Source organism: Polypterus senegalus, chromosome 10 (assembly GCF_016835505.1).
Source record: "Polypterus senegalus isolate Bchr_013 chromosome 10, ASM1683550v1, whole genome shotgun sequence".
Lineage (NCBI taxonomy): Eukaryota > Metazoa > Chordata > Cladistia > Polypteriformes > Polypteridae > Polypterus > Polypterus senegalus.
The window spans coordinates 73,061,501-73,133,589 of NC_053163.1; the positions used below are offsets into that span (position 1 = coordinate 73,061,501).

General features: G+C 36.6%; 1 protein-coding gene across 1 annotated transcript; it reads left to right on the forward strand.

The window, feature by feature from the left end:
* Positions 1-14,822: 14,822 nt before the first annotated feature.
* Positions 14,823-42,603, forward strand: chmp1b (chromatin modifying protein 1B). The gene is made up of 8 exons (XM_039765964.1): positions 14,823-14,965; positions 20,161-20,258; positions 21,108-21,254; positions 26,676-26,744; positions 27,281-27,388; positions 31,783-31,826; positions 32,079-32,151; positions 41,791-42,603. The coding sequence occupies exons 1-8, from the start codon at positions 14,950-14,952 to the stop codon at positions 41,833-41,835; spliced, it is 600 nt and encodes a 199-aa protein (XP_039621898.1). The 5' UTR covers positions 14,823-14,949; the 3' UTR covers positions 41,836-42,603.
* The last annotated feature ends 29,486 nt before the right edge of the window (positions 42,604-72,089 follow it).

Sequence of the window (72,089 nt, forward strand, 5' to 3'; positions counted from 1 at the left end):
CAGTGCTATTCCATCATATGTCTTAACCACAATTATGAATATTGGTGTTTTAGAACCCTATACGTTTGGTTATTCAGATTTTTTTACAGAAAAAGTTAAGAGTACCCAAATTTTACTAGGCACTTCAGGAGCTAGCAGTAGACTGTAGAATGAAACGTAAAATTGCTCTACAAAGGAGAATACTGAAAAAATGTTTCTTAACAGATACATTTCTTATCTACCTTAGTCTGTTATTCATTACCCTCACATAGGATAAACCTCAGAAACAGTTTTATATATATATATATATATATATATATATATATATATATATATATATATATATACATATATATATATACATATATACTGTATATATATATGTATTTATATATATATGTATAGTGATATTGTGACAGTTTAGGGGCTCTCTCGACCCCTTGAACCCTCAGGCAGCACGTTAGATGCCAGGTAAAAGTCCAAAGATGAATATTTATTATAATAATAAAGTGCACAAAGCACCCTCCACTCCCAAAAACACAATAAACAATACAATACAATAATCCAATCCTCCATTCTTCCAGACGCTTAGCCACCCTGCCTCCCAACTCAGCTCATCCGTCTGGGATCTCCCACAGTCCTTTATAGTCCTCGACCTGGAAGTACTTCTGAGCCCTCAGTCCATGTGATTATCCAGCACTTCCAGGTCAGGTAAAACTTCTCTTTTTTCTTCAGATCGGGCTGTACGAAAAATATAAATCCCTGGGCCTCCCTGCAGCGACTCCTGGCAGCCCCCATGTTATCCAGAAGGGCTGTGTATTATGACTCCACTGTCCATAACTCCCTGCTGTCATTCGGGGCACCTCTTTGCTGCAAGGAGGGCTCCATCTGGCGGCCTGGGGGTATTGGCCGGGATAAATGGCCGGCCATATCTCTCAATAGATATAGGTGGGTGTGTGGGGGTAATGAGGTGGGGTTAGGAGGGTGTTGGTCGTAAAGTTTTATTTATTATGAGGATGTTATTCTTCTTAAGTTTGCATATGCTGGGTTCATGTCAAAATGTCTGCTAATGGCATTTTAATTTGACAGCCAAAATTCAGCAGTTTATAGCATTCCAAGCAGTTCTTGCCCAGTGGTATACATAGGACAAACGTCAAAAAGAATCGCAAAATGTATACAGGAGCAGCAAAATGCCGTCAGAAGTAAGGACTCACGATCACTGATTTATACACACACACAAATTCAACCAGACATACATTTAATTGGGACAATGTACAAGTAAGATTTAAGGCCAGTACTAAAAGTGCCAGAGAGCTGGCTAAATCTTGGCTATCAGACGAAAATGCCATTAACAGAAATTTGGACATGAACCCAGCATATGCAAACTTAAGAAGAACAACATCCTCATAATAAATAAAACTTTACGACCAACACCCTCCTAATCCCACCTCATTACCCCCCCACACACAGTCATACACACACCTAACACCCCCACTCCACCTTATTTTGCTATATATTGCCTTTGATATATATATATATTGTGGAGAGCAGCCCGGACACAGACAGGCAGACACCAATGGTTTACAACCACACACACGTTTATTATACATTTCCCCAACTATTTACAAAATTGCACAACCCAGTGCCCCTGCACCAATCACCCTCAGTCCAGGCCTCTTCCAATTATGCCTCTCTCTCTCTGACTGCCTCCACTCCTGTCCTCCGAGCTCTGTTCTCTTCCACCCGACTCCAGCTGATGAATAGAGGGAAGTGGCCCCTTTTATGTCAACCTGGACATGCTCCAAGTGCCTCCAGATAAGCTTCCTGTGGCACCTCCTGGTGTGGTGGAAGTGCCGCACGAGCACCAGGAAGCACTCCGGGTGTCCCTGGTAATTCTTCCGCCAGCACCTCTGGATGTGGCGGAATTGCTGACGTCCAGGGCTCTTCAGGCTTCTGGGTGCCCCCGGTGGTGACCACGGGCCCCGACAGGGTTGAGCTTCCATGCTCTGTTCCTCTGTTCATGTGGTCCCCATACCAACCAGGCCAGCTGCCCTCTCGTGGTTCAGAGGAGGCGTAGTCCCTCTCCCGGTACTTCCAGGCATCCCGGCTGGGTACCGCCCCCAGCTGCTCACCACTATATATATATATATATATATATATATATCTTTATATACAATACGCTACCGTGGCTGTCTATTTGTCTTTCCAGGATTTTACATCACCTGTAGCTTGCAAACCGTTTGAACTATTGACCTGAAATTTAGTACACATATACTATGTGACATCTACTAACCACTTTTGAGGTGAAGATTGACCTCCAAGGACATTCCTCTTTTTATTTTCATTTTATTTTACTGTAGAATCCACTCTTGGCAGCAGCCAGCAGGGTGGCCATGCGGCGCCATTCTCATCCCTACCACCTTCACCGTCACTTCATATCTTAAATCATTTTTGAGGCAGATTGAAGACTTAAGTGCTAGCTTAAGTGAAAAATGAAAGAAAACGTACTAAGTAATTGCAACACAAACACTAACTTAATCAGTTTTAATGCGAAAAGATGCTGACAAAAGAAGAGAAGAAACAGGCCGTTAGGGTGGAGAAAAAAAGAGCTGCTCAGGAAGCAGCATGCGCATCAACCTTTGAGCAAACGAATGCTAAACGTACAGAGAAAGAGGACGAAAACTATGAATGCTCAAGTCAAGTGTATTCACTGCATGTTATCGTGCAGTGCACCGTTACTGGTATATATATATATATGTATATATGTTCTGTAAAATATGTAGTAAGGCAGAATAATAGGGGTAACCAGCTGGTTGAATTCAGCCATAAGTTGCTTACCTCCATTTGACATGGTCATTGCTTTTTCTTACTTTTAAACAAACAGGAAAATTAGCCAAATTCATGTAGAATTTTACATCAATTAATACATTAATGGACACTTTTTTAAATACAGCAGTAATGCATACACTGTATATGCATGTATATGTTTCATGGGTGTTGTATTATTATTTTTCAATTTTATATCTTGAAATACAGGGTCCATTATGAACAAAATAGGACTGAGTTGGATCCTGCCTTGTATTCAGTGTTGCCACAACAGGCTCTGCCCCATGACCCTGTACTGGAATAGGTAGAATCAGTAAATGACTGAACCAATGAAACTATGAGCCCAACAGTTGACAAATACAGTAATCCCTCGCTATATCGCGCTTTGACTTTCGCGGCTTCACTCTATCGCGGATTTTAAATGTAAGCATATCTAAATATATATCACGGATTTTTCGCTGGTTCGCAGATTTCTGTGGACAATGGGTCTTTTAATTTATGGTACATGCTTCCTCAGTTTGTTTGCCCAGTTGATTTCATACAAGGGACGCTATTGGCGGATGGCTTAGAAGCTACCCAATCAGAGCATGTATTACATATTAACTAAAACTCCTCAATGATATAAGATATGCTTCCCGCGCGGTGCTTGATTGTTTGCTTCTCTCTATCTCTCTCACTCTCTCTGCCTGACGGAGGGGGTGTGAGCAAAGGGGCTGTTTGCACAGAGGCTGTTTGCCTAGAAGATACGGATGCTCCTCTACAAAATGCCGCTTTATCGCGGTGCTTCTGCATACTTAAAAGCACTTATTGATTTTTTGATTGTTTGCTTTTCTTATCTCGCTCTCTCTCTCTCTGACAGCTCCTGACGGCGCTTCTTTGAAGAGAAGATATGTTTGAATTCTTTTAATTGTGAGAAAGATCTGCCATCTCAGTCTTGTCATGGAGCACAGTTTAAACTTTTGACTAAAGAGTGTTATTTCATGTCTAGAGGGCTCTAATAATGTTAACAGTGTGGGAGAGTTTATAAGGGCTTAAAATACAGTGGTGTGAAAAACTATTTGCCCTCTTCCTGATTTCTTATTCTTTTGCATGTTTGTCACACAAAATGTTTCTGATCATCAAACACATTTAACCATTAGTCAAATATAACACAAGTAAACACAAAATGCAGTTTTTAACTGATGGTTTTTATTATTTAGGGAGAAAAAAAAATCCAAACCTACATGGCCCTGTGTGAAAAAGTAATTGCCCCCTGAACCTAATAACTGGTTGGGCCACCCTTAGCAGCAATAACTGCAATCAAGCGTTTGTTATAACTTGCAATGAGTCTTTTACAGCGCTCTGGATAATTTCTGGCCCACTCGTCTTTGCAGAATTGTTGTAATTCAGCTTTATTTGAGGGTTTTCTAGCATGAACCGCCTTTTTAAGGTCATGCCATAGCATCTCAATTGGATTCAGGTCAGGACTTTGACTAGGCCACTTCAAAGTCTTCATTTTAATTTTCTTCAGCCATTCAGAGGTGGATTTGCTGGTGTGTTTTGGGTCATTGTCCTGTTGCAGCACCCAAGATCGCTTCAGCTTGAGTTGACGAACAGATGGCCGGACATTCTCCTTCAGGATTTTTTGCTAGACAGTAGAATTCATGGTTCCATCTATCACAGCAAGCCTTCCAGGTCCTGAAACAGCAAAACAACCCCAGACCATCACACTACCACCACCATATTTTACTGTTGGTATGATGTTCTTTTTCTGAAAGGCTGTGTTCCTTTTACGCCAGATGTAACGGGACATTTGCCTTCCAAAAAGTTCAACTTTTGTCTCATCAGTCCACAAGGTATTTTCCCAAAAGTCTTGGCAATCATTGAGATGTTTCTTAGCAAAATTGAGACGAGCCCTAATGTTCTTTTTGCTTAACAGTGGTTTACGCCTTGGAAATCTGCCATGCAGGCCGTTTTTGCCCAGTCTCTTTCTTATGGTGGAGTCGTGAACACTGACCTTAATTGAGGCAAGTGAGGCCTGCAGTTCTTTAGACGTTGTCCTGGGGTCTTTTGTGACCTCTCAGATGAGTCGTCTCTGCGCTCTTGGGGTAATTTTGGTCGGCCGGCCACTCCTGGGAAGGTTCACCACTGTTCCATGTTTTTCCCATTTGTGATAATGGCTCTCACTGTGGTTCGCTGGAGTCCCAAAGCTTTAGAAATGGCTTTATAACTTTTACCAGACTGATAGATCTCAATTACTTCTGTTCTCATTTGTTCCTGAATTTCTTTGGATCTTGGCATGATGTCTAGCTTTTGAGGTGCTTTTGGTCGACTTCTCTGTGTCAGGCAGCTCCTATTGAAGTGATTTCTTGATTGAAACAGGTGTGGCAGTAATCAGGCCTGGGGGTCGCTACGGAAATTGAACTCAGGTGTGATACACCACAGTTAGGTTATTTTTGAACAAGGGGGCAATTACTTTTTCACACAGGGCCATGTAGGTTTGGATTTTTTTTCTCCCTAAATAATAAAAACCATCATTTAAAAACTGCATTTTGTGTTTACTTGTGTTATATTTGACTAGTGGTTAAATGTGTTTGATGATCAGAAACATTTTGTGTGACAAACATGCAAAAGAATTAGAAATCAGGAAGGGGGCAAATAGTTTTTCACACCACTGTATATAAAAATAACCATACAAACATATGGTTTCTACTTCGCGGATTTTCACCTATCGCGTTGGTGGTCTGGAACGCAACCCCCGCGATCGAAGAGGGATTACTGTACATACAAAATGTAAAATGTACATTCCCTTATACAAAGATTACATCAATATATGTATGTGGTCAATAACACATTTTTATGTACATATCTTATTTTTTGAGATTAAGTTTTTAGGATGAATAAAGTTTGAACATCTCTTGCGCCTTACATGTTAAAAAGAACCAATAAAATTGAGCAATTCAGTTGTACTGGTTAACATCCACCATCAGAACAATATTAAATTTGTCCTATTTCTTTTAACTCAATAGATATCAGTAGTGGTGAGGCACTCCTGAGATTAAGAAGGACCCACATTAAACCTTGGCTTGTACCTTTTCTATTCAGGTCAATTTTACCATAACAGTCAAGTTAACCTGATTATTTTTGGATGAGGAAGAAACTAGTGTATTTAGCAAATACAGCTAATCCTAGTGAGAACAAAACATCTCCAAAGTGACAATGACAAAGTCAACAACTGAAACATGGTTCCTGAATCTGTGAGCCAGAAGGAATCAGCAATGTCAACTTTATTACTCTGAAATTTAAAAAAAATAATGAAATGGAAGAGTTCTGAGAAAGTTTTTGTATATTGATATTGTATTTTTAGTTATTATTGACCACCTACAAGGAACTACTAAGTTCAGTTACTCATATCAAGTCATTCTGCATCAGTGTTACTTTCTGCCTTATGTTTCCCACAACCAATTCTGTAAAAACTTTAGGAACAATATGTCAGATTCAGAAACTGATGCCAAATAGTGTATGATATGAGCCCCTTGACAGATTCCCATTCTCTGCACGATTATAAACAAAACTCACAACACTTTCTATAAGTAGTTTTAAAATATGGCAGTGTTGGATTAGAGTATAATAAAAACTCTTCAGATGCACTCTTGGACACTTAGGGACTTATTTTGTAACTTAACATAAAATCATATGTGAGTCAGTTAGTCATTGTCCAACCCACTGTATCCTAACACAGGAGTCTGCTGGGGCCAATCCCAGCCAACACAAGGCAGGAAAAAACCACGGGCAGGGTGTCAGCCCACCGCAGGGCACACACACACACACACACCGGGGACAATTTAGGATCACTAATGCACCTAACCTGCATGTCTTTGGACTGCAGGAGGAAACCCATGCAGTCATGGGGAGAACATGCAAACTCCACACAGAGAGGACCCGGGAAGCGAACCAAGGCGCCACCGTGCCACCCTAAAATCATATGTTTGTGAATGAAAACATAAAACTGCTTTTAGTGTGTTTGTGAAAGTTTCTAAGACTAGACTCTTTATGTTATGATGAAATGCCTTGTAACTACTGAATCACTGCTATGATAGCATAACAGCTACTAACAGAAAATGATACACAGGAGACCATTTAATGTTTATTGCAGCAGTCCTTCAAGCTTATGGATCAGTTGCTTTTTTGCTATACACTCCCATGACAGGAATGAGCTGCATGCAGTATAAAGTCATATTTTAATGCACCAGCAGTTGGTTTTGCCGATTTGGTGGCCCCGTCAATATTCATTCAGTTCACTATCCCAGGACTGTGTGTATCACCAGGCTTATGTTCTTTAGTTTTCTGCTGTACCACCTTCCATCTAAAGCTTTAAAAGCAAACTCTTAAACTGGTACCATGAAGTACATCATGTTTCCTGGTATGCTTTTGTAATATTTTTCTTGTCTTGCAATAGCACTGCAATCCTCCAAATTAGAACCACTGCCTCTTTATATTTCTAACACCCTTTCACTGTTTGACCTCTACTGATTTTTATGTAACTAGTCAAAATCTCACTTACTGTAAACTGAACCTTTTAAGGATTATATTTCATTTTACCGCACCAATACAATAAATTATCTTGTTAAATACAGTAGCTCGGTAAATTTTTTGCATAGTTTCTAGACTGAATAGTGCAGTTTGTTGTTCATCTAAGAGCAATGTAATATGTAAATAGTGACTGAAATAGTCTGTTGTAAGTGAAAGTTTGATGTACAGTAATACGGAATTAGTTGAGTTACTGCTTTGTGTCTCTTTCTACTGTTTCATATATAACACAGAGTATAATAATCATCATTATCAAACCTGTTCTGCCTTTAGTCAACTTCAAGTCATACATTTTCTTGAGATTTCTCTGTCCATGAGCTCTGTTGTTTTCTGAAAGAGGAAGGTTTAATAAGTTCATCTACAACCCTACTTAGCCCAATATAGAGTTACAAAGAGTCAGAAAGGGGCCAGGATGTAAACCACATGGGCAGGACACCAATTTTGTTTCCAGTGCATGTTCAATAAGTCTTAAATCTAAAATAAGTGTATACTACACTAACCCAAAGAGATTAAATGCTAGAATACTCTTCTCAAGACTGCTGGGAACACAGCAACTTGAAACAATTGAAAAGGCATCCTAGAAATAAAATGAATTAACATTACAAGCAAAAATTTGTAGTTGTTTCCCACATGGTCCTGCTTTTGTGAGAGTTGATGTGTGCATGATTGGGCTCTGTAATTGATCGATGCACAGTCCAGAGTTAACTCTTGCCTTACAGCTGAAGTGGCTATGGAAAATGAATAAATGAATATCAATACACTCATTTCAATATATAATATGAATTAAGTAGCTTAATACATGATATCTAATACAGTTATCTTTTCTAAACATAAACAACACAGGAAGTAAACTCTCCAGTGCAGTGAAAATCTGTTTCACTAAACTTATTTAAACCTATTTTTTAATTGTTAAATGGAAATAATAAAGTAAAGGAGCTCATAAAGTAAACTATACAAAAAGTAAGCACAATTTGTCTTTAATCCTGAGTGTAAAAAATGAATGGATGAAACAATATTAGAAGGCTGCATGTCAGTGCATTAGTTAGCATTGCTGATTTGCAGCTTTAAATTCCTAGTCTAAATGCTGGCCTGAGCAATGCTGTAGCAGAGTTTGAACATTCTGTGTTCCCATTGGATTATTTGTGAGCATTCTTGTTTTTTTTCTCATGCATAAAGATATGCATATTAGGTTAATTGCTAATTCTAAATTTCTTCCATATTAATGAATGTGCATGTGTGCATGTTTGTCCTTGTGACTGACTTGCCTCCCAGCTATGGTTGGTACCCGCATTGGTCTCAAAAACTGGGCATTAGTTTCCTGCCAATGCTGAAATAGAAAAGACTGGAAAAAAGATGAATGGGTGTTAACCGCTCCACTCAGGTAAGAGCAAAAATAGGTGGGACTAGAAAATGAATGCATGGATATGTTTAGATTTTTTTTTTTATTGTGACCCTAAAAACAATGACTAAAAAAAAGAAAATTATATCAAATGAACAAAGTGGGGTTGGCACGGTGGCACAGTGGGTAGCGCTGCTGCTGCCTCACAGTTAGGAGAACCAGGTTCGCTTCCCGGGTCCTCCCACAGTCCAAAGACATGCAGGTTAGGTGCATTGGCGATTCTAAATTGTGCTTGGTGTGTGTGTGTGTGTGTGTGTGCGTGCCCTGCGGTGGGCTGGCGTCCTGCCCAGGGTTTGTTTCCTGCCTTGCGCCCTGTGTTGGCTGGGATTGGCTCCAGCAGACCCCCATGACCCTGTGGTTAGGATATAGCGGGTTGGATAATGGATGGATGGATGAACAAAGTGAGAATTAACTGAATTAAGTTTTCATTTCATAAGTTACAGGAAAAATATTAACTAGTTCTACATACTCTATTTCTTAGCCTTTAAAAAATTAGCAGTTAAAGGTAACTGCAACTTAACTCACTATCCCAATAAAGGAAATGGAAATTCACATTCTTAGGAAAATACCTCATTGTAAACAGATAATAAAATAAACAAAACATTTCGATAGTAAACATAGGTCATGGAAAGGGTTCATTTTATTTCTAAACATTCATTTAATATATTTACCAGTATATGGACAAACACAATGTTCAGCAGTATATTTTATTTAGCACTGCTGATTAAAAATAACAAGGGGTTCATTTATTAGATAACTAAAAAAAAAAAAAAAAATTAATTAACTGAGGCCTCAGGCAGTCAAACAACGTCACAAAAACCACTGTTTTATCGGTCTCTAAAGCCCTTATACCACTTGGAGCACAATACCAAGTTTCAGGTTACTAACAATTTAACTATGTTCTTGGGCTGCCACCAGGTGGTTTTATTTAGTTACTACAAAGCCATTATACAAGAATGTTGAACAGTGAACAATGCAAATGGTGCAACCAGGTAACTGTTGAAATTGTGAATATTTGTTTGAATTTAAAATAACAATGATGCAACTTTTGCTTAAATAAAAAATCAATGCTTCATTTCTTTGCCACCTAAAACTAAATAAGAAGAACAAATGAAGTTGGCTAGATTGACAGTCTTATTAAGCACATAAAATGGCTTATTATGGTAACAACATGCATTTTGCTTTAACACTTACTTACAGTACATACAGTTGTCTACATCATTTATTGTACATGATCCTGTTTCATTGCATCATTTGTTTTGTATTTAGGGATATCCAGTGTCTATGAAATGTTGCAATTTTATTTCACATAGATATGGGAAGAACTAGTAATTTATATGAAAACTAAGAAAATAAACAGTGTGGAAGGCAGAATTTTTGTATTTTATATTTGTTAGTGCTGATAAAGGATAAAAATAAATCTAAAATGCTGATATACAACAAAAAAAAAAGAAAAAAGAAGAAAAGGTTGAGAAAAACTGGTCAAACTCATATATAGTTTCTTTCAACTGGTTTTATTCTGACTAATAACAAATAAGTGCTTTAGGATAACATTACAATAGACATGGGCATAATGTACATTCTCACTGGTCTTCTTTATACTCTTTCCACTGTATAATACAATAATACATTTTAAAGAAGCAGAATGATGGAGCTATAGTTTGCACTGTGGCTCAATGGTTCCTATGTCCTTGATAGCCTATACTGGTTGCCAGTCCACCACAAACATACCTACATACAAGAATGTCCACACTCCTGCACAACTTGCTAGTTTAGAGCTGTCAATTAACCTTACACATAATTGCTTAGGATGGGGGAGAAAAACTGGGAAATTCAGAGAAAAACCTATTCAGACACAAGGATTAATGGATAGATTCACACAGAGAGCGACTAGGCTATGATTAACACCCAGAACTCTGAAGGTATGAAACAGCAAGTCCAAAACTAGAAATCAAACACACAGTTAGACAGCAGCTTTCAAGTGGATAGTACTTGTGCCAAGGTGAAATTCACTATGTTCCACAAAGAGGTTAAAGTTTGGATATGTATAAATGTTTCAGCACCTGTACAATAATAGTAACCAATTTTCAGGAGTATCTGATGGAACTAAGCTAGACTCGTTGCAAATCCTTCAGTGCAGTTCCTCCACTACCTTCTGCAACTTACTTTCATTGAAAACAGTATAGTAACTTTATATGGGTGCCAGAGATTAGTACACACTAAACAGAACCTACAACTTAGACAAGTTGGTAATGATCAGCCAGGCACACTTTGTAAATACCACAAAACATGAATTTAATAGGGTTTTGTTGGCAACCTAAAATTTAAAAAAATTTACACTTTTTAATTCTTTTTCAATATAATTTTTTTCATTATTTTATGCATAAAAGCCATTTATTTATTTTTATAAGTAAAGTTAACATAGGCATTTACGGGAACTCTCTTCTTTACAGAATTTGTTGCCTGACAACATCAATTCATAAATAGTGACATCAAAGTCACAATAGAAAAGTGTGCCTGGATACAAAATTAGATGTACAACATGGAATATAATCAACCTTTTTTAATGTTGACAAATGTTAATTTGTCTTTGGCCTCTGTGATTCTGGTATTAATCTTATTTTTTCATTTTCTATAATTACAAATACATGAATCTAACTAATTGTTCTAATGAAGTGGCATCCTGAAGACTGACCTGGATAAACAGGTTAGAAAATGGATGGAGGGAACATTTAATTTGTTTCTTCCTTTCTTTTCATTTATGACTTGCAAACTGCACAGTTATATTCCTGTCATAGTATTTGCTAGACATTCTTATGCAATTCAGGGTTTGTTGTATTGTTAAGGGGTTGTAGTACCTCTACTCAGACTCTCAAACCTTTACTAAATTTCACCTCTCCTTCAATTATCATTTCATTTCTCTATATTGTACATGAAAATCAAGGAAACATATGAAAACAACCATGTTTTACTGCAAACATACAATATCACATGATTATAACTTTGTTATCCATTATAAACATAATAGTAATGTTTCTTTTCTCACTGGTCTTCTTCAATTATTTCTATTACCCTATTCTTGTTCTACTTCAAATCTAAATTCAAAGATCAATAACATTTGTGGGATGTGTGAAAGCAGGTGGTTATTCTGTCACTCCTGCTTTACTATCTTGTGTTACTCATGTCTAATCATATTCTTGTCTATCGATAGATAGATAGATAGATAGATAGATAGATAGATAGATAGATAGATAGATAGATAGATAGATAGATAGATAGATAGATAGATAGATATTGTACTGGAGGATACAACTATCTTTCTGCTCCACATGGTTTATTCTCTCCTGGACAAAGCTGGCAGCACTATGAGAATTATCTCTGTCGATTTCTCCTGTTCTTTTAGTACCAACCAGCCATCCTTCTTAAAGGGTAAACTTTGAGATATACAGATAGATAAGCCCATGGTGTCCCAGATAATGGGGAATTAGTAGGGCAGACCACGGTTTCTGAGACTTAAGGACTGTGTTTCTGATACAGATGTCAGCAACACTGGAAAACCACAAAGAACAGACCTGTCTCCTGTTGTTTTCATTCTGTGTACCTCAGACTATAACTACAACACCAGGGGCCTCATGTATAATGACATTCGTAGAATTCACTCTAAAACATGGCGTACGAACAACATTGGAAATGTGCATATGCACAAAAACATAAGCATAAGCAAAGTTCCACGCACTATCCCTTTATAAATCCCAATCAACTTTAATTTTAACAGACAGGCATGCACCTACAGCCCCACCTCAACTCGTCCCAGAATTTTGCATATGCAGAGATTAGTACACGCTAAACAGAACCTACAACTTAGACAAGTTGGTAATGATCAGCCAGGCACACTTTGTAAATACCACAAAACCTGAATTTAATAGGGTTTAGTTGGCAACCTAAAATTTTAAAAAATGTACACTTTTTAATTCTTTTTGACACTACCACTGCAAAAGCAGCTATGGTAGTTGGAATAGTTTGGCCATTCCGGGCACCATTATATTGTTACAGAATAATTACAATCAAGTGAATTAAATTTGTAAACACTATGCAATTAATTTTTGATGCACAGTATTTGATAAATCCTGTGTCATTGATGTCAATCTAAAAAGAAGGGGAGACCACACAGAAACAGTAGCACTGCTCTGACCGAAACTTGAATACACACGGTGTGAGGCTGCCGTGAAAATGTTCATGCTTTTCGCAAAGTTTAGTTTTTATACATTTCAAAGTCAGTGTGGAAACGGCCATACACAACATTTTTGTGTGTATGCACCATTTATACATGAGGTCCCAGGTCATGTCACTTGCAGAAATTTTCTGATAATTCTGCACTTATGAGGTGTATTGATAAGGAGAATGAGACAAAGAACAGCAGTCAGGTAGAGAAATTTGTTTCCTGGTGCGGAAAGAATTGTCTGCAACTTAATATCAGCAAAACCAAGTAGCTGATTATTGACTTTCTCTGAACCAAAGAGCCCTTATATCTGATCACTTTTCAGGAATGGATGTTCAGGGGATACATTGCTACAGGTACTTGCGAGTCCACTTTAGTGACAGGTTGGACTGGTATCATAACACAGGCGAACCACATAAGGAGTAGAGCAGGCTCTTTTTCCTAGTGTCACTGGGCTTATCTGAGGTACATAATACCACTGTAAGATGAGAAGGAGCACAGGTGCTAATCATGCCCTCCTCCATTCCCTCCACAGTGCCAAGAACATGCCCAGCAAGGTTAACTGACTTTGCCCTTCCTAGTCATCCATAAAGAGGCATCAATGTGACACAGTCCAGAAGCATCACAGGTAATCCTTTATCCAGAACATGTTTACCCACCTGCATATCACTGAGCTTACCTTTTAGCAGTGATGATTAGATGGTATTGGAGGCACAGGAGAAATCAAAAAACATAATTCTCACAGTGTTCCCAACTTTGTTCTGGTGGGAATAAGCCTTGTGGAGCAAACAGATAATTGCATCTTTCACTCCAGTCTTTGTTTAAGCAAACCACAGTGGGTGCAAGTGCTGTCACCAGAGGACTTATGCAGTTTAGGACCAGTCCCTCATAAAAGTTAGTGTCCCTGCTAATAAATGTAACTGCCTATTTCATTGACACCTTTTTCCAATGTAACTTACAAGATCAGGATATGTTACTTTTCATTAAATCATTTTTTTTTAATAAACGGAACACTAAAAAGTTAATCAACATGTTCAGGGTCAGACAGTGCATCAGATGTTTGACTGAAGTGACAAACTTGTTTATTTGAAAATGCTAAACAAGAACCTGTTTCTACCTTGCATACAGAATCTGGACACAAATTGTCACAAACGTTATCAAGGTGGGAGGATTATCTCAATCAAAGCCATTTGTAGTTGAAAAGACGGGAAATCCTAATGAAATAAACATTGTATTGCCTAAACCCATATTTGCCATTACAGAGTGCGCGGCACTGGAACGACAGCAAAGGGTGCCATATATGGAACTAGACCTAGACAAACACATAATTTATAAACTTTCATTCAGACTTGCTATATGTATTGAAAACAAATTTTGAGAATGCAGGAAACGTGTCTCTCTCTCGATCGCCTCTGAACTTAATCTTTGACTCCCCATACATAACTACTGTAGAACAAGAACAGTTCCAATAAAATACCAAGGTAGTACCTTGGCATTTGAAGACCTGATAACTACAGCAACAGTTGTCCTGTCTCAACCAGGTGTAGAGGAGTTGTACAGGAAGCGTATTATTGGGTAATTTACACCATCACAGCATACACACGTTATTTTTCTTCCCAGTGCCTGGCAAGTGAGATATAGCCATACAAAGTTACATGCTACGGTAAATTAAAAACAAAAAACTGAAAAATAAAAATATGTTCATTAATAAATAAACAACACCGGCTACAAAGTCAAAGGGTTATTACGCTTTCATTTCTTACGCTCTGTACCTTTAAGAGGTAAACTGAGCTGCGAAGCAACACACCCGACTGCGCGTGACGATGACGTCGTTCTCTCTGTGTAGCCGGAAGTAGAGGATCCTCGCCGAAAAATTAAACTAGGAAGAAGAGTGAAGCCGCGGCTAGGGCTTGGGTATTATTTTGAGTTATTGGTCTCCTGTCAACAAGATTAAGAAATGTCGAATATGGAAAGTATCCTTTACTGTTGTTTTACGATGTTCGGTATATGCGATTGTAAGTAAATGGAAACCCTCGCAACTTGAACAGGCCTGGTCTATAAATAAGGAAGCAAAATAGGCTGGGAGAAACTAAACTTATCTGAAAGATACAGTAGCTCGAAATGATGTCATTAAGTGACACCAGTTCTACACTTTACTACTTTTGTTTTTTTTGGAAGGAATTCCGTATTTTGTTGACAGTTTGGTGTTTCAGATGAGAATATTGTGATCGTTTGTTTATATTAATAGAATGGTGACTATATTCTGTTTTTGTCTACGTTAACTATACTCTTACTGTATATTGTATGTGGTAGGGGTAGCATACACAGTACTACTGAGAAACGGGGCGTATACCAACCTAAACTTTATATAAACCACAATGAAGGTTTACTTTGAGGATGGCACTTTCATCAGATCGGGTAACGCTATTTTAGGTGGCGATTATACCCCCAATGTATAATCAGCTATGGATTTATTATTTTGTTCTTTTCTGAAAGACAAAGATAACTGAAGAGTTACGTGTAAGCTTTATCGTTACTAAATGGTCACGCGAAGAAGGTCCTCCTTGTAACAGTTTCAACACTCAGTGGTCACCTTATCCGGTATTCCTGCTTATTAACATTCAGTTAATAGCCTCCTGTTCCAAACAGCCAATCACATGGCAGGGATTCAACGTACGGCTTTCGGGTATGGTCAGGAGGTTTAGAAGTTCTTGGATCAAACATCAGAATGAGCAAGATCCTTAATTCAATTTGCTTTTGGTCATGATATTGTATGTTTGGTATCAGACATTTTATTTTCAGCATCCTAGGGAGAAATCACTAAACTACTAGTATTTTCACAAACTATATTCTTGGGGGTCTTAAAAAACGTCATCTTAGACGCGAGCATGAACAGTAAAATAAGAAAATGAAGACCAAGGAAAACATGTTTAGATTAGATCAGGGAAGATCAGGAGTAAAAAACAATACAGAAGTAAAAAGGCTAGCAGAAACCTGAGTAAGATAGAGAACCATGACGGTCAACTCACAGTTATCACACATCATCATCAAGTGCTCTTGACTATCTATCATATATATATTTTACATACATATAAAAATTGGAATGAGCAGCAGTTCTATGGATAGAAACACATTTTTAATGAATGAGAACATTAGAGGATGGTGAGACTTATTCAAATTAGCAGAAGGACCACAGATATCCAAAGTGCCTCTTTACACCAGTGGCATGTAAAGAGAAAAGGTGAAGACCAAATCAAGTTTATTCCTGTAAGCTAAAAAGAGAAGCAGGAGACAGAAATGAGAAAATATTTCCTGCTTTGACTAATCTTGATTCATGCTGACACAAACAGGTGATATGGTCAGATTTTGTCATTGACAACAGAAATTGATGAATGATTCATGCTTTGTGTTAAAAATGATACAGCATAGTGGTACTGTAATGGTGTGAAGAATTTTTTCTTGGTACACCTTAGGCCTTTTAATACCAACCGAGTTCTACTTAAATACAATATGAAATGTGGACAATCATGTGGTCACGGTTTACATTCATTTTCAAATATGTCATTCCAGCAGAGTCATGCATAATGTCATAAAGCAAAGATTGCATTAACTTTTGAACATGGAAATGACAGTGGCTTCAATTTACTGTGGTCACCAGATCTTAATATTTTTGAGATCAAGTCAAACAGGAGGTTCACAGCATAAATGTTTTGCTAAAAAATTCTGCAGGAACTGTGTGATGCTACTGAATCCGCATGAATCAAATCCTTTTCAGCACATTATTGAATCCATGCTTCAAAAACCTCAGGCTGTTAACTTCCATTTTTTTCTCCCATTATACTTCACAGTGTTAGGAAGGCTCAGGCTCTTGTGGGGACAGAAACAGGTCCTGCCAAGTACTGGGTGAAAGTATCAATATAGTGGCCACTGATAATACATCTAAGCTATAAAATAGTTGCATTATCAGCATGCCAACAACAGTGATTTGTAAAATGCTAATTTTATTGTAACACATACAGGACTGCACATTAATTTGACCCAATCTGTTTCAGAAGCAAAAGTCCTATATTTATTAGTTATTAGTTCCAAACTGTCCTTCATTGATGTGCAGTTCGTTATTTCTTATTAGGTTTAACTATGATAATTGTAGCCAGCTTAGGTTGCATCCGCACTTAAACGAAAACAGTCTCTGTGTACATTGTTTTTCTTATAGTTTGCAATACAACAGTAGCCTTCCCCTACACTGGGTATGCTTGCATTGGCAGCACACTCCTTTAAGTTAAATATTCAGAAGTCCATGGTAATCAAACTCCCATGTTACGAGGTGTGGCAGAAAAGTAATGAGACTGATTTTTTATTTACCAAAGTTTTTATTTTTTTCAAACATCAATGTTAACCCCTTCAAGTAGTTACCTTGGGCAGCTACACACCGATGGAGACGTTGTTCCCACTGTTGGTAGCAGCACTGGAAGTCTTCAACCGGTATGGTCTTCAGCATGTCCGTTACACTCTTTTGGATGTTTTCTAAAGTCCCGAAATGACGTTCTTTGAGGACATTTTTCAGTTTAGGAAAAAGGAAAAAGTCACACGGACTGAGGTCAGATGAATAAGGGAGCTGGGGAACCACAGGAATACCTTTTGAGGTCAAAAATTCTGTTATGAAGAGGGCAGTGTGACATGGGGCGTTGTCATGATGGAGCATCCATTTGTCTGCAATGTCTGGTCTCACGCGGATGACCGTTTTTCTGAGTCTTTCAAGGACGTCTTTATAAAAAACTTGGTTGACAGTTTGTCCTGGAGGAACAAATTCTTTGTGGACGATTCCCCTTTTGCCAAAAAAACAAATCAGCATTGATTTGATCTTCGATTTGCTCATTCGAGCTGTCTTTGGTCGAGGAGAGTTTGCAGTGTGCCACTCCTGACTTTGCCTCTTGGTCTCAGGATCGTATTCAAAAATCCATGATTCTACTTCCATCCAATTCATTAAGCTCCCAGTTATTAATTTTGCTGCAGAATGTGCTCCTCCTTACTGAACAAATAAAGTTTAAGTAATAAACATTTGGTTGACACTGTTAATGGAGTTATTTACAATCTGATTTTCACGTGGCTATGAATTTTTCACTAGAAAGGTAATGCCACCGGCTTTAAAACTGTAGTGACTGGTAAGTAATTTGATTTTACACATTTATGCAGCATTCATAATTTACAGAACACAATTTAGATGCATACAGTTAAGCAGCACAACGGGCACCTTGGAAAGCAACTCTTTTATGCCTGCTATGTTAAGGTTGAAGGTTGACCAGTCAGACCAACAGAATGAGCCGTTATAATGAGCAAGATCCAATCAGGGTAGGACCAAGAAAGAAACACAGACCAATCTGATTACAGTATTGTTTTTGAATAAACAAGTTGACCCTGTCCTCACTGAAATGTTGACAATTACATTTTAAGAAGTGTACTGCTTCGTTTTCAGGGGTCTTAAACGATGGGGTATTGTGGAGGAATGGCAAAAATGTAGACAAATGTTTGTGTTTTTAAATGAAAATGCATTAGTGTGGATGGGGCCATTGTCCATAATTGTTGATGATAAGGTGTTAATCTAAAATGAAACCCTTGTTCCAATCATTAGCAGCTAATAAAAAGAAATGAATGTGCTGAATCCCCATGTTGAATGGGCTAGTACAATAAAATGCATAGTAATACTGGATACCAATGACTCCTGGTGCAAATGCTACTAAAATACTATACCCAAATAACTTAAAATTGTAAATACTGACTTTTTCAGAAAGTGATCTAGAAGTCTGAATGACAATGTAATCATTTTAAAGACCTCAAGGGATTAATAAAGTACATCAAGTTTAAAAAAAAAAAGAAAACACACTCTGGAAAATTTTCTGATGTGCACAGCACCAGCACCCATAGCAGGGTTAACTGTTACAAATAAAAAATGAATCGAACCTCATATTAAAGACCCACAAGAAATTTTACTTTAAAAGGACAAGATACTTATTGATATCTCATGTTTAGAATTTACCAGATAAACTATGAAACTTTTTCAGGTTATACAGGTATTTAATTAGATCTTGTAATTCTGCTGTTATTCTAATGTCAAGCTACTTTTTGTTGCTTAAATGTGGAATTCATACATCTTGTTCTGGGTTAATTTTGATTTACAGTGTCTGTTATACCTGAATCCTTTTAACTAATTTCTGTCACATGACTGGCATTGCATCTATCACTCTTTGTCTTGCTGTTCAGTGCAGCTTTTTAAGCTGAGGCAGACTTGGTTTTCTAGGTTGGGTGTGTAGTTAAGATGCCCCCCTAAGTTGCTTGACACTCGATGTGTATCTGTCTCAGCCTGTTGGAAGAAGACCCAGAACAAGTAGAAGGGATTAAATCTCTTAATGGAAATGGGCCAGTTTTGAAATTCTCAATGAGAAGCTGAAAAATATTGCTTAGGGTACGAAGACTTGGGCTGTTCTGCTCTGCATTTTGCTACCATTGCCCTCTCAAAGAAAAGCATATTTAAAGTTACATGTTCTTTATGCATCAAACTCTAGGAATATCTATCAACATAGCATTGCTTTTGTGATTTGTTTGTTATTAATACAATATTAAGCACAATCAGAATAAACTTGCTTTTTTTGTTTACCATGGAAATATTTGTAGATTGAGGGTGGCTTGGTGGGTAGCGCTGCTGCCTTACAGTTAGGAGATTAGGGTTCGCTTCCCGGGTCCTCTCTGCGTGGAGTTTTCATGTTCTCCCCGTGTCTGCGTGGGTTTCCTCCAGGTACTCCGGTTTCCTCCCACAGTCCAAAGACATGCAGTTTAGGTGCATTGGTGATCCTAAATTGTCCCTAGTGTGTGCTCGGTATGTGTGTGTGCACGCTCTGCGGTGGGCTGACGCCCTGCCTGGGGTTTGTTTCCTGCCTTGCGCCCTGTGTTGGCTGGGATTGGCTCCAGCAGAGCCCCGTGACCCTGTAGTTAGGATATAGCGGAATGGATATTCGTAGAGTGAAATATGAAAGTCCAAGCATGAAAGAAACATTACATTTCATTTACTGTAAATTCAACTTTTTTATAATACAAAATTTCGGATGTATTTTCTTTTTACCTGTTTTTGTTTTTTTTTGTAAATATGCAGTGTGATCCTTAAAATTACCTGCAGAACATTTATTTAATATGAAGTTTGCTGCAAAAGAGCTTGCCCGAAATTCCAAGAAATGTGACAAAGAGGAGAAAACAGAAAAAGCCAAAGTTAAGAAGGTAAATTTTTGCCTTTCCACAGTTACTGTGCCATTGTGTAGAGTTGCCAGTCTTGTTTACTGGCCTAGCGAGTTCATAAATTTCTGTTGTTGTCAGTACTTCACTACATGTGACCACTAAAACTTCTAACAGGAGTTCTGCTTTTATAAACCTATATCGTTAAAATGCATATAGGTGAAAAATAATGATACATGATTAGTATCATGATCACTGAAAAAAGAAGCTATATCTGTTATATTTTTTCCTTCTTTTCTAGCCATACTATTCTCACTTTATAAAACATGGTATTTTAGCAATGTTCTGTTTAAAGACAGTTGCAACATTTAGCATATTATTTCAGCTGTGACCTGAAACTGTTTCTGGTAATTAAAAATATTTCATTAATTTGTCAAGTTAACTGTATGCAGAAAAAAGAATACTGACTTTACTTTAAAATCATTACACATAACTAAAGCTAACGTACTGCAAGTGATTATGTATGATGAAGGCCAGGTTAACAATGACCATGGAATCACACTAATCTCATGGAGAGCAATGCCAGAATAAAGATTTGTGTGTCATGCTTCTGAATAAGCAATTCACTTATTTCTAAGTTCCTTCTGTTGGTTTCTGTTATTTTAAAATGAACCAATAAATGAACAGATTTAATGTTTTAGAGATGTATTGGATGTTCAAAGTTCTGAAGTATGCCAGCTATTTTTTTGATGTGTAATTTTTGAAATACACATATTTTCCTTAACATTTTAATAGTATATTCCTTCAAGAAAACAGAGGATGGGTCTAACAAACTTTCATTTAAATTATAATGGGCCAATGATTATTGCTGTTTTACTCTCTATTCTTACACAGGCAATTCAGAAGGGAAATATGGAAGTTGCAAGAATACATGCAGAAAATGCCATCAGACAGAAAAACCAGTCGATCAACTTCTTGCGCATGAGTGCTCGGGTGGACGCTGTGGCAGCAAGAGTGCAGACAGCTGTGACAATGAACAAGGTATGTTATTTTTCCGGGTTTTGACTGGTTCTATATTTGTGCAACCACTATTCAAGGAAAAACAAACCATAATTGTGATTAGCTGAATTTGTGTGATTTGTTTCAAATAATGTCATGTTTATGTTCTTGTCCTTTTGGGGGGAAAAACACTAAGTTGTTAATTATAATAGTTATACGTTTTATCTTTCCCTCTGTCTTGAAGTCACCAAAACTGCAAGTTTCAATTCTCAGGAAATGCTACCAATGAAAACATATAAGGCACTTATTTGAGTTACACTAACAGTGATGGAAATGTACTCTCAATTAGAAATGTATTTGTTGTTCTTAATACTAAGCTGATTAATCTTGGATGACTGCACAAACGTAAGCAGTAGCATTATTTACAATACATCTAGTCAGTCATTTCTAAGCAAAAAATACGTAAATGTCTTAAAGGGCAAGCATTCCATTTCACATACTGTAATGCTTGAGGAAGCATGGCTTTCCATTCTGTGTCCCCTGTCTGATTTACTCTGTACATGCACAATGTTTTAATGCAAGAATAAAGTAATTGAATTTTACAACACTGTCAGACCTGTACAAGACATTTGTATTGTTTATATCATATTAAATGGCAGTTTGTTTTACTTTGTAACTGTGTTGAGTTCAACTTTGTCTTTAGTAAGAAATAAAGATTTTGAATTTTATTTTCAATGATAACAAGTTTTCAGTTTTACAGCCCATTGAATAAATATAATTTACGGAGAGAATTTAATACTAGTTTAAGTAAGATGGAGCGAAGTTTTATATTTAAAGCTTTGATAGCTAAATTAATTATTTGTGTTCTTTGTGATATATAGCCTCTTGATCAAAAAGCTTTTAAGGAACTAAGTTTACAGAGGCAAAAAGTGTACGATATGAAATCAAATGAAAATTGTGTAAGCATTATGTGTTGTAAAATGCAGTGCCATATCCCAACATACAACTTGATTTTTTTTGTAACATCTCTTTAATGTTCCCACAAAAATGTAGAAGTCTGTGTGCAAGTAAGACCTCACCTTAATTGTTAGTGGATGTAAGATAGTTGATAATAAAAAATGAATGATGTCTTTTTAATCCTTAAACGCTTTTTTTGTAATGTAAAGAGCACAAAATATCAGGAGAGACATGGGTGTAGTTATCGTGGTACACAATTAACACTGCAGGTAGCTGGCCACACACCATCCATGGGTGCTCTCTTATGCTGGCTGGTACACTAGTGACAAATGTACCATTTACTGGCTTCATGGTTAGTTAGTTAGTTAGTTAAATTAGTTTTATTTTTAGTTCTTAAGATGTATTTTTTATTAAGAATTCTTTTTGTGATTTAAAGGACTTTATTTGCTAGTTCATATGTTTTAAATGGCACAGTGTATTGTTAGTCTTTATTTTACTTGTTCAACATCTTCATTCACTGTTACTGGTTATTCCCCCCTCATTAAACTACTATAAGGACTTTCAGATGACATCCTTGCTCTTTTCATTTGGTACCTATGCATAGATAGAGAGAGAATATCATAAAATGAAAGACTTTAGCAATGTAATTACTTTTTTCAGTAAGTAATGAGTTAAGTAATCCTATTACACTTTAAGAGAAGTAATTTGTAATGGATTACTTTCTTTGAGTAACTGTTCCAATTCTGTGCTTTGATCAGTGATGTTTAGTCTTCACTTTTCCGAAATTTAATTTTTGGAATAGGTGCTCTGCTTCTAGGCAACAATATAATTTTTGTCCCTGATTGTGGTAGTCCCTGCCCTGTTTGGGTTCACGAGTCTTAACTGCAATGCATTCTCTGAAGTTCAGTCTTGACTGCAGTGATGAATTTAGTACATGATGTTACTTAACTAGTAATTAAAACATTTGTCACTTATTTCAAATACTCTAGTCAGTGTAAACTGAAAGATTACTCTAAGCAGCCTACTTGGAAATGCTGGACTCAGTGGTACATTTGTGTCCTGCCGTTTAATTGAAGCTGCTGGAAAACCCCTGGTTTGACTAGACAAGGAATATCAGTGGAAACAACCTGACAATTTACCTCATTAGAACTGCAGTTGTTGGTCAGACTAATGAGAAAAACTGCATTGCATCAGCATCACTTCAACCAATTCTCTCTAAATTCACAACAAAATGTATAACATGACTAAAGGAGTATCACACCCACTTTCCATTCTTTTCAGAGTTGCAAAATTACTTGTACCTAACCCTTTTACTGCTAAGGATGCTTGCACATGAGAAGGAGAGATGCAAGCAGCAAAACAGATGATGGTATATCAGAAATTTACACCAGTGAAAATGGACAGCTGCCTTCCAAGTGCCATGTAGCTTTGCTTGAGTTCCCCAATTAGAAAAGGGTGATGGGGGGAACAACCAATATGGAAGCAGAAATGAGTAATTATGAAAGTAAAAATTACCCCATCTGGTTTGGTAGGACACTTTAAAGATCTTCAGTAGCGGCAGTCACACCATTCTCAGTTTTCTGGAAACTTTTTAAAATGGCATAGCATGTTTTCGGCATCCCAGCTTTGAGTTTCCTCTAAAAGAGCATTTAGTTCCTGCAGCCAAATTTTGGAACACAGACACAGTACATTCAAACTGTCATCATTTAGTGACATAATCACAGTGCAGTTGTTTCACAGATGGCATCAATATCATTTTTATTTGTCTGTTTTTGTGTGCCATTTTATTAGTGCAATTTTTAAACTGAGTAATTTTCAGTTGAATTTTCTAAGAATCATTGTTTAGATTGTGTCCTTTTAGTTCTGCCTAATGCACTTTATCCAGGAAGGTTTTTGTTGAATTTAGTGGCATTGTCTTTGTCAGTACAGTTTCTCGATTAAATGTAATTTTGTTATGTTAAAGTTTGTATGTTTCCAAACAGAATTATCTATTTAGCTCTATACAGAGTAAAGTGCCTAAATATTATGGTCAAATAGTAAGTTTGATACTATGCTACAGAAGTCCTCAATCATGGTATTGAAGGGCCGCAGTGGCTACAAGTTATCTTTCCAGACAGTTTCCTAATTAGAACTCAGTCCTTGCTGATAATGAAATTGTGTATTTAATTCTATGCCTTGTTACCACTTTCATTCATCAATACAGATTTTAGTTACATTGTAGATCAGGGTCATCAATTACAGTCCTGGGTGTCTACAGTGGCTGCAGGTTTTCACATCAACCAATTTCTTAATTAGAACCCATTATTTACTACTAAAGCAATCTGCTTTTTAGGTTTAATTTTAGTTATCTTTCCTGTTACAATTCAGAACTTTCAATTGCCTGCTTTAGTTTTTAGCAGCTGCATTTAAGTTTTAATTGCTGCCTTTTTTCGTAACCAGACATTAGTTAATAATGAAATATGCTTCCTTTTAAACCTGTGCATATGCACCATGAAATATATGTTAAAAATGTTTAGAAATAAATGAGAGGGGAATTGGAAGGACTGTTATGTTTACGTCTGTTCTGGTCTATAGTGCAATTAAAATTTCTCTTGGGTGAATGAAAGCACTAACAAGCCAAATTGATAAACACCAATTTTCATTATCAGGCTTCTAACTAGGAAACTAGTTGGAAGGAAAACCTGCAGTCACTTTGGCCCTCCAGGTCCATGATTTAGGTCCCTGCTCCATTAAAATGTTTGTTAATTCCTTTAATGAATATGCTGGGCAGTACAGAATATATCCACAACAGACTGGAGCATGGCAATTACCCGTTCAAGTGTTATCTTGAGATATATATATATATATATATATATATATATATACAGTAATCCTCCTCGATCGGGGTTGTTCCAGACCGCCCGATAGGTGAAAATCATGAAGTAGAAACCATATGTTTCTATGGTTATTTTTATATATTTTAAGCCCTTATAAACTCTCCCACACTGTTTATAAATATTCCCCACCGAGTTATACAGCATAATCCCTTTGCATTCTCTTAGATATTAGGTAAGATTCATTGAAATTATGTATATAAACACACTGTTTATATACAGTAAAACCTAAATATTATTTTAAAGATATTGAGTGTCTCCGATATCACATGTTACAGCCATTACGATAGATACGATTGCCACCAGCAATAAATACGTACAATGCAACAAAAATAGTATACAGTAAATGTGTGTGTACAGTGACACTAAACATACGTACATGTACTAAGTACTGTAAGTAGAAAATTAATTATGGTTACTCACCAACAATGACACGATGACTTGTCCGATAACAATGAGTTTTATTTTACTGCACAACAAAGGAGAGCGTTACAGCCCTTAAAGGAGCCACTTCAGGCGATTGTGTAGCACTGCCATTGTTCTTCTTCTGGAAGTCTTTAATCCAAATCCCTAAAGCAGATTCCATCCAGACTACTGCCTTATTACATCCACTTACAACTCGTTTTGCACCCTGGTTAAAAGGACACTGCGGCCGTAGATCTTATATTCCTTTCCTACTTTTAAATAAAAGAATCATAGCCTTCAACAAATCCAAAACGCTTACCTTTTCGCAATCGTTAACATCTTCCGCTTTGCGCTCGGGCACGGCCCCTGAAGCAGTAGCAGATCGCTTTGGAGCCATAATGAAGGGCTTGACTATGCACAAAGATTTTATGTGACGTTTTTATGTCATGTTTTTTGTCACGCTTTAGATCAGGCTTATTTTAAAACCTATATATATATGTTTGGTATCATTCTTTTCAGAATTTATCGAACTTTAATGTGATGATGTTAGAACGCCCACGGTCCATTCACTTTTCATTCGTGTGAATACTATTGTCAGGCACAGTTCCTGCACTCTCAGCTCCAAGCGGGGTTGGAAATAAAAGACAAAGCGTAGAAGACAAAGTAGAATGTCCTAAAGAGGTTCAAAAATGGTGCAATACACATGCAGAGCAGGTTAGAGACTAAGAAAATACTCAAATTCAAAAGTCTTAAAAAACTGATAGTAAAGATTGCATTAGCACTAACACATGGAAATTATTACTCTGTGAAATAACGGAAGAGCGAAAAGAGATTGAATATATGGACATAGGTGGTATGACAGAAGTACAGTATGTAGATACTGTTTGGCTTTAAACTTTTAAGTCGGAGATTTATAGATTGTCTAATTTGTGTTGCCATCAGGGAAAAGTAGTGTTTCTTCCCAATGAAGAGGCGTATCTGCGAGAATTAGAAGATTTGTTGTTTGGTGAAAGTGAAATCCACATACACAAGTGGCAGAGATGCGAAGTGGTTGGTGCGAAGCTGGGGTGAGGGGGTTGGGGTTTTGGCGAGTGAAACGAGCAGGGGGCAAAATTATTTATTATTTATTTGTATAAATTATTCCAATTAATCATTTATACTGTATTGTACAATAATATTTAACTTGTTCTGTATTTTTGTATTAATAAAAATTGTCAATTAATTTTAGGTCACTAAATCAATGGCAGGAGTAGTTAAATCTATGGATGCCACCCTGAAAAGCATGAATCTGGAAAAGGTAGGGCAATTACCATTTAAAGCTAAGTGTCTCTATTTTAACACAAACCTTATTTTTGATTAATCACACTTCGGTCAGTTATGCTAGTGCTGGCAGCAAGCAGTGAAATGGAGAGCAGGTTGTAAATTCAAATTCTAGGAAGAGTGGTTTTTTTTTTTTTACTGTTCATCTCTGTAATATATTAATCTAATTGATTGTGAGATTGAGATTATAATTAGTTTAATAAAATGTGTCTTGTAAGCTGCATTTAAAGAGTATCTTATAATTTGAAACATTACAACTTAAGGGTTGTGAGCAGTATTGATTTTTAAGTCAAATATCCCCACAATTATATTTTTTAAGTATTAAGGTTAAAATTCTATAAATAAAGTAGTTATATGTTTTATAAAGATGTTTTTTAATCATGCTTTAAAGATATTTATACTAGTTTAGATGATACCTTGTTGCCTTTCTCTTAAATGAAAAATATACTCAAAAGCTGTTTGGTTTTTGTTCTGTGAGCTTTAGTTTAATATAGATTATTCTCTTCCTTTCAGATTTCTGCCTTAATGGACAAATTTGAACATCAGTTTGAAACTTTAGATGTTCAGACAGCACAGATGGAAGATACGATGAGCAGCACTACAACATTAACAACACCTCAGGTAAGGTGAAGTTCATTGTGTACAAGAGTGTATTATTAAGAAAATCTTTTTTGGGAATGTTGCATTATGAGATTTTACAGTCTATGTTTAGGATAGATGTTAAGGGGCATTACTGTGTGATTAAAATCATAGGACTACACCTTTAGATATTTCTTAGAATTTGAATGTGTCAGTGATTGATGAAATCCTTTTCAGATACTAAATCTACAAAGAAATGTTTTAACTTGTCTGTAATAGAAAAGGGTGGGAGATCACATTTAATTTTATTGATGGAAGGAAGAAGGATAGTAAACTGTTTTTCCAAACACATTTCTTTCATTTATTAATTTTTTTTGCACTTGTTATACACTTAGTTGTTTGTATGTTAATACTGCCGTATAAATGTTTATAATGACAACAATTTTCTAAGTATTGTATATTGTTTTGTAACAGCTTTAGGAAAACACAGCAGTCAGCAGCATTAGACATTTTACATTTGTCATCACACTCAGTGCATTTAACCCACCAAGAGGATATTTAGAAAAGGAGTAATTCAATAAGAAAGCATATAAATGTTTTTTTTATTTTAGGAAGGTTTTAAAATAATGAGTGTGTCATCAAGTATCGACTAAAGAGAATAAACAAATTCAATTTTAAGTTCCACTTCAGAAAATAAACATAAAGCAGCATGTTAGCTATTAAATCTTCATAAATAACAAGATAAGAGCTTTCGTCCTGTCCATGCTATTCCTTGCCTTGTTCCCAGTACAGGCTTAATTAAGCTCCTTATGAAGCTGAGTTTGACTAGGACATTAAACAAACAATTAAACTGAGACAAGCCATTCAACCAAACATAGCTCATCAATCTCTAGTTACCTAAGCAAATCGTCAAACGCTATTGTTTGTTTTCTGAAATCAAAGTAATGTGTATTAGTTTATTAGAATAGCTAAAATTTAACTAACGCACATACAGCACATTCAAAGAAAAACATCAGGAGTGTGACATTTGAAATTTAAATTATTTTAACTTGTCCATTAAGTATTACTCTTTTTAAGTGTTATTATTCAGCTAATGTTTCCTCTATATAATGTTATAAACATGCATGTCAAAACAGAAACTGACAAAGTGATTTTTTGACACCTCTGGTTTGTGATGTGGCATGAAAAGTGTATAGTTACAAAAGAGTTTGTATAAATGAAAATATCCTGAATTGTCTTGATTTTCAGTAATTCATGTGAAAATTATGAAGTAATATTTGGTGTTTTTATATATATATATATATATATATATATATATATATATATATATATATATATATATATATATATATATATATATATATATTGCTTTTAAGCAGTATTTATTTTTCAGTTACTGGAGAGAAAATGTCAGTGAAAACATATAGTAAATGTATACTACATACATGTTAATATAAATCAAGCAATTTGTTACAGTCATATTATCTATACTAATAAAAGGCAAAGCCCTCACTGACTGACTGACTGACTAACTCACTCACTCACTCACTCATCACTAATTCTCCAACTTCCCGTGTGGGTGGAAGGCTGAAATTTGGCAGGCTCATTCCTTACAGCTTACTTACAAAAGTTAATCAGGTTTCATTTTGAAATTCTACTCGTAATGGTCATAACTGGAACCTACTTTCGTCCATATACTGTATACAGCCATCGCCTGCAGGCCGGTCGGCGTGTGAGGCGGAGTTGCGTCATCACGCCTCCCACGTAATTGAGTACCTGCCCATATAAGGTCAATATGTACTCTTTGCATTATTTGACAGTAAAACTATTTTAACCATTCTATGATCTGCTTCTCGCACCTGAAAGAGGCCACCGTGGCGGATGTTAGCTGACTTGCTTACCAACCACAAGCGTTACCTGGTAGGTAACCACCCATACAGTCACATTGTGATTCAGACTACGAATGCATTGAATGTAATTACTCCGATCTACATACTGTCAAATAAATGAACCACACGCCATGGCGAAACGTAAGAAGATTCGCCGCTGTCTTTCTGAGGTTCGTTTCCCGAGAGGGGATGCAGTTGGTGTGTACGCCTGATGAGCACAGAATTAGGGCAAAACACGTGTCGTGTACTCTTTGCATTATTTGACAGTAAAATTGTTTCAACCATTCTATGATCTGCTTCTCACAACTGAAAGAGGGGACCGTGGCGTATGTTAACCGACTTGCTGACCAACCACAGGCGTTACCTGGTAGGCAACCACCCATACAATCAGATTGTGATTCAGACTACAAATGCATTGAATATATATATATATATATAACAGTGACAAAACAATTACATTGACAATCATGTTACGTTATTTTTAAAATGTTTCCTTTTCATTACTTCTTTAACACTCTACTTCTCCGCTGCAAAGCGCGGGTATTTTGCTATTCTTTATAAACCCTATGCTAAAAATGTCCCTCATCTTTCTTGTTACACAGAGGGAAATCCTCCTCTCTGTCTTATATGAATATTGGCACGCTTGGTAAATAAAAGCAAAATGGGCTGTGAAAAAATATTTTTACTGTTTATACTCCATTTAAAATATTTGCAAAAATTCTGACCAATATTGAGGTAAAGTAATTACAGGGGAAAAGAAGTGCTCATCATAAAATGTGCGGTTTTTAAAAATTGCTGCTGGGTTACAGATTGCTCTGTGAAGGAAGCAACTGGAACAGCTAACACCTGAACAGTAATTTAAAAGGCTTGACAGCCTGAGCCATCTGAAATTGTCATCTTCTAGAATTAGCAGTGCTTCCGTTAAAACTCTAAATATCTGCCAGCCTGCTGTAAATGTTAAAATAGACTGATTCATGTGCTTATCTGCTTTGTGTTTGTTGTTAGAACTTACACAATTACACAGTCATTTGTTTTACTTTCTTGTACTTTAAAACTGTATGTTTGGGATAGTGGAGGCATATGATTGTAGGTCCTGATGGTACAATGGTCAAGTTTTGTTGACTGGAGCATAGCCCTGTTACTTCAATAAAATAAAAAATCTGATCCCAAGACAGAGTCATTGGGTTCTTAAATGTAGAGCTTTTCTGATAAAAATGCCTCAAGCCTGACTTACCCAGTCAAATGGATAGTAGTTCTTTATACATTTACATTTCAGCATTTTCAAACTTGTGTGCACAATTTTTAATATCCCTGCAATACCTGCACACATTTCAGTTTTGGCTCATTACTCCCCCTTGTGGAATTAATGAATACTGCATACAGCTCCTCATATATCACAACAGTGACTGGCAAGTGAAATTAAATGGAAAGTTGTGCATTCTTTAGGGGACACTATTGTAAGTAGTTTTTTATTTTTCCTCAAGAACTAGTAGAGATGGTAACTAGAGAGGAGGATCTTCTTTCACATATTAGACATTGTGAATTCTATGGTTTGCTTGCTTACTCCACTGGGTGTAGGGGATTGGCTTCTCATAAACTTTATTATATAGCAGTTTCATTTGTGGAATGTCATGATGCCACTTTGTTCCCCTGATAAGGGGCTTAAGTAGGGAATGCATGGTATGGGAGGGACCATTTCATAGACAGAAAAGAAAGAAAATATGCAAACAATTTAATAACTTCAAATAAATTGAGACAGAAATTAAATGTCATCAGCTAACTTTGCTTACTTTATGCCATAAGGAAAATTAAAATAGTACTATTATTTACATCATGTTATTGCTGTTTTGCTTTGTGTAGGTAATTTTCACTGGTAGTTCATTTTGCAGTTTGTAATTTGATTATCAGAGAGATGTTGTATTTCACCATATGTCTAAACCAATTATTGATTAACTGTAGCTGTGTATATGTGTATATATCTTTAACTCCATTTCAGTATTCAATTAAATAAAATTGTAGTAACATAAAATTATCTACAGGCAAGTTGTTACCAAATTACAGAGTCTTAAAATGTCATAATTTGTCACTGTAATTGAAAATTGCAGTAGTTTCAGATTAAGCCTTTTTAGCACTGAAGGTAAATGAGTAGCAGTTGTTTCAGAAGATATACAAAGTGTCAAAGACTTTTTAAAACAGATTGGTAGAAGATTCATTTTTATGTAACTCGGTGAATAATGTCTCTATAGTTTCTTGTATTGTTTATTGTATAAACTTAAGTGCATGCTTTGTTATATGGACACATTTGTAATAAAGCATATTATAGCATTCTGTTGGCATAAACTATTTTGGTTTGTTTTTAGTGTGTAGTCTTTAAACACACAATGCAGGAAAATGTAATTATCCAGTTTAATATTTGTCACAGCAAGAACAAATATTTAAGTTTGCTTTTTAAAAAGATCACGTTTTTTCAGCTAAAATACAATTTAGTGAAAAAATATTATCATGCATATTTTACATTTAATATTTGTTACTTTAAATCTGTTGTAGAACCAAGTGGACACACTTATGCAAGAAATGGCAGACGAAGCAGGGTAAGTCTTAACACCATCATTTTTTATTGAAAAGAAAATTCAGTGCCAAGTGTTTTCTAGGTATATCATGCTTAAATTACTTTAAGTGTTGGCTTTTAAACTATGTTAGATTTTTCTCTAATAGATGTGTTGTTAAAAGTATCTTAATATTGGTCAGAGTAGGACAAATGTATTATTGAAATAGTAATTGAATATGTGTAAGTTTAAAACTGAAACACTCCTAATATCTTTATTTTCAATATTTATTTTTAGACTGGATTTGAATATGGAACTTCCTCAAGGACAGACTGGCTCAGTGGGTTCAAGTGTTGCATCAGCAGAACAGGTAAATATGTAGTTGCTTATGAATGTAATCAAACTCCTATACTCCAGTAATCTGGAAGGGCAGTGTAGCTTTGATGGTGAATATATGACACCTAATATGTATTGTTCTACATAACTTGCATTTTGTGGGCAAGTTAATGACTAAGGCATTGGAGTTGAATTGTTACTATTACAAATTTAGTCCTTTTGCTCCCTTGCCCTCTGAGATCAAGCAAATCACTTTACATCCATGTGCCATATTTATAAAAACTTAAGAAGAAAATACATTTTGACAAATGTACTGTAGTTCTTTATTTGTAACTTGCCATACAGTATAGCTTATTATTTAAAGGGAGCTGTGTTAAGTTTGTGTTTCTTTGTATAGACTGAGTGAACAGTATGTTTTGGTTTAGGAGACATTACTAGAAAGTCATTTTCAGTCCCAGTTTTGGTTCTAAAAAATACATAATGAACCGTTTTTTTAAAACCCAAAACATTTTTGTTTTTAGACAGTTAGATAGATACTTTATTAATTCCAAGGGGAAATTCACATACTCCAGCAGCAGCAGCATACTTATAAAAAACAATATTAAGGAGTGATAAAAATGCAGGTAAAACAGACAATTACTTTGTATAATGTTACCCACACCTCCCCACCCCCAGGTGGAATTGAAGAGTTGCATAGTGTGGGGGAGAAACGATCTCCTCAGTCTGTCAGTGGATCAGGACGGTGACAGCAGTCTGTCACTGAAGCTGCTCCTCTGTCTGGAGATGATACAGTTCAGTGGATGCATTAGATTCTCCATGATTGACAGGAGCCTGCTCAGCGCCCGTCGCTCTGCCACGGATGTCAAACTGTCCAGCTCTGTGCGTACAATTATTTTGCTGTGTGTAGAAAATGCTGGATGTGTTAATGCATGGACCAGCTGATGCTAAATTTAATACATAGCAAATTAAATGGAATTTTGAATAAAGTTCTGTGACTTTTCTTATTTCCAGACTTAACCTACTCACTCTCTCTTTGATAGCTGCTAATTGTATTTGTCTTTACATAAGTTGCAGTGAACTGTGTTAATAGCTCAGAGCTGCCATTAAACAAGACAAGAATATATTTTTAAAAAGTTAACTCATTTTGTGATGTTTTTTATTTGTGTATAGAAGTAATAAAAAAGTGTAAGTGTACACTATATCTAAATAGTATTAAGAAACATAACAGACATCCTCTGTGAATTAGTAGAAAACAGGAAAAAACTACTAATGAAAAGGCAGCACAGAAATGCACGTAACTGAAATAAAATTGCTGCTTACTGTATGGCTTATGAATATGTAAAGAATATGGAGTTAAAAGAAATATTAGAAATGCATCTGGAACATATCCTGCAACAAATGCAAAAATAGTGACTCTAAGAGGTTTTGTTGATCTTTATTTGTCCTTGTAACTAGTAAAAGTATCGTAGTATTGGGAACAGGTGAAAAGTGGTAAAAGCACCAAAGAGAAAGTAAAATACAGAAAACAACATTTAAAAATGTATGAGGTTTTCTTTAATGATTAAATCTTTAATATGAGTGGAGATCCTACTATAGTTTAAAACAGTTAAAAGTTAATAAATTACCAAGCCTATGCACCATTACTTAAGTTTGCTCAAAGGAATATTTATTAAGTTTTATGTTTTCTCGTTTGGACTAGTACTCCAGAAATACTATTTTGAAACGCAAGAACAGGCACCATTTTTTTTAATTTATTAAAATAAACTTCACATAAAAACACAACATCCCATGGCAATATAGTATATAATGTGATTGTGAAAAAATAATATTGAATAGAAAAGAAAAAAAACACTTATCCTTTAGCTTCTTACTCTTTCTGGAGAACAAACACACCCTTTATTTCCAGGTCTTCTAGAACAGATTCATACCGCTGCTGATGTAACAATCCTAAATGGTAAAATTCAGTAGTCACTTTAAATGGAAAAAGTTAGTGTTCAGTGTGTGTTTTGGTGTGGATATCTATTTCGTAAGAAAGATTGGTTGTTTACTTAAGTCTTTCAGTTGTGGCAAATAAGGCTTCATTTCACTTAAATAACATCACATTTTATCAATGTTCCTTCATGTTATAAAAAAAACTGTCAGACAGAACAATAAATAAATTGCCCAGTCATACTATTATCAATTATTTAGTCTGGGATTTAAAGAGTTTCCTTTGATTCATCAAAATGCTTGGGAAAATTATTGGGAAAAAAAAATCCAGAAAAAAAGGTAAATTAAGTTTCACAGTGAATGCCAGTAAAAGGTCAAGCTAAACTAGCCCTTTTAGTCTGCTTTATTGTCTTAGAAAATAAATCTATCAGCAGAATTAAACCTTTATTTTTATTACAAATGTCAGGAGCCACAGATTTTAAAAGACTACATTCTATATGTTTTCAGTTCCTCACTAATTTTTCGTGTTTTTTGTACTTTTAAGGAGAGGGTTTTATTTAGGTGCTTGCATCAAACTTCATTTGTTTGAATAAAATTAGTTTTTTAACACACATCAGCATCCACTCCTCCTTTTTGCAGACCTACTTAAAGAATTAGTTATTTTTAAATGTCCAAATTTTTTCTTTAAAATCATGATATATATTAGTTTCCAACATGAAGTTGCAGTCTAAGCAAGAAGTTTAAAACAAGATTAGAGTGTTCCTTTCGAGGAGGAAAACGAAGGAACAGCCCTAACAATAGAACAGCCAACAAGAAGCAAGCATATGAGCTGGAATGACAGTCTTCCTGAGTAAAAGTGGACAGGTGCCATCTACAATTCAGAACCTACAATGATCTTTCAGTGTGAATAGTCACCAACACAGTTGAGTTGTTAGCAGCAGGGACATGTGATCCCTTAGACTGGAATTTGGGTACATTGTCCAGTAGTCATTTGGTTGATGGCCTGGTCCATGGCTTGTTCCTCTCTCTGGTATGACTTGTTTTCGCTTGGAACCGGACAATTCACTCATTTATTTTGTTACAACACAATCTCACAATCTACGATGTGCTAGAAAAAGTTTCTACCTGCAGGTGCAAAGATTTTTTTGAGATAATAATAATGAGAGTTTTGGTAAATATTAGTCAGTATTGCAGTACTTAATCTGTAATATTTTTGATTATTGTGAGTCAGGGGCTAAGCCCATCAGGAAACACTTCCTAGGGTAATAGTAAACTGTATGGACAATTTTATATTGGATGTGTTCCTCGAGGAATTTTTAATGTTTTTAAAAATTGTGTTAACCGCAAGGGCATTAATAGGGAAAGAACTTTGATCCATTATTGAGTGGCTGGGATAGGTGTAGTTATGGAATAACGAAGGTGGGTGTACAAAAAGGAAATATGTTTAGTGGAACACGACTTCATGTGTAGTTTTTTAAAGTTTGTGAAAATAATATCTTGCGAGGTGTAAGGTCTGTTTCATTGGGGGTAATGCCTATCAACAATAATGCTAGCAGCAAAACAGATGGTCAGTACCTAGTCTCTGCTTGTCTCTCGGTCAATTTGTTTTTAATGGTCAAAATGATTAATGAAGGTGGTAAGCTTAATTTATAAATTTCCATTCTTTGTATTCATTATGTTCCAAAATAAATCCCCCAATTAAAAAAATAAAAAATAAAGTTCCATTATGGTTGTATCTTGTTTGACCATTGTTGTGGACTCCACTCAATTAAAAACATATTCATTATAACAAGTAAATCATCACAATATAAAATAAAGTTAATTTTAATATACAGGAGTGTGTAGAAGTAGGTTTGCAGTTATTCATATGGAAAAGGACATGCAGGTTATGATTATTACCTCATAGCTTTATTAACTCAAAAGAAAGCCACAGTGGCACTGTATACTTAGGTACAGTCTATGAAGTACTCAAATTGCCAGCTTTGCATACTGACAACTGTAAACCTACTTTTGCCTGCCCCTGTATATACCAAAGGAAAAAAACATTCAAACTATTGGCACATAACCTTTCCTGTTATGCAAACTAAATATCAACCTTTCTCCTGAGAGGGGAATGTGGAGCAAAAGGGTATAGGTGAATGAAAACGCTGAAATCGGTCCCATTAATATTAAAACTGACAAGAGCACAATGTCACAAATTCTTAAATTCCTAAACAGATAAGGTCCACATTCCCTTGTTCAAGAATATGCTGTCTTAGAATTAAAATCATGTACAAAAAGAAATTTATATTTCACTATGACTAAGGTTAGCAGGGTAATTTTGTTTAGAATTTGTTTTTCTACATAAAGTCCCTTAATTATTTCAAAGATTACTTACATCAGAAGAAATTATTGTAAAATACATTTATTATCATCTTTTTGTTTTACATATCTCAGCTATGTTTCTTTAACCTATTATTCACTTGATTAAATTAACACATACATTTCTACCTTAGGCTTCAGAATTTTTAACGTGTCTAAAATGTTTCATTAGAACATCAAATTATAACAAATAAACCAAATCTTCTATCAAACATTAACATTCTGTTCTATTTCACATTTAAAATATAAATTATTTATGACACAAGAAGAAGATGGGAAAATAAATCAATATATGACATGCATCAAACGAATTTATTTGTATATAATATGCTCTGAAGGTGGTTAGTGTGTCATACTATTGCACACTGAAAATTGAAGTTTTTCTTTGTCAGTTAATTTTTACAGTACTTTAAACAAATATTCTAATATAAAATTTGTCCATATTTAATTTCCTTTACCCATAATTTCGTGTTCAGGCTAGTTGCTAATGCATGCTTTTTCACTGATATGTACTGGAATTTTTCCTTACAGCTTTTCCAGTGTGTTTATTCTGTAGAAAAATCACAGCCTACCTTTTGTTAGTTTAGCCCCCTTTTGCACAGGACATCTTAGTATGTAACACTACCTTGACTAGAAGCCAGAGCTTGTCATCTTCTTCTTTATTGTTTCAGAGAATATGTCTCCTTTTACTTTAAATTTACTTCAAAATTGCTAAACAAACCTCCTTTTATCAGACAATGGCCAGTACCCAAAAGGAAGGTAGTGCACATATTATTTCTAGACGTTTTCATTGCACCTATTCATATTGCTAAACACAGAGAAGGAAACTTATCCTCTACTAGGACAAGTCTGATAAAAAAAACCTTTTCGAGTCAATAATTAGGCAGGAGAAAAGCCTTTCCCACGTACTGAATAGGGAGCATTCTTCACAGCAGTGTGTTACAGAATGATAAGAATAGTAAGGGCAGAGGTCTGTTTTATAAACTGAAGTTGCATAACAATGCCAATCAGTGTATACATTTACTCAGGTTGGTTCATTGGCTTACACCCAAAAGCCACCCCCCTTAAAATGTCTCTGTATGTAACAAATGTCCAGTCTTATTGTTTACAGGACTTCTGGTGATCTCTTAGTCATCTTTTTAGTACATTTTGTGTATTACATCAACCTTCCTCCTAGTACATGTGTTCAACCATTTCAATAGCTTCCTTCAAGACATTTTCAAACAAATCCTTCTATATTTCAATGTGCATTGCAAACCAAAATACATAACTACTGTTACATCTAAATTATTCTCTCAAAATACCATGGTTGAAGAAAAAAATAAGTTCAACTTGAAAAGTAACAAACTTATCCTTTAATCCAATTATAGAGACTATGTTTCATTTTACCTGCAGTAATAAATATTTCTATTTTGCCTGTTTACTTAGGCCAGTTCATTAATTTGCCAGTACTTTCTTTCTTGTGTAAGTCATTAATCTGAAAACTATACTCATCCAGTTCCTTCATATTCAATGTTATATCTGTTTCATTTTAGTCAGTCTATTAAATATTTCACATGAATTTAATGTTTAATTATCCATCCATTTCATCCATTACTGTTTGGCACTATACCTTTATTTTGAAAAATATTACATCTTATATAATATACCTGCACTGAACATTAACTGTACATTTTTTTTTATCATGAACACTAAAGACCAACTATGCCAATGTTTTGTCTGAAACAGAAGTCTTGCCAGAAACAGTTACGTACTGGAAAAAATTTTAGACATTTTAATCATAATCATTTTGACTGACGTGTCTTTAGTTTATTTAATTTCAGTCAGGATTTCAAGGTCCTGCACACAGTGGTGAAAAAAATCTGACTTTCTCTGTATTTACCATAGGAGGACAACTTATGGAATGAATGTACCAAAGTATATGCAACATTCTACTCTACGTTGTTTGAAAATTCTGAACTTCAAAAGTTCAAAGCTTGGGTTTTGGATTGAACACAAAATTGACAAAAGTCCTTTTTTCCTCATCCTTTGTGCCGACTATTGTGCATTCATGGGCAGAGGTTTGCATCATGTTAACACCAGCATTACAAAATTTTAAAATTGTAGTTGTAAGTTACCTAAAATCCAGTTATATCTTAACACTGCACCGTGCAATTTGTCCACAAAATTTCATAAGAAGGCTGTATAGCCAAACCTTAACCCTCTTTCCTTTTCAGCATGGAAATAACCTTTAAATGTATTATTTATATATATATATATATTGTGGCAGTAGGGGGCGCTAGTGCTCCCTTGAACCCTCAGGTCCCACGCAAGACACTGGATAAAAGCCCAAATATTCTTTATTCTTCTTTATCACAGTGCACCAAGCACCTTCCACACTACTCATGTATTTAACTAACCACTAAATAAACACAATAAACTCTCCTCCTCGCCCAGACACTTCGCCCTCCTACCTCCCAGCTCAGCTCAGCGTCTGGACTGGCTTCTAGTCCTTTTATATCCCCTGACCCGGGGGCATTCCTGTCCAATCAGACCACAGTTCCTTATTCCTTCCGGGTCAGGGCAAACAGTCCTTTTCTTCACCCCGGGAGCACGTCGCTCCTTCCCATCACATGACCGTAATGTACTCGCGGGTTATAGGGCACACAAGAGCTCACGAGCCCCCCTACAGCGACTCCTGGTGGTCCCCAAGGTGTCCAGTAGAACTGTGTATAAACACTACATAGTCCATGAGGCCCTGCTGGAACTCGGGGCACGATCCTGCTGTCGGGAGAGCTCCTCCTGGCGGCCTGGGCCGGAGCACGAAGCCGGCAGTCCTCCACTATATATATATATATATATATATACATATATATATATATATGTATACACACACAGTGGGATGCAAAAGTTTGGGCAACCTTGTTAATAGTCATTATTTTCCTGTATAAATCATTGGTTGTTACGATAAAAATGTCAGTTAAATATATCATATAGGAGACACACACAGTGATATTTGAGAAGTGAAATGAAGTTTATTGGATTTACAGAAAGTGTGCAATAATTGTTCAAACAAAATCAGGCAGGTGCATAAATTTGGGCACCGTTGTCATTTTATTGATTCCAAAACTTTTAGAACTAATTATTGGAACTCAAATTGGCTTGGTAAGCTCAGTGACCCCTGACCTACATACACAGGTGAATCCTATAATGAGAAAGAATATTTAAGGGGGTCAATTGTAAGTTTCCCTCCTCCTTTAATTTTCTCTGAAGAGTAGCAACATGGGGTCACAAAACAACTCTCAAATGACCTGAAGACAAAGATTGTTCACCATCATGGTTTAGGGGAAGGATACAGAAAGCTGTCCCAGAGATTTAAGCTGTCTGTTTCCACAGTTAGGAACATATTGAGGAAATGGAAGACCACAGGCTCAGTTCAAGTTAAGGCTCGAAGTGGCAGACCAAGAAAGATTTCAGATAGACAGAAGCGAATAATGGTGGGACAGTCAGAGTCAACCCGCAGACCAGCACCAAAGACCTACAACATTATCTTGCAGCAGATGGAGTTACTGTGCATCGTTCAACCATTCGGCGCACTTTACACAAGGAGATGCTGTATGTGAGAGTGATGCAGAGGAAGCCTTTTCTCCGCCCACAGCACAATCAGAGCCGCTTGAGGTATGCTCAAGCACATTTGGACAAGCCAGCTTCATTTTGGAATAAGGTGCTGTGGACTGATGAAACTAAAATTGAGTTATTTGGGCATAACAAGGGCGTTATGCATGGAGGAAAAAGAACACAGCATTCCAAGAAAAACACCTGCTACCTACAGTAAAATATGGTGGTGGTTCCATCATGCTGTGGGGCTGTGTGGCCAGTGCAGGGACTGGGAATCTTGTCAGAGTTGAGGGACGCATGGATTCCACTCAGTATCAGCAGATTCTGGAGACCAATGTCCAGGAATCAGTGACAAAGCTGAAGCTGCGCCGGGCTGGATCTTTCAACAAGACAACGACCCGAAACACTGCTCAAAATCCACTAAGGCATTCATGCAGAGGAACAAGTACAACGTTCTGGAATGGCCATCTCAGTCCCCAGACCTGAATATAATTGAAAATCTGTGGTGTGAGTTAAAGAGAGCTGTCCATGCTCGGAAGCCATCAAACCTGAATGAACTAGAGATGTTTTGTAAAGAGGAATGGTCCAAAATACCTTCAACCACAATCCAGACTCTCATTGGAACCTACAGGAGATTTCTGCAAAAGTCGGATCTACTAAATATTGATTTCATTTCTTTTTTTGTGGTGCCCAAATTTATGCACCTGCCTGATTTTGTTTGAACAATTATTGCACACTTTCTGTAAATCCAATAAACTTCATTTCACTTCTCAAATATCACTGTGTGTGTCTCCTATATGATATATTTAACTGACATTTTTTATTTTAACAACCAACGATTTATACAGGAAAATAATGACTATTAACAAGGTTGCCCAAACTTTTGCATCCCACTGTATGTATGTATATACATATATAATTTGTTACTTACTAAATATTGATTCCCATATTGTGATTAGAGTAGACTTACTTTTATAAATGATATTCCACAATCTCAGTAAATCGCTTTCCTTAAATGCTTGAAACAAGATGCTTATTTAGGTAACATACAAGCTATTTAGACATTGAGTAACTAAATATCATGTAACCACTTTCTTCAAAGTATGATGCTGATTTTGACACAATTTGGTAATTCTCAAGTTTTAGCAAATCTTACTCATTGATTAAAAATATTGCAGTTGCATTATGTGAAAATTGGGCCTTACATTTTAAAGTGCTGAGTGTTTTTTGAGTGTTTTTGCTTATTGGTGGAGTGGATTATTAAATTTCTTTTTCTGTGACATGTCTGACATTTTTCCAAAGTAAGTGGACCTCTAGGCTGATTATTGATTGAAACAGTAAATTGTTGTGCATCTTTCTTTTCAAAACAGAAATCTGTTTTCAAATTTAAGCTTAGGCTATAACCTTTCCAAAGAACATTAGTCTCTGCTGGAGACTATTTTACAATTCCATGAAACCTTTAGCTACTCTATGTTGTCCTTCCATTTAAAAAGTATTCATTGTCATTGTCTTCTAATATTGTCTTTCAAAAAGTAATGTTATTTGTTGACCAATAAAATGGAGGGACAAATTATTTCAAAAGTTAGTATCATTATTAAACCTGGCTAATAGCCAGGTGCAGTGCATTTTCATTAATTCTTTATTTAATAATATTTGAAAATATTCCAAAGCTGCATCATAGCAGGTTCAGTTTGTTTTAAGTTAGGGTCTTCATTATTGTGCAAGTCATATGTTTTTGATAGTTTTGTATTAATTTATGTTTTTTTTTAACTTGTCATTTTTGCAGGATGAACTCTCTCAAAGGTTGGCCCGCCTAAGAGATCAAGTGTGAGAGACTGAAGATGATTGTTTGCACAATGGTTCGAATGTATACGTAGTGGACATTCATTAAAGTGATTCTATTTGTAATGCCCAGGTTACTTCTGTTGCTTCATTGCAACATACAACATTTTTTCATTCAAAACTACCATACTTCATTTTGTTGGTATATTTTTTCATATTTGTAAATACCCACAACTGGCATGCTATAGCAGACATTTTGCTATATCATTTGGGTTAGATCATGAAACAGAAAGTCTAAAGTAACCAACAGAATCCTGCATATACAACAAAGAGGTTTGTACGATTTTCTGAGTGAACTCTAATGCTGTAACCATACACACATTTTCACAATACTAAGTCAGTTTAACCATAAAAGCACGTTGACAAGCTGAGGACGTCATTTTGTTGGGGAGAGGACATATGCCACATCAATTCAACCTTTCTTTCATTAAAACTTTAAATATTATTTAAAAGTATACGAGGTTACCTTTTGTAAAAATGCTATAATACTGACAGTTTGTAGAAACAAAATCAAAATGATTATCACATTTATATGTACCTTTAAATATTGGTTACTTATGACCATTTGTTTGGTGGTGTTTTCATGTGTTTGTTTTGGATTCCTTTTTTTTTTTTATTTTATAGTATTGTCTTAATTTCCTTTGAATTTGTATAGATGTTATTGCTTAAAAAATGGCCATTCTCTGCAGAATGAGCTTTGCCTTTAAATTGAAATGTTATGAGATTTAAAATAATTAAAACTTATTTCAACACTGAATATTTCTGATCTTTGGAAGGATGTTTTGAAAAAAAATAATGTTTTGCTTTTTTAATTGAGTTAAAACCTGTTGATGTTTTCAAACTGAATAGGCATCTGCAAATGGGATTAAATCAGCTGGCTACTTAATTCTAGTTAGTTTTTGACAAGTGTAGGCATTATTTTAGTAGTTCTGCCAAGTTGCTTGTAACTTGGTTAAAGTGTCAGTTTTAGTGTAGTTAAAATGTCACTCCTCATAGCAGCATGTTTAAAGTTGCTAGTAAGCATTTATTAAGTTAAATGTTTAACTTTTAATAAGGATCGGTTTAATTATCTCTACCGATCAAAAATAAATGGAATGGAAATCTTGGACATACTTTAACTGAAGTCAGTGTTCAGAGATTGACAACATGGACAGCACGTGCAAGTCCATCCATCCATCCATTATCCAACCCGCTATATCCTAACTACAGGGTCACGGGGGTCTGCTGGAGCCAATCCCAGCCAATGCAGGGCACCAGGGCAGGATACAAACCCCGGGCAGAGCGCCAGCCCACCACAGACGTGCAAGTCCAACAGTGTGAAATTTGATCAGTAAGTTAAGTACCATTTTTAAGCAAAGAATGCTTGAATCTGGTCCATGTACAGTAGGAGTGTGATCAGTATCCATAGGCATGTGTCTTAGTTTGGGATTTTATTCAATTTTTAAAATCCTGTTTGAAGTCAAGAGCAGACATAGTAGATGACAGAGAACAAGGTGTGCTGTACTTTCTCATCGTGTCGGAAAGGCTGGAATACGTGTGTCATTTGTATTTATTATTCTGTCTTTCTGGTGAAGACCTTTACAGATCCATACTGTCTCATACAGAAGAACTTTATGCCAAGTGGGATGACATCAAAATAAGATCTATCAATGAAGAATAAGCACAATTATAGAACTAAAAGGTATGCAGTCCTGAAGTCCTATCCTGGATATTGTAATTTATTCTTACAAGGGTAGCAAAAGCAAAAAAGCACACCATAAAATTAGAATGAACATGCAAAGTAAAGGTAAAGGTGTTGGGGATTCCATACAAACCATAATGTAGCTGTACTTACCCCAGCTTTTTCTTTTTTATTTTGGGCACCAAATAGAGAAAAAACAATGTGCAATTATAATATTGTTTATGACTGGGACAAGCTTGAACGTTTGTAATAAATTAACTTTTTTTCCTCAAAACAAATATCAAAAGTTGGTCATGGTTCTATACTTCTACTGCATAGTCTGTTAAGTTGTTTATTTGTTTTGCACACACTTAAGTCTTGAAAGATTTATTTGTTGATATTGGCTAGACAGTTTTTTTTCTTTTAGTTTAACTTTATTGTAAAAATCACTGAATTGTTTTTTGTATATAGCTTCTTAGGAAAACTACAAGTAATCCAACATCACTTTGGTGCCGTAAACTACAATAACTTTTCTTGGGTCTGTGTTCTTGTTCTCGGCAAGATTATTTTAAATTCTTTAGAGAGTTCTTTTGGCTGGTTTAGCAGAAGCTAGTGAAGTCCGTCTTCTTGGCTTGGCGTCCTGTTTCTCCTGGCGAGCATCAAGCTTCTGCGGCTCTTCATCCTCCAAAAATCAAAGCACTGCCGATTTTTAGTCTTCCCAGTTTTTCTTTTTTTTTTGTGAGCTGTGGGATCAAGCAGCAAGTCATACAGTTGTTAACAGCCACTCATCTTAAGCCAAGTTTTTTTTTTCTTCTCTCCCTTGAATTCACTCATTGCTGGAAAATGTCCAGTTGAAGAAAAAAAAAAAAAAAGTTTCTCTTATCCAGTTCATTAAACGACGTCTTACCCTTCAGACCTAAGACATCGTTTTACTCTTGTATGTGTGTACGACCGATAATATTGTAAGAATCGAACAAATGCTTCCTGCAGGTTTTTCAAATCAGTGTGGAGGAAAATGGCATCTCCTCGGCAGTGGGTGCTTTGCAAAAAAACTGAAGTTGAAATGGAAAGAACTGAACCACTTTCCTGTTCTCTTCCTTATATTTGTACATTTTCTATATCCTCTCCCATGGCCTGACTCTGTTAAGATGTTAATACAAATGGAAAAAAAAACAGCTTTGAAGAATGAATTCTTAAAAATGTCTATGAATGTGCCCAGAATGTAGTTACTAGTTTATCATCGTAATATCGCTGATCTTTTTAAAAATGCTCCATGTTTACTGTGCTCTTTCTACATACCTGCCATCCTCACTCATTTCCTGTTAGTGATATTCAGCATATGACCGTTTATTTAGCTGACACTCCTGTCCATATTGATTCATAAATCACTGCGGTAACATTTTTTGCTTATTTCTGGAATGTCGGCACCGACACTGTTCACCACAGCCATGAGCATCGTTCCAAGGTTATACTGCAACACCATAGTCATTCGGCCACACATTGTACATTAAACTACTTTAAGAATTTTTAACACCCTTAAATGAATACTTGTCAAATAATAACATTTATTATGAGTAATCTGGTGTCCTAATAAAAAAAGTAGAAAAATATGTCACAGTATATCATTTATACTGTAAATGGTATACCCGAGACATCTATAGCCAGAGATGTATGTACAGTATCTGTCATTCTTTTGTGGTTTTCAGAGCAGAAATAGCCCCCCCAGCTGCAACCCTAGCTTTATATAAATGTATACATCTGCGTGTATATGTCTTTCATACTGTTTGTCTGGACTATTCAATTCTGTGTTTTACTCATTACTTTACTGCTGCTTAGAACCTGATATTTTTGCATAAATAAAAACATCCAAATTGCATTCAGCCTGTTTTATTTCATTCCCATCCACTATGTAATGAATTCCAACATTTCTTTGCATAGTTTGAGATACTTTACAAATAGTCATATTTTATTTGTCCTTCTGCGTAAGCAGTTCATTAACTAGTAAAACTGCAGAATAACGTTTTTATGTTATTTTCTGAGCCAGTTACAGAGTTTGGAATACACATACTGTACACATAAAGGTTCAATTGTTCGGCATGCAAGGCAGGGTTATAGTAATAATGTCACATTTATAAGTATGCAAATATCTTTGGGTAGATATTTGTTATGTGTTTTCCTTTAATCATCATGAAATAGCATTACACTTCACTTAAATAAACGGACATTAAAGTAATGCATTTGCACGTTTGTCATACCTTTTCATCTCAGGTGAAAATATGAAATAACAATGTTGTTAACAATTTTAAAGTAGTTAATGCTTCAGTTGCTGGACTAGTTTATTGCAATGCAGGATCACAGTGCTGAATAAACATACAAACTCCTGAATGACTGTGTAAGGATTGAAGCATGGATGTCCGGAGCGATGAGGCAGCAGCACTATGCTACACTTGTGGTTAGACACCAGGATAGTGACAAAGCTAGCAACATCCTGTGACACATCTCACATCATCAAGACCTTTGCCACACTGATCCTGGACTGTACGTGTCCTCTTGTAGCAGACTACCTGGACCCACTGCAGTTTGCCTTGACTGGAAATGAGGATGCAATTAAGTGCTCTTTCTGCACCACAAGGCTTATTCTCAGCAGGAAAAAGCTGGCAATGAGGGTTATGTTTTCCAGAGCCTTCAATACCATCCAGCCATCCCTGTTAAAGAGCAGCAGGTGGATGTGCCTGTGGTGTCCCGGATAATGGACTGTCTTGTCTGAAAGACCGCAGTTTGTGAGACTCATGGATTGTGTCTCTGATGTGGATGTGAGCAACACTGGAGCACCACAAGGAACAGTCCTGTCTCCTTGGCTCTTTACTCTGTACAGCTCGAATATAAATATAACACCAGGTCATGTCACTTGAAGGAATTCTCGAATGATTCTGCACTTATCGGGTGTATTGATAAGAGGAATTAGTACAGGACCAAATGAAAAAAATGTTTTCTTGGTGCAGAAAGACTTGTCTGCAACTTAACATCAGCAAAACCAAGGAACAGGTTATTGACTCTCGCCACACAAAAGGGCCTCAATGTCTGCTTACTTTTCAAGGAGTGAATGTAGAGGTGGTCCACTCCTACAAGTACTGGGGGTCTTCATTAATGACAGGTTGGATTGGTCTCCAAGCTATATAAGAAATGACAGAGTAGGCTCTTTTACATTAGGAGACTGCAGTCCTTTAATGTGGGATGTGACATCCTTCACATCTTCTGTAATTCTCTGATTGCCAGTACAGTTTTTTGATGCTGTGGTGTGCTGGGCTGGTAACATCACTTCAAGAGAGGCCGACTGAATCAACAAGCTAATTTAAAGGGCAATCTCAGTTATGGGACACACTCTGGAGCCCCTGGAAGTCATAGTGAAGAAAAGATTTAAAACAAAACTGAGTGCAATTATGAACAATGCTGCACATCCTCTCTCTGACACAACAACACTGAGGACTTTCAGCCAACAAATTATTCAGCAGAAGTGTGTCTAGAAACGCTACGGGGGCTCATTTATACCAACAGCAATATGCCTGCATAATGACGCACTGGGACTGTGACAGCCCAGTCAGAAGTTTACTTTCTTTTCAGTCATTCTGGTGTGTGTTCAAACCATCGTGTGTATGTGTGTATATATATATATATATATATATATATATATATATATATATATATATATATATATATATATATATATATTTATATTTATATATTTATATATATATATATTTATATATTTATATATATATATATATATATATATATATATATATGTGTTTATGTATTTTCTATTTGTGTATTCATTTATTTAAAGAGCTCCTGTAAAAAGACAAATTTCACCCTGGTGACAAATAAACTTCTGTCTATTGTAAATTTTTAGTATTCAATTTACTGTTTAAGAAATGATTTGTTTAAAAATACTATGTATTTTTGCATTTAAACAGATACAAATTATAAAATGAAAAACGTTTTGATGTACAGCTAAACAACTATATATATATATATATATATATATATATATATATATATATATTTAAACACCCAAGAAATACTCCAAAAAGAATTCTTAATGATCCAAAGTGTCAGTGCTTGTATCTTTTATATCCAAACCGAAACTATTATAAAATGTAAAAAAAAAAAAAAGTAAGAATGTTTTAATTATAGAAAATAAAATTAATTTCCTCACTTTTAATCTTGTTTCACAGTGTCTTAATAAAAGAATGAATATCATTTCCTGCTGATTTGCAAGCCAGTGCAGTTATTAGTGCTGCTGCCTAGCAGTTCGAGGGGCTTCATTTCAAGTTCTGGGTTTGAGGACTGCGCCTGTGGAATTTGCACATCCTCCCCTGGTCTGTCTGGACTCTTCTGCAACATTGCACATTGTGTTGCTTTGGTAAATTGGTGTACTCTGTCTGTGTGTGTGTGTTTGAGAGAGACAGAGGGTGTGCAGGACCCCAGAATTGGTTCTTGCCTCGCCTTCAGTGCTGTATGAGCTTATAATTGTTTCCCATTACCCTGAATGTATTACATGGGTTACAAAACAGATTAAGGTTTTATGCCTTTTTTCTTTTTTTTGGGTTATGCCTTTTGCTACTTCTTGCTGGATTCAAAATATTAATGATCTTGAATTCACAAACCAAATTGCAGTGAGAAGATCATGAAATGCATCCCAGGGGTGGGGATTACAGCTGCACCTTATTAAGACGAGCCAATCAGATGCCGTTACCAGGTGGGCTAAATGAGGTCAGTGACCTGTCTGGTTTCCTATTAGAGGTCGTCTCTTGCTCACTAAGTCTTGTATGCACAGGAACACTGGTTCAAAGATTTCTGTTAGAAGGCTAACGTGCAGTATAATAACCTTTCATGAATGTGCTGATTTGCCACTGCTTGCAGTGGCCCTTAAACCCACTCTGTTTGTATGTTGATTTACTATCTCTTTTACTGCTTACTTTGTTTTAATTATTTTGTTATTCCCTGGTAGCCCTACAATAGAACTTCAAAGTGGATATCATGTGAGCCTCTGGCATTAAGTATTCGTCATCTCCTGCAAAATAGTATATAATCCACAATTCACAGTGAGTTTGAATCCTGTTTCAATTATTCTTATTTAAACATAACCGGTCAAGAGGTGCACTTTGTTATCTAAATTGAGGATTATATTTACATTTGAGACTGCATTACTATTTCAAATGTAGACTGTGTTTAGAAAACGTTGGAAGATCATTTTGCTCTACGAGATATCTTTTAATAGCCAGTCTATACTCTTTTACTGTGTTCATGTAAATTAATACAATCTGGGACCTATTTCACTTTAAAATTTTTCTGTTTGTGTCATGTAACTTGCCCTAAAGAAGTGATGATGGTCTCAAAACACATTGTTTCATAATAGTAATTTGCCTAATAATGGCAGCTTTTATCACACACACCATTTGTAGCGGATTTACCTTGACACTATGGGATGATTAAACCTGTTACACCTTAAGTAAGTAATTCTTCATTTTTGATCTGATTTGTGACTTGGAATGAGTGAAAAGAAGTGAAAATTCTGTGTTTTATTATTTATGTTATTATTTATTTTCTTACTGTGTCTTTTATTTTTCTATTCTTCATTATGTAAAGCACTTTGAGCTACATTTTCTGTATGAAAATGTTATATATAAATAAATGTTGTTGTTGTTTTGTTCATGGACTTTCTCAACTTGTTTTATTATGGTAATTGTGCTAGTTAGTGCTTTTTTTTGTGAATTTCCCCTTGGGATTAATAAAGAATCTATCTATCTATTTATTTTGGGTGAAAAAAGTTATTTATTTATGCTCCCTAAGTTAATTTTCTAAGTTAGGAGAGGTTTCTATTGTCACTAGAAAGGATATATATATATATATATATATATATATATATATATATATATATATATATATATATATATATATATATATAATATGATTACCCAGTGGCTTCGCTCACTAAGTGCAAGGGGAAAAAAAAGTAGTATATAAATTATTAAACAGTAAAACCTTAACATTTAAGAAGCAAAGATACATTGATACAAAGATACATTTATAGAAATTACTTTTTCTATGTGATCCTCCAAATTTCTGCCTGACAGCATTGCACTATATGCTTGTGATTTAAGAGAAAAATCTGCCCTTCCATGTTTAATGGGCAAAAGGTCCAAACAATTCCCAGGTCCAATACTTTACATGAAGAGGTCGCTACATCTTCTTAGATGTAAACCCTCCATGTTTTTAAAAGAATTCATCACAAAAGCAACCTTGAAAGTTGCGGGGTTTTAGTGACCCGAACTCACCTTAAGAGACAGTAAGTAGTCGTGCAGCTCAATTTACAAAGAGAGTCTTGCTTCGATTATGCCAATTACACTCATTCGAAAAGATTTCGACGGGGCACTCGAAGTGTCACAAACAGTGCGAGAAGAGAGGACGTTGTCCGAATCTGCAAAGCTCTTGACCCAGCGGAGCAGCCCAACATTCTGCGCCTCCCAGCGTCCACTTTGTTCTCATGACCCCTTGCTGCTGAAGGCGGTGTCATCTTCACATTGTTTACAGCTGGGCACAGAAAGCACAAAAAGTAGAAAGATGCAAAGATGTTTTCCTCATCTCTTCTACTATCAAGTACTGGCAATTAAAAAGTTACCATGTGGCAGTTTCCGCGACAGTGACGTGGACGAATAAGTAAAACTTCTCTGTTAGAACGTGCCTGGCTGCGAACGGCTCAGCACTGGAGTCCAGAGAGGGCGACGTGGGGAGCACTTCTATGGGATAGATCGGCATGTTTGTATTTACTTCTTTTCAATATCAGTAAAATAACTCGCACAAATAATAACAATTTGTAAAGATGATATAAAAATGGCATCCACAAATGAAGTGATTAGGTTCTGTATTATAATATGTTCTGTGGTCACACACAATTTCTGTTTCAAACGTGAAAAGAATTTTATATATATATATATATATATATATATATATATATATATATATATATATATATATATATATATATATATATATATATATACAGTGGAACCTCGGTTTGCGAGTCACTTGGTTTACGAGGTTTTGCAAGACGAGCTAAATTTTTTAATAAATTTTGACTTCATAAATGAGCAATGTCTTGTAATACGAGTAGTATGGATACACTTTTTCTGCTGAGCATCATGTGATCACAACTGAGCAGATTGTTCTCTCTTGCGCGAGCGTCTCTCTCTCTCTCTCTCTCTCTGCTCGCCGCGTGCATCTCTCTCTCTCTCTCTCTCTCTCTCTCTCTCCTTATCTCTCTTGCTCGCCCCACGCATCTCTCTCTCTCTCCTTATCTCGCTCGCTCACGTGCGTCTCTCTCTCTTCTCTTGAGGGCAATCGTCACCTATTCTCCGTCTCACTCATATAGTCAACAGCCATACGAGCGTATACTGTTTACTACAGCATTGTGACTGTGTGTATGTGTGTGCTGTGAAGTGCGAGTCCCTGTCTTTCGCCCCAAAACATGAAGCTGAGTCTCAGTACTTTAACAACACCAGCTTTATTCAGCTTGAAACAGCAACAGTGCTGTTATTTATTGTAGCGGGATCTTTATAATGTTCCTTGTATCACCCATCGACGGCAGGTGCTTACAGCATGTCTGTGATCTTTTTGGATACGCTTATACAGCGAACTGCTACATCGGTGGGAGACTGTGATTGCTTTGGGACACTCTTCCAGTGTCGTTCTGTTGGGTGAAATCCCACAAGAGTTTAGAAACTCATTCACACCAGCCATGATTCTTTTTAAAGGTAACGTGCAGGTTAATTTGTTTTATGTATTTTTACTTTATATTTTGTATTAATCATTTTTATATGAATAGTTTTGGTTGTGGAACGAATCATCTGAGCTTCCATTATTTCTTATGGGGAAATTCACTTTGATATACAAGTGCTTTGGAGTGCAAGTACGTTTCCGGAACAAATTATGCCCACAAACCGAGGTTCCACTAGATGTGTATGTATATATATATATATATATATATATATATATATATATATATATATATATATATATATATACACACCCTTATACACAAAATATACACTTTTTTAGAATACTGTGTTTCTTCTTTGGAGGAAATCTCCACCTAGAAATTGTTGTGATTGGGGAAAACAGCAATTTTAAAAAAATCATTAGAAAATCAAATGTCAAGTCATCCTTTTGCCCACTCTTTATGGCCTTTTCCTGTCTTTACATCAACAGGCACATAGCCCTGGAAACTGTTTTACCTACCTACCAGCTCCCATTGGGTACATATCAAATTTCTTCGCATACCACAAAAACCTTTGTACTGTTGTCCTTGCATATTGCCCTTTGTGGACATCTAGTACACTGGCAGAGATTTCTGTCTTCTGGTCTGATTGCTTCCTATCCTTCCACACTGGTCTATGTATTAATGTCCTCACTGTTACTACAATTAGTTTTTTTTCTCCTTTTTAGTCTTATAGTCCTATTTGACAGTATCTCTGCCCTCAGGAGCAGTGTATTACTTGAACCCTTGTGTGGTATACAAGAATGAATTGAATTTTCACTTTTGTAAATGGTAGAAGAATGTCAAGTGCTGCTGCCTTGTAGATCCAAGGACCCAAGTTTGAGTCCTGCTCCAACCACTGTCTTAAATACAGACATTTGCCTCCTGACTCAGCAGATTTTCTCCCCCAGGCCAAAAGTGTTCATGTTAGGTTGACTGTCGTGTCTAAATTGACACTGAATAAGTGTGTGTGTGTTTGGCAACCTGTCCGGTGATCCCTTGTGACTCTTGATCCTGGAATCCCACAACACTGAAATCGACTAACTAGGTACAGAGCATGGTAGATGGATTTGTATTGAAAGAAAAAAAAGAGTTTTGTGATTAATTTAGTCAAAAAGCATCAGTTGAAATAGTTGTCAATCAAGTTAGGTTTGCATTAATATCTGAGGCAAGCCAAATTGAATTGTAAGGCACATTTTACTGCCTAAATCATTATTTGTCACCATTTCTCTTTTTTTTTTTTTAATTCCGATTGTGTTTTAAGTTATCTTATTGTTAGTGGTAATAATTAAAATTTACAAAGCTGTGGCTCTTGTAGAAGAGAAGGACTGCCTTCCTTTTCCATTTGCACATATCTCACTCACTTTGTAATTCAAATGCTTGTTTTCTTATTAAAGTACCGTCACTCCGAGGAATATAAATATTTAATTGTAGCTCCATTAATTCTAGCTGTGGCTTTGGAGATATTAGTTTCACATTTAAGTGCTCAGTGCCAGCTTGAATGAAGATGGAAAACTGACAGTCACTTTTTTACTATGAGAAAATGAAAGGCTAAGACGATATTCTTGGAAAATAATGACACCATCAAAATAATCTGTCGTGCATTAAGGATGCAGAAGCTGTCCTTTCAGTTGTATGATCTGACGTTTGTTTTTTGCCTTTGTGAGTCTCTCCTCTGCTCCCTAAAACCTGACCACTGCCTCGTCCTGTTTAGCCTGCTGCACATGCAAAGGGTCAAATGTCTCACCTGTGTAGGAAGCGCCTTTCGCCGCTCGCATGCCATCCCATCATTAGCATTTCAATGAAGGAAAAGCTCTATCAGTGCCATCTGGTATTCATTTTAAGGGCCAAATGCAGCATTGTAACTCTGTTTGAGCTTCAGCAATTTCTTGCAAGCCGGCTGCTGACTTCCCCTTACAAACACAAAATGAGAGTCAAACCCAATTAAATTCAGATGCCTGTTTCAAATATTCTCAGAAAGATCCCGACTCGGACATAAGGTCTCATTAACGTTATCAGCCTGGACATGTTTATTGGCAATTTTAGGGTAATTTCCAGAATAATTAATACTAATTTCTAAAAGGTTATGAACTGAGTGTTTCCCTTGTGTCTTCGTACCGAGTTCAAAGGTGATGGGACCGTGACTTTCAAAATGTCACTTTTTCTAGTAAGTGATTCAATATCCACAAATCCAAAGTTCACTCTTATCTTAAGCAGGTGTGTTATATGAAATATATTCAGTAAATGAGATGATTCTAAGAACAACGCTTACAGAAATGCATAAAGTGTAAAACCTCGGGATTGCAAATATTTTTTTTATTTATGTTTTACAAGTAGCCAGTCAACCTTGAATAAATTGTGGATAGAACTGGCTTTGTAGAAGAACAAAAAAATGCTTTAAATTTTGCACATTATTTTTTATTTAACTGAACTCCTGGACAGAAGGTTTGGGGCCTAGACCACAAAAGAAAACAATCTTCCATTTTTCAAAAGTATTTTTATTTTTCTAGTGTTTTACTTCCGGAGCTAACCCTATGTGGGGTGACAGGGCACACTGGATGAGAAGAATTGATTGATTGATGTTAATCGTTCAAATTAATCATTGTTTTTACTTCAGTAATACCAATAATTAGATCATTTTGGATTTCTTGATTTCACCAACTTTTTTGTTTTACATTTCACTTTTGAAATTTAGCATTACGTCACTGTCAGTCATTGCTGTTGTTGTAATCCATAGCTGTGGGTAAGAGAGGGCTAAACTGTTAAACTACAAGTCAAGGCTTTTGTTTCTATTTTAACCAAAAACCTGTGACATGCCAGAAGTTTACCTGCTATAGTCATGAGCTTGTTGCAGTAACAATCCACCATGAAAAAGCAGATCCTTAGCTGCCTGTTTATTAGCCACTTGGAGTTCTGATTTATTGTGGCAGTTTTACAATACCAAGCTTATAAATTATGATGCTATGTGGAGTTGTGATTCATTGCTCTGGGTTTGAGTCGAGAACTTTGCTTGCAGTGGAGTGCCCTTGTCTTTGGCATGTGGTCCAATCTCCTTGTATGTGGCATCTTTTCTTGTGAGCTCACTGTTAGGTTCTTCACCTTTACATCTTTATAGGAAAAACTTTTATGAAGTAAGGTTTCTGTCTTCCCATTGGTCTCAATGACTGGCACATAGCTTGGCTTGATGGAGTGGATCTTCAATCTAGTTCAGGATGTCCAGCTCTGAGCATCTGTGGAGAGTAGAGTCCAGGTCCTAGGAGAGTGCTTACTTACTCTTACGAAAGTGGGTCAGCTACCTGCTACAAAGAGAATGACAAAGTGTGTATAGCTTGTTTTAAGGATACATGTAGACACTGTGTGGTTCGATCAAAGTTAGTTCCCGTTACAATTCCAATGTCTGCTTATAGATGTGTTGGTTAGAGATCAGCATGTAATAACAATCTTAAAATTGAATGTCCCAGTGGGATCCTTTTTCTTCTGAAGAAGTCTCTGTAGTTGCTATCAGCTAATCCTTGATTAACTCCTTGTACTATCAGATCAAACTCAAAGCAAGTGGACTAAATTTTAGTAGCTGGTAGTTTAGCATCTCATTTTGGTGCTCACTGTGGAATGCAGGGGATGAGACAGGTGGAGTGCAACAGAATCCCTGTTAGGTCTGCTTCCTTAATGGGCCTTTCGTGCCACTGAGAGCCTCATGAAATGTGACAATGTCCATTTTCTTCCACATACCTGATTAATCTGAAGTTCACTCCACACAGGATGAGTGACCAGGGTGAGATTCAAATCCAAGGAAACTGAGGCAGGAATTCTGGCTAGCATGGCACTGTGCCCCACTGAAAAAATAAAGACTGAAATTTGTAATATCACCTACAGCTGAGATCAGTTAGTCAGTTATCCAGTCAAAAAATGTCCACAATTTAAAATATCAATCTCTAACTATTTTGGAGAGGTTATAAACATGATAATCTATGATGGGATATGGCAACAAATGTTTTGTCTTCAGAGGTCTAAAAAAACATGATCAGCAATATGGAAGCAAAAACGTAGCTAGTGATTACAGTTCTTGAGGTTATGGGCTTTAGCCAAACCAAATCAGGGCCAATCACGAAACTGTTGTAAGAAAGACAAAGAGATTTAAAGATTTTTAGGACACCTTGAAGGCCATCCCCATATATTCTACTACTTGTATTATGAAAATACCAGTAACGGCGCACTGCACGATAATGTGCAGTGAATACACTTGACTGAGAGTGTTCTAGCTATTCTCATGCGATCAGCGTATTTGTCGTCTCAGGATGGCATTTTGTTCTGTCTCCACCCACTGCCGAGAGTTGATTCTACAATAAAATACAAATAAAAGGAGTAGTAATTCCAAAACTGTTCAGTTTTAATTTAAAGCTGCAATGCAGAGTTTCAGTGTAGTATATGTGTACCAAATTTCAGGCTTTTCAGCCACGGTAGCATATTATATAAGAAGAAAGCACTTGGATAAATACACGTTCTGCATGTTCTGACTTCTGCATTCAGATGGACTGCCCAAGATGGAGCCTTTTCCAGTTAAGATGGATTCTGAGAGAGAGAGGCTGGTCCAAGTAGTCGGACACCGGAAGTGACATCATAAAAGGAGTGGCATCAATCTTCCTTTCTGCAGAGTTAGGAGAAAAGAGAGATCATTATTAGTCAGCGCCACCTTGTGTCTTGGTGGAATATTACAATTACTTAAGCCCTTAAACTGTTCCCCAAGTGCACATGTGTGACACTGTATTAATAAAAGGTATGTATGTTTGGGTAGTTAGTGACACTAAATTGCCCCAATTTGAGTGAGTAAATATGCAATGGTGCCCTCTGACCTGGTTAAGCAGGTTACAAATTGGTGAGATGAGTATATGAAGAAAGTGAGTAAAGTTTTATAGTAAGGCGTGAGGAACTCTGGATGTTTATTTTATGAGCCTTATGTGAGAGCAGGTCTGTCTTGAAGGTGACACTTTGTTCACCCAGACCAGCTAACATGTTTAGTTTTTGTCCTAATTACAATCTCTGAAAGCTGCACGCAGGAAGTTCGTGAAGAAGGTATTTGTAGTAGTCCAAATATGAAGAAATTTTATAACAAAATTGTTATAAAAATCTTGGGCAGTCCATCTGAATGCAGAAGTCAGAACATGCAGAACGTGTATTTACCAAGTGCTTTCTTTCTTTAATATCATTATATAAGATGATACTTATGATCGGACATTTGTTGTATGATGACAGAATAACATTTAAACCACTCATTCAATTAGCAAGCTAAAACTATAGAAAATTTTCAGATTTTCTCTTCACCTTTGACTCTATCCAGTGGGAATTTCCAAAGGAGATCTACAGGGAAGTGTGGACTGCATGGTGGTACGTTTGTTATGTTTGCTTGCTGTCTTACTAGTTTTAAATCCTGGTCATTGGCTACATAGCCTGCATATTCTCCTTTTGTCTTCTTGGGTTTTTCTGTACATTCTAAATGTGCAATAGGTAAAATGAAGAGGTACTTCTCCAAGAAAATGGTGGTTCAGTGGTTAGGGCATATGCTTCACTGCTCAAGGAGACTCGATTCAGATCCTTACCAGGTCACTGCCTCTGTAGTTCTTGTGCCCTCCTCATATCAGAGAAAAGCCCAAGTTAGGTTTATGTGATCCCAGTATAGGTTAGTGTTCCAAATTAAGCTGCCAGTCCATTGTAGTTCAAATTCATGAATATTCACTCCTGCAGTCATACCAGGCCAGTTTAAAGTTATCCGTCAACTTAAATTGTGGATATCTGAAGTATCACATAAAAAATGTTTGTGTGGATTTTTCTCTGGATTCCCCAAACATCCCAAAGATGTATGTGTTAGTTTGACAGGTGATTCTAAACTTGTGTTTGTGTGTCTGAGCGCACATAAGTGGGTTTTGCAGTTTTCTGGCACCCCATCCAGGGTCGGTTCCTGATTTGTTGGCACCCCCATGATCCAGAATTGGATTAGGCAGATCTGAAAATGGTAGAATATCTTAAAATGTGGTATGAACCTATGATCGTGATGAAGATCTAAGCTTTTTTGACATTTCTGCTAATTGTTATTTCCAGCACATTGTTGCCTGGTTGACAAAAGCACACCAAAGTCTCTTAGAATTACACTTTTACCTCTTCTATCATGGTATCCCCCATGTTTCTCCTGTCCTCTTATTATTTTTAAGAATCAGTGTCTTCACTACCAAGCCTCTCCTGATTTGACTGAAAAATATTTTAATATAGTGATTCTGGTATACAGATATATTTGATTTAGTCTAAAACAGATTGGGCTGTTGTAAAAGGAGGAAAAAACTTGTCAACATATTATTTTAGTAGATTTAGGTTTGCTTTCTTTGAGATTCTGCTCTAACAGCCATTCTAAGGAATCCACTGCTTTCATTATGTGTAACCGTTTGAGCTTTTAGTGCAAATGTAAAATCTTGATATTATTTTCTAACCCAGATGTTTTGGATACTTAGGAAAATGGTGGCTAAAAAAATAAAAGATATGAAAATAGACTGCATTATAACAGACATACGGAAAAGTTACTGCATGAGGTAGATGGACTGATTGGACAACATTTCAGCAAAGGTTGTGTTCCATGAAATGTTCACCTTTCTGCATTTGTTCCAGTCTCAGAAGTAAGCTCTGTATCAGATGATTCACATTTGGTCCTTTTAACTGGACAAGCTTCAGTTTCCTAAGGTTCACATATAAGTCTGTGCCCTGGAACAGAAGATGTTTCCGCGCGGATGTGTTAATGGTTTTGTCGACTATTTATTGCCGTCATTTGCAGCTGCCCTGATCAGTTACATCCTTCACAGTGGAGATGAATTCCACATCAAAATGCCCTTTTCATTTCAACCTGCCTTTTCAAGTCAAATGCTATCCAGTTACTGCTGTTATGTTTCAGTTCCCAGATTCACTTAACAGAAACTGACAGGTCAAAAGAAGGAGCAAGGAGATAAAGTGCCATAGTTTAATTTAATAATTCTTTGGTTCTTGTATGTACATCTAATATAATTTTAACCGGGGCTTTATTTCTGGGGGTTAGGTATGGAGGATAGCCTGCTTGAAATATGCTTATTTACATGAGTCTGTCAAGTAAGAAATTACTCCACTGGATTCGGATTATAGCTTAGTGCTTTAAAACTTTGGTGTCATATAATTTATTCACCAGTTGTCTATATATAATACAGTAGCTATGAGAAAATACTTAAAGACTTGTCCAAACTAGAAGTAATGATTATTTTTAAATACACACCAATATTCACTGATCAATCCATTGTCTCAACCCACTGAATCCATCATTATGATCATGGTGGGTTAGAGTCTGTCTTGCCAGGGTCAAGTGAAAAGCCAGACAGACTCGTGTACACATGTAAACTGAACTGATTCAGAGTCACACATGAATGTTTTGGGATATAGGAGGGGAAACCCACACAGACAAAGGGACAACATGCCAACATCACACAGACAGTGTCCAGATCCAGGATTTGGGCCCAGCCTGTGAAGCTGTGAAGTGGCAGTGCTAATCACTGTGGCACACACAGTACGTATATAAATGTATAAAGTTTTATAGTCACAAGATGTTTGACAAGCTACTCCAATACCCACTGCAGTAGTGTGCAGAACATTCATAATTTTGGGGGATTTAATAGAAGAAGTTTGTGAATTGGTAGCCATGGTCAAACACAGTACTGTATGTTTAATGAAATATAGAGTATGTTTATGTCCTCACATCCCTGAATTGGATTAAACTGAATGACATTGAATTTGTTAGACTTTTTAAACATGTTGAGAATGTAACATTTAATGTGATGTGCACTGCCAAATTTTCTTGAATGAATGTGAGAATGTTGTGTTGCATTATTTAATACATGCCAAAAATCAGCAAAATAAAAAAGAAAGCAAACTCTCTCTATTTTCTTTATATTTTCTGGTATAGGGAATTTTTACAGAGTAGATACATATATGTACAGTGTGTATGTGTGTATATATACGGTATAAATTGAACTGTCCCATCATAATTAACGCTTAACCCAGGGACTGTTATTCCATGACAGGACATGCACAAAATACAGAAATGCTACAGTGTGTGGATTAAAGAGCAATGTGACAGTGATCTAATGGATTGTGGAAGTAAAGCAAGACAAACAAGAGGATAATAAGCAGACTTGACACAAGCTGCCACAACCTAGAAAGGAACTGGGCACCAGTGTTAATTTAGCTGTCAGATAATGTATTTAGGCAACTACAATACTGCTGCTCCACCACACCAGTGCTTTTAGTGACACTTCCACACCCAGTCGAGTGTGTTTTTCCTTTATATATATATATATATATATATATATATATATATATATATATATATATATATATATATATATATATATATATATTGTCACAAGAACGAGACATGGACAGATAAAGAGTTGGGGCAGCCACCCGTATATTGTGGTATCCTGGCTGCAAAGTCGTTTTCTTATTGAAATACAGAGCACTGAAGTGCATACAACCGAGTCCAAAACAAGACTGAGGAAACAAAGGAAAAGGGGCAGGTTTTAAAGGGGAGACAGGAAGTGAGGTCGTATGGATCTGGCACGTGGTCTTCCACCATTGGCTCGTAGCCGGAGGTGACATCAGAGGGACTGGAGCTGGTGTGGCCGACTTCCATTGGCTCAGTCCCGGAAGTGATGTCAGGAGATCCAGGTGAAATCCCGGGGATGGTCTACAGGCAAGGGAGAAAAGAGTCAGTGCACTCTGCCACACCCGGCATGCCTCGAACTGCCTTCACTCAAGCCCTTTAGCTGCCTCCCATGCGCGTGTGTGACAATATATATATATATATATATATATATATATATATATATATATATATATATATATATATATATATATATATATATATATAATCTCTATTTAAAATGGTCTTAATATTCTGCCCAAAAATTATACTGTTTTATGTTTCTTACTCCATGTACATTGTAGTAATGGTTGTGAAAAAATTTTGTCAAGTTTTCATACAGAATGGAGATGAAAAAAGATTCTGCTAGAATATATACAGTAATTGGGTGTTCCAGACCCAAACCCCCAATAGGTGAAAATCCGCGAAGTAGAAACCATATGTTTCATTGGTTATTTTTATATATTTTAAGCCCTTATAAACTCTCCCACACTGTTTATAAATATTCCCCAGAGTTATACAGCATAATCCCTTTGTATTCTCTTAGATATTAGGTAAGATTCATTGAAATTATGTATGTAAACACACTGTTTATATACAGTAAAACCTAAATATTATTTTAAAGATATCGAGAGTCTGTTACAGCCATTACGATAGACATGCCACCAGCAATAAATACGTACAATGCAAGAAAAATTGTATACAGTAAATGTGTGTACAGTAACACTAAACGTACGTACATGTACTAAGTACTGTAAGTAGAAAATTAATTATAGTTACTCACCAACAATGACACGACGACTTGTCCAATAACGATGGGTTTAGTTTTACTGCACAACAAAGGAGAGCATTACAGCTCCTCTAAAGGAGCCTCTCCAGGTGACTGTGTAGCACCGCCGTTGTTCTTCTTCCGGCAGACTTCAATCCAAATCCCTAAAGCAGATTCCATCCGGACTACTGCCTTATTACATCCACTTACAACTCATTTTGCACCCTGGTTAAAAGGACACTGCAGCCGTAGATCTTATATTCCTTTCCTACTTTTTAAATAAAAAGAATCATAGCCTCATTGAAGCAGTAGCAGGAGCAGATCATTTTGAAGCCATAATGAAGGGCTTGACTATGCACAAAAGTTAACTCTTTACACAGCGAAACACGTTGATGCTGAATGAGCGAGACGAGACTTCCTGGTTAACACTGCATTCAGCACACAGGAACTTAACTGCGTGCTCTGATTGGTTAGCTTCTCAGTCAGGAGAACTTAACTGCATGCTATGATTGGTTAGCTTCTCAGTCATCCGCCAATAGCGTCCCTTGTATGAAATCAACTGGGCAAACCAACTGAGGAAGCATGTACAGGAAGTAAAAAGACCCATTGTCTGCAGAACCCGTGAAGCAGTGAAAAATCCGCATTATATATTCAGTTAGGGCGGCACGGTGGCGCAGTGGTAGCGCTGCTGCCTCGCAGTTAGGAGACCCGGGTTCGCTTCCCGGGTCCTCCCTGCGTAGAGTTTGCATGTTCTCCCCGTGTCTGCGTGGGTTTCCTCCGGGCGCTCCGGTTTCCTCCCACAATCCAAAGACATGCAGGTTAGGTGGATTGGTGATTCTACATTGGCCCTAGTGTGTGCTTGGTGTTTGTGTGTGTCCTGCGGTGGGTTGGCACCCTGCCCAGGATTGGTTCCTGCCTTGTGCCCTGTGTTGGCTGGGATTGGCTCCAGCAGACCCCCGTGACCCTGTATTCGGATTCAGCGGGTTAGAAAATGGATGGGTGGGTGGATATATTTAGTTATGCTTACATATAAAATCCGCGATAGAGTGAAGCCGCGAAAGTCGAAGCGCGATATAGCGAGGGATTACTGTATTTATAGTGCCCAAAATTGGACAACATCAAAATGTACTTGTGAACTAAAATAGAAGGTGCACTGAGCATTTCAATTGAAGACCTGTCTCCTGAGTCCAGCCCAGTAACAGCTTATTCATTGGCTAGCATTGAGGGTCACGTGATATGGAGAGTGCAAAGGTCACTGAGATAAGTGGACAACTAAAGATTACAATTTAAAGAATACTAACTGAAAACATTACCAGAAAGAGAATATGCTTCAGACTTGTGCATATCAGAGGTATATCAACAAACATAAATTTGAAGTGTGCCACTATATAATCCAGTTAGTTGTGGACATGAAAATAAATCTAACAACCAAAATCAAATCTATAAGTCAAATGTCTGCATCTGAGCCTCTTCTATTTTAGTTCTGGAGGGGACTTGTTTAACAATATTTTAGTAAAAATAAAAGTGTTTGGGACTCTGTAATCATATAACTAGAAGAATTTACATATGGATAGGTTATGCAACCGGGGTAATGATTTTTTTTCATGGATGTTTTGATATTGATTTCTGTTGTCCATAGTTGGTTAACATAGACTTCTATTCAATCAAAAATGTTTTTCTCTTATTTGTATGAAAATATGAGGCCATCACTACAAACTATCTGGGGTATGTAACATATAAAACAATGTCATTTTAAGATGGAATATTCCTTTAATGATGGATAGTGCAGGCCACACAACAAATGTGGCCATATGTGCCAGCATCTGACATCACATTGACCATTTTTCACAATACATGAAGACCTGGAGACATAGTTTAGACTGTCAGTGCTTCTGATCCATTTTGAAGGAAACATTGTTTTGACTACTTACGCAGCCTTTGCTTTTGTGTTTTTGCACATTCATTCTGTGCCATAGGCATATTGTGCTTATTTTGTGTGGTTCATTGCATCAATATAGTGGTGGTTATGCTCTTTAAGAGCTATGCAGTTTAGGCAGATACTCCCTCTAAATAGGTTCAGGTGAAAGATCCAAACCTTTGCAATCTTGATCCTAAAGCGTTTGGTTTTAACCTTTTTCATTTTCTGCTGTACTTCTGATTTTGTGCACACCCTCTTCTTACTATTTGCTGTTTACTACTCACTTGCCTCTCCACTTTACTACCACTTCTTCCAATGCTAAAGTGTGACCACACAGTACAATAAACATCCATATTTAAACAGATTCTCAGCCTGGCACAATATGAGTCCTCTGTTATTTGGGGTGCCTCCTAATCAATCAATTAATCTCTCTCTATCTCTCTCTCTCTCTCTTCTTCATTTTCCTGTTCTTTCCCATCTGGAACTCTACTCTAAATTCACCTAATACTATTCATTTCCTATGCATTACACAATTCTTTTGGTGTTTTGCACCATATTTCTGCCTCACATGTTTGTTTTTATTTCATGTCTACTGACCTCTTTCTGATTTTGATTATGTTTCCCTGAGAAGTGGCTATAGGAATCAGAAAGTTGAACTCCCTATTAAATTTTGCCTGTAGATGCTCTCACTCTCCAAACGTTTCCATTTTCTATTTTCTTAGACAGCTTTACTTCAGTGTAGATCAGCCAAAAAAGGCGGAAGAGGAAATGAATTATAACAGGACTTCCTCGTCACAAGAGACTGCAAATGTGCCTCATGGCTACTTTTAAAAAGCAAAATAGTGATACACTTTCAAAGGGCTTCCTAGTAATCTGTCAATGTTAATAGACATCTAATTTCAGAAAGAGCGATATCTCCTTGGTGGCTTTCAAAAGTTAACAAAGCTGGAGAAGCCAAACAGGTGTGGGAGATTCTGTGATTCCCTGTGCTGCATTCACCTTGGCTTTGACTACCTACTCACTCCACATTTCCTTTATAGTTTTTTAAAATAATGTTTAATGTGCTGAAGAGTAATACAAATGCTTTAGAACTTATTTGGTAAGTATCTGCCTATTTTCTGTGAAGCATTTTGTAATTTTGGTGGCTCTCTGGCTAAGGATCTGTGCTGTTATCTGGAAGGTTGCTGGTTCAAGTAAATTACTGCCAGAAGGGATCCTACTCTGTTGGGCCCTTAAGCAATGGAGCAACCTGTAAATTGCTCCACAAGTGATTTACAATGGCTTACCCTGTGCTCTGACCGCCAAAGATCATGCAAACAGTCGATTTCCCCTCTGAGATTAATAGTATATCAAATTAAACATCAAAATCAAACTGTTATATATGGATTAAAAATACACTATATAGAATAACTAATTGAGTACAAGGTAAAAAATATTCTGGGACAGACCATCTCACTGATACACACACCCACACAAAGCCAGTTTAGAGCTGTCAATTAATGTAGCTAGTATGGCTTTGTTGATACGGAAGAGAAAACAGAGGAAAAGCTATAGAGACCCGGGTAGCAAATTGCATTGTGGGTCACAGAAGGCTTGAAAATCAAAATTATAATGTGTGAGTCCCTGAAATTGAATGTTAAAAATGAATTATAAATCACATTACTTCAGATGTAAGTAAAATATGTAATTTGACCAGAGGTGTCCAAATTGTTGCATGGAACTGTAGCTGCATACATGTCAAGAAGACAGGCTGCTTTGCATGATTCAGTTTGTTTTTGCATTGCGCTTTTTACTGAGTACAGAATTAGAGTGGTGAAGAAAATTCAAAGGTAAAGTACAATTACAGTGATCCCTCGCTATATCGCGCTTCAACTTTTGCGGCTTCACTCTATTGCGGATTTTAAATGTAAGCATATCTAAATATATCTCACGGATTTTTTTGCTGGTTCGCGGATTTCTGCAGACAATGGGTCTTTTAATTTATGGTACATGCTTCCTCAGTTGCTTTGCCCAGTTGATTTCATACAAGGGACACTGTTGCAAGATGGCTAAGAAGCTACCCAATCAGAGCATGTATTACATATTAAATAAAACTCCTCAATGATATACGATATGCTTCCCGTACGGTGCTTTGCATACTTGAAAGCCCAAACAGCACCTACTGATTTTTGATTGTTTGCTTGTCTCTCTCTCTCTCATTCTCTGCTCCTGACGGAGGGGGTGTGAGCAGAGGGGCTGTTTACACAGAGGCTGTGTGCCTAGAGGATACGGATGCTCTTCTAAAAAATGCTGAAAGACTACCTTTACATTGCTGCCTTCCTTGTAGCTGCTTTGTCCGGCGGTGCCTCGCATACTTAAAAGCCCAAACAGCCCTACAGATTTTTGATGGTTTGCTTTTCTCTCTGTCTCTCTGACATTCTCTGCTCCTGATGCACACTCCTTTGAAGAGGAAGATATGTTTGCATTCTTTTACTTGTGAGACGAAACTGTCACCTCTATCTTGTCATGGAGCACAGTTTAACTAAAGGGTGTTATTTCATGTCTAGAGGGCTCTAATAATGTTAGAAAATGTATTTAGAAGGTCGTAAACAGGTTTTCTATGCCCTAACTGCGAAAATATTCGATTATAAATAATCCTACTTCGCGGAAACTCATTTATCGTGGCAGAGTCTGGAACGGATTAACCGCGATAAACGAGGGTTGACTGTACTAAGGTTACTAATGACATTATACATAAATATAAGGATGCAGATTTGTTTTATATCAAACTGGTTTTCAATTGAATGACAGAAATGGCACCAAATAGTTTCCGCTCATTAACATTGTCACAATGTTGGTTAGAAGTAAGGTGTGCTGCTTTTGTTTTCAGAGGGCTTATCCATGTTTGACTTTATTCGTCTACTTAAGGCAGGCACATCTTAAATGATTGCATTCTCCATAGCTAATTTGCTGTACATTCCATAATACGATTTCAGCGTTCAGCTAACACTGGAGCACTAACGGGACCCTCTAGTTACCACAGGCTGCTTTGCACACTGAAAAAGAAGACATGCCAACTGTAAATGGACAACAATTAGGCATAACATGTAAACCCAGGACACAGGACCTGCATGATGGCACTGCTAGTTACCGTGCCACCCATAATCAATCGCAGCCTTTCCTCCTTTGCATTGAAATGTGAGCTTCTATGCCAAGATATTCAATCTTGCATGAGTGAATATCTATTGGCATGAATTTATTTTGTGTGCTCTTAGAAATCTATACATAAGAGACTGTTTAGTAATGCTTTGTTCTTAGTTGTTAAAATACTAATAGTATTGTAAAAGTGTAAATAGTGCTTTCTACAATTAAGATTGAGTAAATAAGCTTAAAATAGTGCTTATTGTGTGGTGGGTTGGCACTCTGCCCGGGATTGGTTCCTGCCTTGTGCCCTGTGTTGGCTGGGATTGGCTCCAGCAGACCCCTGTGACCCTGTGTTCGGGTTCACGGGTTGGAAAATGGATGGATGGATAGTGCTTATTGTAAATGGGAATTGGTTGATTAGAATATATTAGTGTTTAAGGATATAACGTTTACTTGACAGTTTTTCTGAAAAGTCATTTCAGAATTATTTCATTTAGCAGGTGCAGTAATGAATCTTGTAGCAGCTAATGATGGTTGCAAAATATGAAGATATTTAGTGTCCTGTATTACCACATTTTTATAAAACTAGTTGAGGATGTTTTCTCTGATCTCTTAAACCTGTAAATAAAAAATACAAAAAAAGAGAAAGGTGATGAAGTTGACGTACATTCTTGTCCGAAAGAAACAACTCTGCTGAAAGGGTGGAAAAACAGCTGGAAAAGTACTTGTTTCCGAGCAGTTAGTCACACTTCTGTAGTGGTAATTAAATTACCGTTGACAGTGCACAGCAGGCAGTGTGGGTGATCTGTTTTAGAGCAGCAGGGATGAGAGGAGTGTGTATGCACATGCTTTAGTTCGTGTGCTGGTGTGTGTGTGTGCATGATTGTATGTTTGTGTAAAGGGAGAGGGTGGTGAGCCATCTGAAATCAATTACTGTCATGCAGAGGATAATAAACCCCAACAACACATCCGAAAAGCTCAGTAGGGGGGTTGAAGAATTGAAGTGACAGCAGCACATGCAAGATAGAAGTCTCTATGTAAACCCAGCTTTTCTTACCTGACCCAGGCATTTTTTTCAAAAGGAGCATGAAGCTGAAAGGTAAATCAGAGTTCGGAAGACAGAGATAGGAAGCACAAGGAAGTAAATCAATTAGAGAGCAATGCCAAAACCAGCCACCTGATACATTAAACCAATGCAGGGTGGAACTGTCATGCTCCATTCCACTGTTGTCTCTCCTTCTTCTTGATTTTTGGAAAAATAAACCACCTGGGCGACAGAAAGGTCTCCACACATCAGGCTTTGGATTTCTACTAATAATTTACTCCAAACAAATATCCCAAGTGTGGTGATCTCATTGTACAGACCAAATAATAGATGAAATGATGATAAAGCAATTGTAATATTTCTAAGACTTTTCAGGATGTCTTAAAATACTGTTTCAGAAAAAATAGTGAATATATCTCAAAATTAATTGCAAAATCTGTTAGAAGCTTTACACACTCATACTTTCAAATTTAGGTGCATTTGGGGACTTTGTTGTTAATGTTGAATTAGAAAGATTAACACATTTTTCTTTATGAAATATTTTAGGGTTAGGGTAAGCGATACCATAATGTAAATTGGTGAAGTATATAATACTTTTATTTAAGATAGTTTTTCCAATTTTTCTTCAAATTCAGTCAGTTGAAATGCAATGAATGACCTAAAATGGTGAAAAGGTAAGAAGTTAACTGTCAGAGGTGTAATTGAAAGCTTAATTGGAAAAAATTGAAAAAAGGAAAATTCAGAATATTACAAATGGGCTTTCATCAGGGAACAACTAGTAAGTTACAACCTACAGATGTTCTGCAGCAGTTAAAGTCAATTAGAGACTTGTATATTGAAGCAAACAGTTTGCACAGGTGTCCCAACCTCTGTTGATTACTTATAAACCCTCTTTCTGTATTAAAGCACAGTTAGAACAGACAGCAATATGACACCCCCTGAAATAATACTTGGACAATATTACACTGTAGAAACTTGTAAATTCCAATGATAATGGCAAGAAAAGAGCAATTAACAAATAAAATGAGACAGTGCATTATTACCCTTAGAAGTGTAGGCCTTTCATTTAAAGAAATTGCAAAAAAAATTAAAAAAAACAAATCAGTGTCCATGAGAACAGTGTCCTACACAATCCACTGGCAATTGGAAGCTTAGAGGATATCTGATAGGAAGAGATCTGGCAGACCCAAAGTCACAACCCAATCGGAAGAAAAGTTTCTGAGGGTCACTAGCTTGTGTGATAGGCCAAAGACAGTACAACAGCTTAACAGTGGTTTGAAAAAAGCAAGTCTCAGTTTCTGCTTTGAAGAGGACACTTTGGGCTGCAGGTTTGACAGGGTGAGTGGTGCTAAGGAAGCCATTCCTTAAAGAACAAAATAGGGCCTTGATACAATGGCTGTGGACTACTGCAGACTGGAAGAAAGACTTACATAACCCTGAATCAAAATTTCAAATCTTTGGTTCATCATGCAGGGTATTTGTACGCCATCGAGTTGGTGAAAGGATGATTCTTCAGTGTGTTACACCAACTGTCAAACTTGGAGGACGAAGTATGATGGTCCGGGGTTCTTTTGCTGGAGGCAGAGCTGGTGACTTGCACAGACGGACTAGCATTCTGAATCAAAAGGGTTACCACAGTTTGGCTGTTATATCTGCAAATGGTGACTACTTTAATGAATGAAAAAATATTTGCTCTATGCCTTGATTTCATGAAGCATTAAGTATTAAACTACAAGCATTTACGTAAAAACTGAAAAAAACCGAGGTGATCTAAAACGTTTGATCGGCAGTGTAAGTAGAAATATTTGGTCATTGTGCTGTGTCGCTGGTAAATTATAGTGCCAGTGTAAGTTTTAATCATTTTCATTTGTTGATCATGCAGCTTTGAGGTTTTGTAGTGTGACATTGAGGATCTGTATATTTACTGTATGCATAATGGCTTACAGAACCATGCAAAGGAGCTCTCTTCCTCATTTACTTTTAGGTAACTTCTTTCTTTCTTTGCATGTATTTCTTACAGTTTTAGTTACAAAAATAATTTACTTTACCAGGTATAATATCAAGGAGAAAGAGACGCGAGTTATATAGCAAGCAGAATTAACATTTAGAGAGATCTCAAAATTAATTGCAGATATCTTAAAATGTAAATTTACATTTTAAGATAACTGAAAAGAATTCTGAGATATCTCGAATGTGTTTCAAGATATCTGAAATGCATTTTTGGATATCTCAAAATAACTGTTATCAAGTTATCCGAAAGACTTCTTTGATATCTTAAATTGACTTTGCATGCATTTCAAGATGTCTCAAAATCACTTCCTGTGGAATTGCCTATTATTGCAATGGGACTTCCTGTTTAATATAAGATATCTTGAAATGTATTTGAGATACAGTATCTTAAAATGAGCAGGAAGTGATTTTGAAATATCATGAAATATATTTCAGATATCTAAAAATGTACAGGAAGCTGTTTTGAGATATCTGGAAATGTATTTCAGATATCATAAATTATATGGTAGATATCTGAAAATGCTATTGAGATATCCTGAAATACAATTTGAGATATCTATGATATTTCAGATGGAGCATAGACCCATTTTCAAATATCATGAAATTAATTTGAGATATCTCAAACAACCATGAATTTAAAGATATCTTAAATACTTTTTATATACTTCCTAAGCTCCTTTTTTGTTTCAAAACATTCCAATATACATCAATAAATCATTTTTAAGTAATTAGATTCAACAATAATCTCATTTATTTGGAACTCAAAACACCTACGTATTTAAAGAGCGACCTTACAAAGACATATTTATTACTGGGCAGCAAACATACAAGCTATAAAAACCTGGACATGGACACAAATTGATGAACATACACAGGCCTGGTCCGCAATAGAACTAAAATCCTGCAGTACTTCTTTATATTCCCTGCTCTGTGCCCCAATAAATACAAGTTATCGACAATATACTAATAACCCAATTGTGCTTCAAAAACTCAGAATATGGAACCAATGCAGAAATCATTTTAAGATGGAGAAGCTTTTATCTGTGGCACCTCTGCAAGAGAACCACCTCTTTCAACCTTCACAAACATATACAGTTTTTAATATCTGGAAAAAATTTGGGATTAACTTGCTTAGATATCTTTATATAGACAACGTCTTTGCATCCTATGAACAATTACATTCCAAATTAAACATTCCAGCTATGCATTTCTTTCTGTATCTTCAAATTAGGAACTTTGTTAAACATAACCTGCCTGATTTTCCTCATCTTGCACCCTCATCCATGCTGGAAAAAATCTTGCTCAATCTGAAGGACTCAGACATCATCTCTGCAATATATAAAATCATTTTACAGTCCCTCCCTTTCAAAGATCTAAGAGGGCACTGGGAAAAAGATCTCTCAATTAATATATCAGAAAAGGAGTGGAAAGTAGCAATGCAGAGAATTCACTCGAGCTCCATATGCGCAAAGCATATAACTCAAAATTATATATTGAGCACATCTGTCTCGTCTAAAACTCTCCAAAATGTTTCCAGGGCATGATCCAACCTGCGAACACTGCAATCAAGTCCTAGCCTCACTGGGTCACATGTTCTGGGCCTGCACCAAATTAACATCATTCTGGACCAAAATTTTTACTTACCTTTCAGACAGCCTTTGACTCACAATTCCTCCTAACCCATTAACAGCTGTGTTTGGGGTTCTTCCAGAGGGGCTTAAAGTGGAGAAAGACAAACAAATTGTGATTGCATTCACTACACTGTTGGCACGCAGACTTATTTTAGTGGGGTAACTGATGTTTTATACTATTTGAAATTGGAAAAAATCAAATACTCAGTTAGAGGATCTGTACAGATTTTTTTCAAAACATGGCAGGATCTAATCAGTAATATTTTAGAATAAGCTCCAGAGGAAGCAATTATTTCTGTATTTCTTTTTCTTCTCCATTCAACTCTATTGGCTTATCAAACTTATTAATTTAGGTATGTTTACAAGCCTTAAGTTTTACTCTGTTGGCCTTGCTCTCTCTCTCAGTGGTGGGGCTCTCAATCCTACTTTTTGTAAAAATTCAATGATTTATATGGAATGATTGTAATAAAATTAATAACATTTCAAAAAAGAAAAAAAAAAGATACAGTGCATCCGGAAAGTATTCACAGCGCATCACTTTTTCCACATTTTGTTATGTTACAGCCTTATTCCAAAATGGATTAAATTAATTTTTTTCCTCAGAATTCTACACACAACATCCCATAATGATAACATGAAAAAAGTTTACTTCAGGTTTTTGCAAATTTATTAAAAATAACAAAAACTGAGAAATCACATGTGCATAAGTATTCACAGCCTTTGCTCAATACTTTGTCGATGCACCTTTGACAGCAATTACAGCCTTAAGTCTTTTTGAATATGATGCCACAAGCTTGGCACACCTATCCTTGGCCAGTGTCGCCCATTCCTCTTTGCAGCACCTCTCAAGCTCCAACAGGTTGGATGGGAAGTGTCGGTGCACAGCCATTTTAAGATCTCTCCAGAGATGTTCAATTGGATTCAAGTCTGGGCCACTCAAGGACATTCACAGAGTTGTCCTGAAGCCACTCCTTTGATATCTTGGCTGTGTGCTTAGGGTCGTTGTCCTGCTGAAAGATTAACCGTCGCCCCAGTCTGAGGTCAAGAGCGCTCTGGAGCAGGTTTTCATCCAGGATGTCTCTGTACATTGTTGAAGTCATCTTTCCCTTTATCCTGACTAGTCTCCCAGTTCCTGCCGCTGAAAAACATCCCCACAGCATGATGCTGCCACCACCATGCTTCACTGTAGGGATGGTATTGGCCTGGTGATGAGCGGTGCCTGGTTTCCTCCAAAAGTGACGCCTGGCATTCACACCAAAGAGTTCAATCTTTGTCTCATCAGACCAGAGAATTTTGTTTCTCATGGTCTGAGAGTCGTTCAGGTGCCTTTTGGCAAACTCCAGGCGGGCTACCAGGTGCCTTTTACTAAGGAGTGGCTTCCGTCTGGCCACTCTACCATACAGGTCTGATTGGTGGATTGCAGCAGAGATGGTTGTCCTTCTGGAAGGTTCTCCTCTCTCCACAGAGGACCTCTGGAGCTCTGACAGAGTGACCATCAGGTTCTTGGTCACCTCCCTGACTAAGGCCCTTCTCCCCTGATCTCTCAGTTTAGATGGCCGGCCAGCCC

What these genes read in the sequence shown, in the direction of transcription:
- chmp1b (XM_039765964.1), top strand. An exon ending in AAAGCATGAATCTGGAAAAG is followed by an intron (nt 26,745 to 27,280) that starts GTAGGGCAATTA and finishes TCTTCCTTTCAG; the next exon opens with ATTTCTGCCTTAATGGACAA. An exon ending in CAACATTAACAACACCTCAG is followed by an intron (nt 27,389 to 31,782) that starts GTAAGGTGAAGT and finishes AATCTGTTGTAG; the next exon opens with AACCAAGTGGACACACTTAT.